Raw genomic sequence first — 58179 nt, forward strand, 5'->3', positions numbered from 1 at the left:
AAAAATTGCATGTTGGCTCATTTGATAGTATCCCATGAATCTCAAACATGTTTTTATAAGTTTTCTAATTTCTCCTTTTTCTTTTGGTCTGAGATATTTCCAAAATTTGTCTTCTCTTGAATATTATTTCTCTGCCTCACTAAATATGTTGTTAGAACTTTCTACTGTATTTTTCATCTGACATATTGAATTCTTCGTTTCTAATATTTTATTTTGATTTTTGTTCAAAATCTCAATCTCATGAGAAACTCCTTCATGTCATGTATGGATTTCCTTAACTCATGAATTTGCTTCTCATTGCTTCTGAGTAATTGTATGATCATTCTTTTGAATTCCTTTTCAGGCATTTCATCAACATCTTTGTCTTCATATTCAAATATTGGTGTGTTGTTGTGTTTTTTTGGGAGGAATTCATGTCATTTTCCTTATTCTTATGTCTTCTATTTCTGTGTATTTTCAGGCAATTTTGGAAATACTTGCTTCTCTTTTGATGGTTTTTATCTTTGAACAGTGCCTCTGTGGCTTAGTGGAGTGTCTTCTCTTTTAGTGAATGCCAAGAGGTGTATGCTGGGTGTGGCCAGGGAGCTGTGGTCAGAGCTCAAGTGTGGAGTGAGAATCCAGGGTGACACCAAAGTTGGGCATGGTATATCTCCTTTATTGTCAGCAGAGGAGAGGGTAAAATCATATCTGTTGGTGTAGTTTCAACCTCATCTCCTGTTCCAAGGTGATCGATGACCTGGGTTAGCCCACAGTGCATATAATCCCCCTTCACACTTGTGCATGAACTGCATAAACGCTCTGTACAGTCCTCGGTGAGAGCATGAAACCCTCTGCAATCACCCATCGGGGAATTCTGAGCCTCTGACACCAGACACAATGACTGCCCAGAGAACTACCCACATCCTATGCCTTATCAAATAGGCACAGATTTCCCACAGCCACTGCATGCAAGGCTCTCACAGTCATAGGACGCAAAGGATCTGCTCTACTCCACGAGCATTACCCATCCACGAGAGAGTAGAGATGTTCCCAGAGCCAATTGCCTGTGAGTACTCCCCTTTGGCAATTTGAGCCCCAAAGCCTGTGATATGTTGATAGGCTGGGGGCACCTCACAGTCCCACTTCGGAGCCAGTCTCCTGTCAACCCTCCCAGCCAGACTCAAAGTCAGTGGAGAATAACTTTTTCCCTCTGGTAAAAATCCCCTGATCACACACATTTACAAAAGCTACTGCAACTTCTATTGGTTGCAAAATGTCTCCTTGTCCCACCAGTTGCCAGGGGCCCTTTTAGGGGAATGAAGAGAAAGAAACATGCTTTTCTTTCACTGGATTAGGTAGGTATCTTGCTCCCCTCCAGGGCTCCTGGCCAGACTCAAAGATAATGTGGTTCATAAGGCTCTCCCTCAGGCAATATCAGCCAATGGCAGAAGCTGCAGTCTGCTTTCACCATGCTCTCCAAAGCTGATATCTCCTCCAGTTCTGAGCTCTGGGGTTGTCTATTCCACAGACTTTTTGAAGGCCAGTCATATTCATGAATTTCAAAATCTTTTTGTATCAAAAATAAACTTATATTTTAATTCTATTTCTAGGATCTTTGAAAGATTCTCATATACTGATCTTTCTCTGTAGTTATATTTAAAGGAAACTGATACCAATCCTAGTCTCAAGTGTGGCTCCCAATTGATCTAAGCCAAACATGAAGTTCCCAATACTTTTGCCACTGACAGTTTAAGCATCACCTTGCAATGTATGTCTGGTCAATGAGCTATAAATGTACATGTGCTAGGGAAATTTTCTTTCCTCCTGAAAAAGTATGTGGAAAATGTTATCTGTATTAGTCTACTTGTCATGACTTTCACTAACTTGAGAGAACCTTCTTGGGAAGGAAAAGGTTTATTTCAGCTTACAGTTTGGAGGTTACAGTTCTGGGTTGACTGGCTCTGTGGTCTGGTGTCTAAGAGAGGCTGGTCACGGCAGGTGCAGAGGAGAGATCACATGGTGACCAAGGAAGCAGACTGCACAGCTAAGCAGAACATGAACTCAAATAACCAACCCTCTCTTCAGAACTCCTCTCTGAAGACACATCTTCAGTGACCTAAAGACCTCCCTTCAACCTCACCTCCTAGCTACTACTTTCAGATCAAGTCCCTACTCTTATGCCATTAACCATCAACATTGTCATCAGAGCTTAAACATCTGCATGAGTTTAGGGGAGACAAATCCCACCTCACTTATAACATGACCAAATTTTCTCACCTTGGTCATTGTTGTATCCACTCTCGGTACAACCACCTTGAACCCTGACAAAACCCATTCATAAAATAATCTAAGGCACAGAGGAATTTAAAGGTATCAAGCTTATGGGATGCCCAATTCCTGTACTTTAAAAGATAATTAATACTCTTATTTAAGCTAGTTGAATCAATATTATCTTTATATGCAGCTGTGATCATCCTGATAGAAAATTATTCCATATTTCTTTTTTTCTCTTTGGAATCTCTAAAAGCAATATTTTCCACCATATATTGAGTCCTACTTTGAGATCTTAGAATTTACAAAATACCATAAGGAAAAGGAATGAGAGAGTCAAAATTAGGCCAAAACAGAAATGATCAAAATATTTATGATTAAAGGTCCACACACTTCTAAAAGATTGGCTTTAGAAAGCACAGATCCTAATGCTTATAATTCCTGGTCAAAAACTATGGGGGTATGCAATGATTGAATCTTTCAGTACACATTGCACACTGCTAAATCCATGTGAGTGCAGCTAACTGCTGTCGCTCCCCCTCTTCGTGGAGGAACGACACTAAACCCTGCCTAGGCTTCATATCCGAGTCACGGCACCATTATGTCGCTCCCCCTCTTCGTGGAGGAGCAACACAGGACCCTGCGCTGTTCTTTTGTCTGCTCGGCCCTCCCCGGGTTTGCTGCTGGTTCTTCCCGGGTTGGCTACTATCCCTTCCACCTCCGTGGAAGGGCAGTTCCCCCTGGCCACATTCCCCACTTCCGCAGGGGAGCGGCACACCGCCGGCCGGTTCTCTCGGGGGCTGCACGGGTGTTCCTTCAGCTAGATGTTCCCCATAGATGTTCCTGGTGCATGCCGTCTCTCTCCTCCTTTATAGTCCTCCTCCGCCAATCCCAACTCAGCTGCCCACACGCCGAGTACGCTGCTCTCCTCCAATCAGGAACAAGTCCTACAGTTAATTGGTTGAACTGGAGGCAGCTGTGCGGAAGCTGTTTACTTCTCTCCCAGCGCCATATTGTGGGAGAGCAGATGCATAGAATAAGTCCTAATTCCAGTAACAGTCTAGTCCGGTTTGCTCCCCACAGATCCCCCTTTCTTTTTATTTTTGGCGTTGATACGCGCCTGTCTTCGGTGTCCCGCGGCACACACTCTGCTCTACTTGCTAGAGTTGCCACAGGCTCTTACAAGTCCTATCAATCAGGAAAACCGAATCCGGGTCCTCACTTCGCCATTGTGAGGAGGTTTTTAGGCGCTGATGCGTGCCTGTGTTCGGTGCCCTGCAGCGCATGCTCTGCTCTGCTAGAACTGCCTGCAGGTGTTTACAAAACCTATCAGGCAAACCGAATCCAAGCCTTCTCATTGCCTTATTGTGGGGGAGACTTATTAGTGTTGGTTCGTGCCTATCTTCGGTGACCTGCAGCTCATACTCTGGTCGAGCTTTGCTGGCGCTTACCGCCTTAAATCAGGCAGACCGAATCCAAGCCTCCTAATTGTTGCATTGTGGGGAAGCTTTACTGATGTTAATTCGTGCCTGTCTTCGGTGACCTGCGGCTAGCCGCCCAGGTGCTCATCGCCTCACTAATCGGGCAGACCGAATCCAAGCCTTCTAATTGGCATGTTGAGGGGAGGCCTTATTTCTCTCTATTTCTCTATCTCCGGGCATTCCTATTTCTCCCATTTTACTTCTATCTTCCAGCATTCCTATTTTTCTCACTTTACTTCTAAACTTCTGTTTCTCTTATCCCTGCGGCTTTCCGGCACCTCGCCCCGCCGGCGGGTTCCCGGCTCTGCGCCGCTTCAGCCCGCGCGCCTCTCTCATCTGCGCAGCTTCCCGGCTTTGCGCGGCTCGGCTTCGCGCGCTCCGCGGTCTCCACGCTTAACCCTTTCGCGTCTGAACCACGGCCTACGCCAGCGTTCCCTATCTATTCACGCCCCGTGCTCTCTCTGCACGCGGCGGCTTCCGCGAGTAACACAGCGTAGCTTGCGTCTCCACCACTAGCATTCAATCCAAGTTCCCCGGGCTAGCCTGGCGAATTCAACCCAGCGTACGTCTCCGCCCCACGATTTGGCTTCCCGTCCTTTGCTCCCCGGGCTAATCAGACGGATCCCAATCTGGCTTACGTCTCAGCTTCTGGTTTCAACTTTTCGCCCCCTATTCCCGGGCTAACTTGAGAATCCCAAAGTGGCTTTCGTTTCCGCCTCGGCCTGCACTCGCGGCTTCATTTTCCCTAACATTTTTCTCTACCCGGTATGTTTCCCCAAACTTTCCTCCAACAATACTCCTCCCTCATTTCTCCTGGCCTCTCCCCACAGTCCGCGTCGGAGTCTGTTTGTTCTAGCTTTCACTTTCGCTTTCGACCTTAGAGATTTCTCCCAGCTTCCCCCCGTAGTCCGTATCCGAGTCTATGCCTAGGCTTTCAATAGCTTCTTCCGGCACCTCTTTCGTCCGGCTTTTCCCTAGGCTGTTTGCTAGTCTCTCTCTCCGGTATTTTCCCTAGGCTGTTTGCTAGTCTCTCTCTCCGATATTTTCCCAATTCTTCCCGTTTCTTCCCGTTTCTTCCCTCCTAAGTTTGCTATCCGTCCTAGGTTTCCTATCCAAGCTAGGTTTCCTATCCGAGTCAGGTTTCCTATCCGAGCTAGGTTTCCTAATCCGAGTCATTTCTTCCCTCCTAAGTTTGCAATCCGTCCTAGGTTTCCTATCCGAGTCACGGCACCATTATGTCGCTCCCCCTCTTCATGGAGGAGCAACACAGGACCCTGCGCTGTTCTTTTGTCTGCTCGGCCCTCCCCGGGTTTGCTGCTGGTTCTTCCCGGGTTGGCTACTATCCCTTCCACCTCCGTGGAAGGGCAGTTCCCCCTGGCCGCATTCCCCACTTCCGCAGGGGAGCGGCACACCGCCGGCCGGTTCTCTCGGGGGCTGCACGGGTGTTCCTTCAGCTAGATGTTCCCCATAGATGTTCCTGGTGCATGCCGTCTCTCTCCTCCTTTATAGTCCTCCTCCGCCAATCCCAACTCAGCTGCCCACACGCCGAGTACGCTGCTCTCCTCCAATCAGGAACAAGTCCTACAGTTAATTGGTTGAACTGGAGGCAGCTGTGCGGAAGCTGTTTACTTCTCTCCCAGCGCCATATTGTGGGAGAGCAGATGCATAGAATAAGTCCTAATTCCAGTAACAGTCTAGTCCGGTTTGCTCCCCACAAGAAAGCACAGATCCTAATGCTTATAATTCCTGGTCAAAAACTATGGGGGTATGCAATGATTGAATCTTTCAGTACACATTGCACACTGCTAAATCCATGTGAGTGCAGCTAACTGCAGTGTGGAAAATCAGGAAGCCTTGCTATGTGTACTGAAAGGTAAGCCAAGAGTTGGAAATTTTATTTTTGCTTTCCCTTGGAATGTCACTCATAGGTGGAGACCAATATTGAAGAAACACACCCTTCAGCTTTCTTGTGAGGAAAGCAAATGTACATCACTTTACTTTAAAACACGAAGTTTTAAGAACTTGTTGCTTTCTACATTTAGTTTTGTTGGCATGAGAAGCCTTCATAATGGATTTGGATGAGTCCTGGAGTTTATTGTGCCAACATCAATTGAATTAAGACTTTGAACCTTTTCAGGGAACTTCACATCCTTCATTTCACATGAATACACAGACTGCTTTTAGCTCCAAAAGTGCTGGCCCCTAAATGAAAAATGACCATCAACCAAGGTAGATTGCAGAAACTCACAATATTAAATTATGATCAGGATCCAAACTTAATTTTCATTTATTATAAACAGCTATTTCCATTCCTTGCAAAATTCCACAGTGGGCTCTAGTGGAAAGAGCACTGAATTAGGTAGAAGTCAAGATTTCTGGGCTTCAGAATTCTGACCCATCTCTATCACTCTGTTCTTACAAACCCGGGCAAATAATTTTACTCCCTTAAATTTCAGTGTCTGAATCTTTACAATGCAAATACTATATTTTGCAAATAGTTTGTAAAAAGATTGCCTTGAAAATAAACTTGATAAGCACAAGTACTGGGGCTGGCATTGTGGTGTAGGGGGTTAAGCTGCCTCCTGCAATGCCAGGACCCCATAGCAGAGTGCCAGTTCAATCATAGCTGCTTTTCTCCCAACCCAACTCCTTGTACCTGGAAAGGCAGTAGTTGGTGGCCCAAGTACTTGGGTCTCTGTCTTCTCTGAGGGAGGCCCAGATGCAATTCCAGGCTCCCGGTTTCAGCTTGACCAAGCCCTGGCCATTGCAGCCATTTGGGGATTGTACCAGTGGACGGTAGATCTCTTTCTCTCTCTGTCCCTCTCTCACTACTTCAAATAAATAAAAATAAAACTTTTATAAAAACACACAAAAGTACTATAAAATAGGAGGTATGGTTACTACCATTCCATCCTGAATTTGCAGGAAGAGTTGAGGACACGTCTGAATGGATTGCATCATTAAGGGCTGAGACTCTGTAGCTTGATGTAGGTAACTGGGCCTCTCTTCAGCTCGCCAGGTGAGTGCTTCTCAAGCATTTAGATTCATGCCGTTGTTTCTCTTTAAAACTTTAAGTGGTATTACTCATCAATAATCATTTATATTTTTATGATATTCTGATGCATTTCTAGGCACTAAGCATACAAAGATATGCAAAAAATTTTCAGTCTAGTGCAGAGGTAGGGAATATTTCTCTTCACAGAGCCATTTGGGTATTTATAACAGCATTCACAGGCCATACAAAATTACCAAATGAAAAATTAGCCTGCTATTGATTTATTGAATTTTGAGTCCCACCTATAGGTGCCTTGGCTGGGCCAGACCAAATGATTTTACCCACCAGACATGGCCCACCGGCCAGAAATTCCCCACCTCTGTAGTAGAAGAAATAGCACAAATAGAAATTATGACAGTAAACATGTAGAGAGCAATGTGGACAGAGAGCTTTGAAAAAATCAGATGCTGAAGTCCTGTCTCAATTTGACATTCTTGATGTTAAATGTTGAGGAATAGTATCATCCCATTTCTCCCCAGGAAGCAGCTCTCATGAATCTTCTCAGGTTCCCTAATATAGCACAGCCACACAGAATCCCAGTGCAGACTTTCAAGGTTCCGCAGATCCTTCTCACCTGCAGAAGTTCCTAAAACCAATGAAAGAGGATGCTCATTAAATGATTAATTTTCATCTCAACGTTTATTATGTTGATACCATTTCTGAGGGCACACCAGAGTCCTCGGTATTCAGAGAATGAGGTTTCTGGCTGAATGTGTGCTGCATAGGTTAGGAGGTGACGGCTGAAACCATTCTTCTCTTTTGTCTTAAGAACTCCGTAGATGACAAGCTTTTATGAGTCTTTATTTAGAAGAGAAGTTGAGGCAGAAAGAAGTTGCATCATTTGCAAAAACTCTAATCATGAGAGGAGGTGAAAGGGAAGAGGTAATAGGATTCAAGAATCCTGATTTATAACCTGCTGAATAATCACTGACAGTTTGAAAACAATTACTCTACATATGCCATTTTATAATTAGGAGGAAGGCAGAGGAATAAATGATTTCTTTTTACACTCCATTCCTGTAGTTTCCATTAACATGTGGCTATGCAGTTAAGAATAAATGCACAAATAGATAGATACCACCAGATTAATTGATAGTTATCACTATGGCAGAGTCCAGGCTGCTATTTTGGAGGTCTATGTATTTTCTGGAACTAAAGTCAGAGAGCAAATATTCCTTTAGGTGAAAAATTCATTTCGAGGAACATTTTTTTTGAAAAAATATTTGTTATTTATTTGAAAGTCAGGAGAGAGAGAGAGAGCTTCTACCCACTGGCTCATTCCCCAGATGAATGCAATGGACAGGGATGGGCCAGGCTGAAACCAGGAGCTTCATCTGGGTCTTCCACATGAGTGACAGGGGCACAAACACCTGCACCATCTACCTTTGCTTTTCCTAGGCCATTAGCAGGAGGCTGGACTGGAAGTGCAGCACCCTAAACATGAACTAGTGCCTATCTGGGTGGCCAGCATCGTAGGCTGTGGCTTTACCTGCAACACCACAAGAGCCCCTGAAAAACAACTTTTTAATTCACTGTTTTGGGAATCTCACAAAACTTAATTAATGGCATGAATAATGAAAGACTTCCAAAAATTATGTATTTATTTTTATTTGAAAGGCAAACAGAGATAGAGGGAAAGAAAGAGATCGATCTTCTACCTGATGGTTCATTCCTCAAATGCCTGCAATGGCCAGGACTGAGATAGGCTGTGAGGCAGGAGCCAGGAACTCAGTCTGGAGCTCCCGTGTGGTGGCAGTGACTCAAGTTCATAAGCCAGTACCTGCTGTCTCCCAGGGTGCACATCAGCAGGAAGCTGGAATCAGAAGTGGAGTTGCGACTTGAACCCAGGCATTCTCAGATAGGACACAGGTTTTCCAAGCAGCCTCTTAACATCTGCACCTAAGGCCTGCCCGGCCTGCCCTGAGAACAGACTTTTTTTTTTTTTTTTTTTTTTTTTTTTTGACAGGCAGAGTGGACAGTGAGAGAGAGAGAGAAAGGTCTTCCTTTGCCATTGGTTCACCCTCCAATGGCCGCCGCGGCCGGCGCACTGCGGCTGGTGCACCGCACTGATCCGATGGCAGGAGCCAGGTGCTTCTCCTGGTCTCCCATGGGGTGCAGGGCCCAAGGACTTGGGCCATCCTCCACTGCACTCCCTGGCCACAGCAGAGAGCAGGCCTGGAAGAGGGGCAACCGGGACAGAATCCGGCGCCCCGACGGGGACTAGAACCTGGTGTGCCGGCGCCGCTAGGCGGGGGATTAGCCTAGTGAGCCGCGGCGCTGGCCGTGAATAGACTTTTATGGACACATTATCTAACTGGTGACCCCAAATTAAACCTCTGGGAACTTAAACACTTCCTCTCAACCCTGGTATCCTCTCTCCTGCTTCAGCCATCAATGTTCTATGTGCAGTGGGACGAGAGGAACCACTTGACTTGGGAATTCAGGGACTGTTCTCTCTGCTTTGGTTTTCTGGTTGCTGTTGCTACATAACCGGTCAACATGACGTTCAGCACCTTAACATGACCTTCTTATTTTTCTCCTAATTCTGTGAGTCAAGAAGCTGCAATTCTTCCTCACTTGAAGTCCTCATAAAATTGCAGTCAGATATTACCTATGTTTATGGTCATATTAAGTCTAAACTTAACTGGGCATCCAGTGTGGAACACTCCTGGGTTGGCAGTTGAGGCAAAGTGCGTCTGGGAGCTCAGCTGGGCCATTGCCTAGAATGCCTACAGGCAGCTCTGCAGTATGGCGATCTCAGGGCTTGTATGTTCTTAAATGGCTTCTCAAGCCTCTGAAAAGTGAGTGTTCCCCCAACAAGGTAAAGACCACATAATCTTTCATGATGTTGTCTGAGGAATCATATAGCATTGCTTCTGCCATAGTCTATCAGCTAGAGAGAAGTAATAAGCTCACTCAGAATCAAAAAGAGGGAACTTAGATATTACCTTTTGATGGAAGCATGCTAACATTTAGAACATGTGGGACAGAATATGTTGTGGTGGTCTTTGGAAAATACAACATATGCAGAGTGGTGAGACACTGCTACACATGGGTTCCCAGAGTTCTTTGCCTATTTTTGCTCTTGAATATTCTGTGATGTTCCTAAATTTGCTTTAGCTCATTTGATGATTTTTCTGGTTCTTTTGATTTTTTTCCTCCATTCTTTTTCAGCTAAGTCAACAGGATCCTTTAGCAGAATTCAGTTTATTGGTTTCAGATATAGGTTCATCTCCATGTGATGCTATATTATTAAATTGTAGTAGAGTAATAGCTTGCCAGAGATGCTTTCTCCCTTCACTTCCCCACTCCAATCAGATCAGATTCCCTTGCCTAGAAATGCCCCACAGCCAAAGCCTCAGTCTAAACAGTCAGTCTCAGGCTAAGAGATTGCAGATAAGAGTACAAGGCAGCTTGAGGATTTAGATTCAAGAATAGGCATAGGAAAGAATTACTATGTACATAATGTTGTACTTATGAAATACATACAGATTAAAAAGTTTAAAAATCCCAAAAAGAGAGAATAAGGCATATATCCAAATGTTAGATCAAAACTAGACTAGCAGAAAGATAGAATTAGTACTAAGTCCTTGGAATATTGAATAAAACTTCAATAAATGTCTCCTAATCAAGGTCAAGATTGATCTCAGTTCTTGGGGCAGAATTGAGTCTAGAGCTCACAGAGGTTACATGACCCCAGATGTGAGGGAGGAAGATTTGAGAGTGCATATTGATTTTGAATGAAATTTTTCTTCCATTTAACATCTGCAGCAAATCTCTGTAAGAGCATCAATTCTTTTTTATTATTTTTTTAAAAGATTTATTTATTCTTGAAAGTCAGAGTTAGAGAAGGAGAGACAGAGTTCTTTCATCCATTTGTTCACTCCCCAGATGGTCACCCTGGCCAGTGATGGACCAGGATGAAACCAGGAGCCAGGAGTCTTCTGGGTCTCCGAGATGGGTGTCAGGGGCCCAAGCACCTGGGACATCCTCCTCTGCTTTCCCAGGTGTATCAGCAGGGAGCTGGATCAAAAGAGGATCAGCCGAGACATGAACCGGTGTCCATATGGGATGCCAGCTTTGCAAGCAGCGCTTTGCCTACTATTCCACAATACTGACCCAAGAACATCATTCCACCATTCCCTAGTGGAAGGATGAAATAAGATTAAAGTAGAAATACTTCACTTTTCCATTAGTTTGTAGTAGTATATCCTGTGTATTCCCACAGTATCCTGAATGTCTCTTTTTTTTCATCTCGTTCTCTTTCCCTCTCTATCTTGTGACCTCCTTTTTGCTTTATTTAACTTTCTGCCTTACTTAATAAATTACATAACCATGCAATTCATTTATTTAAAAGTTGCAATTCAGTGGTTTTTAGAATATTTGCATAGTTCAACCATTGCCACAATAAATTTTAAAATATCTCTTACCCCAAAAAGATAACCTACACCTATGAGCCACTACTTCCCATTTCAAACCCCCTTTCTCCCATGCTCTGGAAACCACTAACCTACATTCTGTCACTATGGATTTGCCTATTCTACGCATTCCATATAAATGTAATTAAGCAATATGTAGCAAAATTCATTCAGCATAATGTTTGCAAAATTCATCCATGTTGTAACATGAGCCAGTACTTCATTTTGCTTTTATAATTGAATAATATTCAATTAGTTAGACATACTAAATTTTATTTATCTATTCATCAACTGATAGGTATTTTGGGCTATTAGGAAATATAACCAAATGGTGGTTATGAACATTTGTGTAAAGTTTTGTGTAGATACGTTTTCAATTCTCTTAGGTATGTATTTGTAAGTGCAATAAATAACATTCTTAAAAATTCTTATTAAACTAACATAGGATACTTTAAAATTATTATAATAAATGTTCAATAACCGCCTCTCCCTTTCAAGTATTTCCTTAGGTCCTAGAGTACATGACAGATAACGTAGCTTCCCCAATCTAGCTTGCATTTCTCTATAATTCTAAATGTCCTTGAGAACAAGAACTATAATTTTTTATCCCCTTCCAAGTCCACAGTGACAGCAGAGTTCTATTCACTAAAATAATATAAGAATTAATTTTATGCCCACAGTCCGTAGAAAATTGAATCATAATAACAATGGCTAAACAAAATTTGATCCATCACACACTTGCCAAATACTAGCAGCTCCAGTCCCTCTCCAGTATGTCTGGTTGTTAAGGAAGTCTGCATTTTACGTGTGTTCCAAATCAGCCCTCCTGCCTAAGCCGGAACAACTTCCACTTGACCCTCCTTCACGGAGCACTGACATCATGGGATGGGGGGTGCCCTACTACAATCCTAGAGGTGAAGACAACCGTGGCTTCCTGCCCAGGGCTCAGAGAACTTCTCCTAATGCTCCTTCCAATGTGGTTTGGCTTCTCTTGCTTCTTTTCTGAATAGCAACTCTTTGTACAGCTACCCCTTCCACATTCTGTTTAGATGACACACCACAGTCACTGTGCTATTACCGAGTGTGCATGGTTGGTCTTCCCTCTCAATGTCCTGGAGTTTTGTGGTAGCTTTCTCTTCTTTGACGCATGGGATTGCTTGAGGAGGTCACATCTGTAGGAATGCTTGATCACCATTCACCAGGTTACTGTAAAATGTTCCCTCTCCTCCGATAACCACTGGTTGTGGAACCAGGTTTACACACCTTATAGTTCTGTCTTCGCAGTGTAAATACTGCCTTTGCAGCTCTTTGATTGCAAACAGGCCCTTGAGAGAGTCTTCTTGCCCAGTGTCCAGACATCAGCAAAAAGCCTGCGTTATCAGGATGAACAGCTAACATCTCAATGTTATTCCTGCTGCAGCGGCGTTTACTAGAAAACGTGATTTGATAACATTGTGCTCCATATTTCTTCTGACTCCTTGCATGGGAGTCTGTTTCCATTCCAGCTTTGAATTTATGAGTTTGGAAATAGAATTAGGAGCAGGCCGATAGTTCAGATCATTTCAGTATGACCTGGTGGCGCTCTCCATCTGCTGATGTAATTTGTACCTTGTAGAAGTCACTAGAAACTCAAGCTCCTCTTTTGTAAGAAGGATTAGTTGTCAGCTGGAGAGCTAATGATAATGGCAAATGCTTACCATACCCTCCCGAGATCTCCATGCAGTTTCCCACACGTTATGTCTATCAGCGCAGCAGTCACACTAATCCCATGACATAGGTGCAAGAAACAAAAAATCATTCTAACTACGGTACATGATTATAGAAGAATCACATTTATTTCTGTTAAAATGAGGCACAGGCAAGACTCATTCACTTCCTGGAACTTTCATAGGGGATTGGTTTCAGGTCCCTCGAGGGTACCAAAATGTATATAAAATTGCCTAATATTCTTGTAGCACCATGCACAGCCTTTCAATGATACTATGTCTAAATCACTTCTAAAACCTAACACAATGCAAATGTTATGCAGATAGGTGTTTTGCTGTGTTGTTTAGAGATTAATGGAAAGAATCCGTACATGTTCAGTAGAGACACAGTTTTTTTCTCAGCTATTTCTCTTTTACAATTGACTGAATCCCCTTCCATGAATCATCTCACAAATTTGGGATTTCGACCCCATTGATTATTTTAACTTCCATTTGTGCACATCCTTTCTGTTTTATTCGTCATTTGAATTCCTTTCAAGAGATAGAAATCACTGAGAAGGCAAGCAGACTTGCAACACCTGCATCCCATATTAAAGTCTTTGCTTTCAAGTCCTGACCCTGCCCCTGACTCCAGCTTCCTGCCAATGCATATCCTGAGAGGAAACAAGTGATACTTCAAGTAGTTTGGTCACTGCCACCACATGGAGGACCTCAACTGCATTCCTACCTCCCGGCTTTGAACTGGCCCAACCCTGGCCCTGGCAAACATTTAGGAAATGGACTAGTAGATGGAAGACCTCTCTCTCTCTCCCTCTCTCTCTCCCCTCCCTCTTTTTCTTTTTCTCAAAGAAATTAATAAACTGAATTTTTAAAACATGAGAGAAAAGGAAGGCAGAGTGAAGAGTTCCGATAGAGGGTTAGCATCCCACCGTCTGTCCAGGCAGGCTGAACTCTATCTACGTGGGGAGCATGTACCCAGTGACTCCCGTTGTTGATTTAACAATTGGCACTCTTATTTATGACGTCAGCAATCACCCGAGACTCTTGCTATGAGCTGTCTAGGCTATGGAAGCCCTTTGAGTTCACCGACTCTGAACTTGTTTAGTCAAGGCCGTATCACAGTGGAGGGTCCTTCCTCCCTTCAGAGAAAGGCGCCTCTCTCCTTGATGGCCTGTTCCTTCTGCTGGGGTCTTGTTCACCAGGATCCTTCATTTAGATTGTTTTTTTGCCACCGTGTCATGGCTTTCCATGCCTGTGAGGCTCTCATGGACCTTTTAGCCAGATCCGAATGTCCCAAGGGTTAATTCTGAGGCAGGAGTGCTGTTTTGGACATTTGCCATTCTATGAGTCTGCTGTGTGTCCTGTTTCCCCCGCAGGATCATTCTCTCCCTTTTAATTCTATCCTTCATTATTTGCTTCATTATTTGAAAAGTACAAGGAGAATGTACTGCTTCCCGCCTTGAACTGCTCATCTCGTTTCACTTTCCTGCCAAAATCAGACCTATGCTTGCCCTCTGAGGACCCTGCTCTGGAATTCGGGTAAAGCAGCAGTTGAGGATTGTGTAAAACCCATTCCGTGGAAGTCCCTCGCCTTTCAGGGAGACTTCTGGAGCAGGCTCTGGCCTTTACTTTCTTTTCATGCTGCTGCCTGCATTATTTTCTTCTTGATAGGAAAAGGAGAACCACTTGGTTAGTCATCAACTTGTTCTTATCTGCTTGACTGCATGCTTTGCAAGCTGCTTGGAGATATTTGGCCAGGAATCCAGTTTCAGTGAACAAATTCTGTTATATGGTTGATGGAAAGATTAACTTAATTTGTTAAGAATTATAAGCGCAAAGTGTTTGGGGTTTTATGGAGAGGAGGAGATAGAAGAATTATAGATAATCACAAATTTTTGCATTGAAATTCCAATTCATTAAGTAATCAGCATGGGGGTGTCTGATGGGCTGATTAGATGCAGAAGCAAATAATTTGTTGCTTTTTCAGGGAAATTTCCATCAAAGTAGTTCCACCTGGAGAATTTAAATTAACGTATTATTTTAAATCCATGTATATTTATTTCAAATTGAGTGATCCTGCAGAACAAAGGAGTAATTTTTCATCCAGGCATTCCTGGCTTCTGGGGTGGTGGCAGAACTGAAAAGTCTTTTCTGGGAGTTTGTTCCACACCAATTGTGTAATTGCTTCTCTTTAGCTGCTCTGAATTTAAGACAAGGAATGGACATTTAGCACAGTTGTTGAGCCACTGGTTGGTAAACTCACATCCTATATCTTAGTGTCTGGATTTGAGTCTGCTCTGCTCCTGATTCCAGCTTCCTGCTATGCACAGCCTAGGAGACAGCAGTGGGCGTCTTGAGTGGTTGGATTCCTGAAACCCGCGTGGGAAATCTGGTGGCTCCTGGCTTAGACCCTGGGGTTAACCCAGATCATTTCAGACATTCGGGGAGTGTACCAGCTGATGGAAGCCTGTATCTCTCTCTCTCTCTCTCTCTCTCTCTCTCTCACACACACACACACACACACCTATCAGTCTAAATTCTGCATCCTAAGCTTCCAAGTTTAATATCACTGGCCTAAGTAGACTTAAAGCTGGGTGAATACAAACCTGTCTGCTATGCAGAAATTTTTCTGCTGTTATATCCTTTGAATTTAGTTAAAGTGACTCAGTCAGTCGTATTTCAACCAAGAAGCCCACATTTTAGGTCAGACTTTAAAACTGAGTTCCCGAGAAGGACTTGGTAGCAACTTCAAGCGGTCGTGACACCAGTCTAAAAAGCCAACTGGGAAACAGGATTTATCCCTTCATCCCCAGCTAAAACGTCTTCAAAAGGGTTACTGAGTCAGGCCACCACTGGCTCGTGGGAGGGTCTGGAGCAGTCCCAACCCCAGAGGCACTCATCCTTTTCCTCTGTGCGCTTGGATTAGAATCTCTTCGGTGGACCACAAGAGCTTCCTACCAAGACTGTGTTTGGGGAACCGAGAAAAATCATAATTTGGTAATATCATGAAGCCTCTGCCAACAGTCCCTGGGGCCTGAGCCAACACTGGTACAGAAACCAATTTGTATCTCTGCTCCACTTGGAACCTGGGGAGCAGCTAATCCTACCAGACCTCACACCCTTGTTTATTCTCACTCCCTGTCCAAATATGCAAGTCCCTTTGGCCATCTACCCTCTCCCCTACTCTCAGTCCCAAACTTCACCCCTGCCTTCCTCTTTTTGCCTACCCTTTCCAGTTATGGCTTCATTTCACAAGTCAGACACAAAGCATCCATCACAAGCCCCTTCACAGAAAGTGTCTGCCACTTTGCCATAACTGAAGGCTGGTTTCCCACAGACCTTTACGGCAAAGAAAGGATGAGCTCTTCCTTACGGTTGTCACCTCAATCCCCACTGAACGTTCCTGCCATTTTCTCTGCTCATGTCAAAGTCTGCCCTTCCGGGGCTGATGTTAACTAACTAAATGTCTTTTGGTGCCTGTTCCTAACCTCCAGTTTGGACACCTGGGTCCTCTCAAATTATACAACTTCTGATGTCACTGTGAGTAACTTAAGTCATCTAGGTGATGTTTCCAATACATGTGTCTCATAGTTCCATGAGAATTATAAGTCTGAATCTTCTGTCTTCTATTTTCTGTCAACTTGAATCACTTCTTACACATGGCCTTTGAATATTCGACGCCTATATATGAGAGAATTCACCCTGAAATACTCCGTGTCTGAAATCTTAAATGCCAGCATCCCTCCGATTCATGGATCATAACCTCTTACCATTTCAGCTCTCTTGACCTCATGCAGGTCTACACAACTCAATTTCCTCCTAATCAGCCAACACCCTCCCGTCAAGCCAGACCTATTTTTCTCGAGAATTTGCAGTGCAATCTGTCTACCCGCTGAATCCCCTAGCTCACATCAATAATCGATGTCAAATACCCTAACACCAGTATACTGAGTAATACCAGACAAAAAAATCACACCACAGGAGAAATGATGTCACCATAGATTTGTAGTCCCTCCCCTCACTAGGTACTCAATGCTGCTTAATAGTCCTTCAGTGGGACCATACTTGCAATTGAACAATGCTCCACAAAACCATTTCAAGTGTCCTCAACTCTCCGCCGGGCCTGATGTTCAAGGCTTTCATATCACGAAACCTCCTCTCTCAGATGAAAATGAGATAGTTTTAGTGTCCACACTGTTTTCAGGAAAAGATTTTCATGTGATGGGGTTGCTATGATTTGCTATTTTTGTGTTCTTATATACTGAACAACTAAAATTCTTCCTACAATAGGCTCTTCCTGGAGCAAATGAATCCCCACAAGAAATACACACAGAAACAAAACAGGTATTTTCTATATGATGTCTGATGACTAATGGAAGTTGTCACTTTCGTAATAGAATGATCCTGAGTCTTATCTGTTTTCCCAAATATATTCCCCTGGATTTTGATGCCTGACTTTTACAAAATACAGATATATATGCGTGTGTGTATGTTTATTACCTACATACTCAGAGCAAACATAACTTAAACACTACTACACGCATTCCCACTAGAAGATAAACTCCATAAGGGCAAGGAACTTTGTCTTGTCTTTTACTGGTGTTTTTATTCCTAGTGCCAAGGGTTTGGAGCTATATGTAGTTCCTAATACTATTTTCATTTTAAGGATCTTTCATAAAATAATGTAAGAGCAAGTCACAAACCTATTATTGACATTCTGCCATCTCAAAAGGGAAAAGAGAAATCAACTAGTTGATATTAATTGCAGCTTACTTTCCCCTTCTCTTTGATCTACATTATCAAGTCAAGAAATCAGACATCTCAGATAGACACATAGATAACTTGAAATTTTGACACTCTATATATGTGAGTTGAGTGCTCAGTGTTGGTCACATCCAGTTCAAATAATGCGGCTGGCGCCGCTGCTCACTAGGCTAATCCTCCGCCTTGCGGCGCCAGCACCCCAGGTTCTAGTCCCGGTCGGGGCACTGGATTCTGTTCCGGTTGCCCCTCTTCCAGGCCAGCTCTCTGCTGTGGCCCGGGAGTACAGTGGAGGATGGCCCAAGTGCTTGGGCCCTGCACCCCATGGGAGACCAGGATAAGTACCTGGCTCCTGGCTTCGGATCAGCACGATGCGCCGGTCGCAGCGCGCCGACAGCAGCGGCCATTGGAGGGTGAACCAATGGCAAAAGGAAAACCTTTCTCTCTGTCTCTCTCTCTCACACTATCCACTCTGCCTGTCAAAAAAAAAAAAAAATGCAATAGAGCTGCTTCTCACAGGCATTGTTGTCTCTGCCTAACCATTCTGGGTCTTTCCTCTAATCAAATCCCTTGGTCTGAAGCATGTTAATAGTCATTGGTAAAATACTGTTAGGAAGCAGTCTTAACTTTTTTAACTTTTTTTAAATTATTTTTATTTATTTGAAAGACAGAGTTACAGAAAGAGGTAGAGACAGAGAAAGAGAAAGGTCTTCCATCTGCTGGTTCACTCCCCAAATGGCTGCAACAGCCGGAGCTGAGCCAATCCAAAGTCAGGAGCCACGAGCTTCTGCCGGGTCTCCCACACGGGTGCAGGGACCCAAGGACTTGAGCCATCTTCTACTGCTTTCCCAGGCCATTGCACAGAGCTGCATAGGAAGAGGAGCAGCCGGGACTAGAACTGGCACCCATATAGGATGCCGGTGCTTCAGGCTAGGGCTTTAAGCCCTTGTGCTACAGCGCCAGCCCCAAGCAGTCTTAACTTTTAATCTTACTCTCTAAGGCAAGATATGCCAACCTCCATGATCCTCAAAACGTCTTTGGGTCCATCATATAGAGTTTCTGAATCCCTTAAGTGAGACTTCACCTATGGCTTGTACATAATAACCTGTTTTGCTTCCAAAGTATAAAATCATGGGACTGCTCTTAAGCTGTGCAAGAATCCCATTTTCTTCAGGAAGTTATCCATGACCGTACATTTCAGAGCATTCACAATTACTTTACATTATTTAAGCCCATGTGCAGAAATGTAATGGTGCTACTTTTTCATAGCTGACCTCAGTTTACCTCTGAATCCCCCTTGGATCACTAGCAAAAAATAAAAATGATCTCATATTTATAAGATAGTTTATCCAGTCACAACCTGTTTAAAATATTCTCTTTGAGGTAAAAATGTATTCATATTACAATTTTGAACTTATTCAATTCATAGTTTAATCTTCTTAGCATGGTTGTTCTAAAGCTCTCCAAAGATATCTCTGTCTTTTCTCTGACCTACAGTGTACAGTAGGAGCTCACTTTATGCCATGTTGTCATGTGCAGTGTGAGTGTGTGGGGATTGGGGTTCTTCTATTTATTTTCCAGGTCCTTGTCAAGAGGCAGAACTGTCTCCCACTACGAGGCTCTGGTTATTGGTTATATTGGAGTCTATCCTGGCTACATTTGCTACAGTTGGTTGGAATACTGTTCCTCCTTCATCAAGATGCCAACATCTTGTAGTCTGCTGTCCCCCTCAGCGTGCTAGCACTCTCCACGCACTTCTGGAGCCATCTCAGTGTCTCCTCCTTCAGGCCTCTGCATCACACTTGCAGGACACCTGTGTGACAGGGTAGAAAGAATGGGAGAGTAGAATCAGAGTAGACATGCAGGCCCACAGAGCACACTTCTAAATATTTGCACATGACAAGTTAAGCAAAGTGTTAAATGAAACAAATGCTATACTTTAACCTTGAGAAATATACTTTTACAAGGACTTAGGTCCTTTGAATATACAGTTATTAAACTACTTATAATTCCATGTTGAAATGTGTTGGCAAAGGGAAGTCAAGCCCTCATTTAGAGCCCACTTTCCATTTTTTTCCTACGGCTGACTCCTCTCACAATGACGTTAAGCATACCTGAAGGAAACCTCATCCCACACAGTTCCCATCTGTACCTTATACCAACCCCTCCAAAAAAAACATACACATACAAATGACCACTTCCTTGCCATCCATCAGAACTAGGGATTCGCACAATGGCAATATGGCTAACCCTCCAGCAACTGTACCTAGGAAGAAACATGCAGAGGACACATGCAGACAGAAGGAAACCTTGGCAGAATTTCTAGGATCCCAGTTGTTCAGAGCATCATGATCTGGAATGTTCAGAGTTGGGGTCTGGGTCATAGTCCTCTGGGGCAAAGACGTCTAACCCTGCAGGTGTGGACCTGGTCAAAGAAAGACCAACCTACAGCTCTTTAAAGCACGAGTCCCAGGCAAGAGAGTTTAATGGTACACTTTCCTTCTCCATGCCACACCAGGTCAGAACAACTGAGATGTGTGGGTGAATGGGTATCTCAAGGCTCTGCTCTCTGACACAGTATTTCTTCTCTGCCCTGGCTGCTGAAGTTCAAGGGAGCACGCAAAGTTCTCAGTGGGAAATGGAACATGTTCTTCCCTAGTGCTAAAATTCTCAAGCTATCTTAGGATCTCTATCTGCCCCTACAAGTTTCAAATGTGTGGATTGAACCAGAGAATAAGTACCAAACTGGCATTTCATCTCATTTATTCTTTCTTGCATCCCTTTCCAGGATCCTCAGTCAAGCCTGGGAAGCTTCCATGTGAAAGGAAGTTTTCCTTGTGTTATATCCTACATTTTTCTCTGTTCTTAATTTGTAGCCCATTCTGTTGGTAGTATTATTTATTTTCGGGTTTTGCCTACATATGCATTGTTTAGCGGCCCAATCAATATTTCTAATTTTTCTTCTTTTTTTTCTTTTCTTTCTTTTTTTTTTGACAGGCAGAATTAGTGTGTGTGTGTGAGAGAGAGAGAGAGAGAGAGAGAGAGAGAAAGCTCTTTTTTTGCCGTTGGTTCACCCCCAAACAGTCTGGCATGCTGCGCTGATCCAAAGCCAGGAGCCAGGTGCTTCCTCCTGGTCTCCCATGCAGGTGCAGGACCCAAGGACCTGAGCCATCCTCCACTGCCCTCCTGGGCCACAGCAGAGAGCTGGACTAATTTTAAGCTTTCAGATGATTCTTTTTGTATTGAGCAACGTGTTTCTAAATATTAGATATACAGTTACTTTGGCCTTTAACTTAGAGATATTAATTATGACTTGCCAGTTACTCCTGTCTCCCTCTCTTCCTCCATGCATACTTGGTATGTCTTATGATATACTTCTGCTGGAAAAAATTCCACTCACATGTCATCCTCCATGTTTATCCTTCAAGAGTGGATCTGTTTCTAATGAAGGGCATGGTAGGATCATGAGATGACAGCCCTGTTGCCTAGGCCAAACAGGTCTCTAAACTCAAAGGATTTGAGTTTAAGTTGAAGGGATGTCCTCCAAGGAAAAGTGAGTCATACAAACAGGAATCCCCCAGAGGACAATGGTGGCCATTTCCAAGTTAAAAGAGATACATTGATTCTGTGTTTGTAGAAGAAGTGGAGTCTCTAAGAGCACTATCGAGGACTGAATATATAAGACAGAAGGGCAGGCACTTGAACCTTAGGGTTCATTTTCCTAGAGTTCTTAGAGATAAGAGCAAGGAAAAGGAGCAACAAAGGTAGCATCTGGAAAACCAGGAGAACATAGTCACATAGGAGCTAAGAGAGTTTGAAAATCCAGGGAGTGACCATAATGCCAAATTTTCAAAAATCAAGGTCTAAAAATTCAGCAGATTTTAGTGATTGAATTGTCACTACTGGAACAAAAATATCATCTCAGCAGATTTGTGAAGATAGAAGGAAGCTTACAAGGGGTCCAGGAAGTGAAGCGTTTAATAAGGAAGAAAGGAATATTGGTGGTTCTTTTGCGAAGTCTGTTGGGTGACAAGGAGATCAAAACAAGGAAAGACAGATGAGAACACAAAAGATGGCCAGAATTAAGTCTGAGATAAAAGCAGAGTAAAGGACAGAGCGGGCAGTGATATGTGCAGAGTGGAAGGTGACAATGAAAAATAAAATATTACAAATACAAAGAAAGCAGATATTGAGAGGCTCAGGTCAGCACTGTTCACAGCATTGGATTTGAAAAGGAAGATGATTTCCATCCACTGAAACCAGAGGCAAGAGTGCAAGGAAGCTGAAAGAGGAAATGGGGAAGTGATCAGTACAGCTGAGGTTATGGAAGAAGAGGTGATCTAAGGACTAAAGGAGAGGAAGTAAGAGAACATTCTCACACCAACATGGCCTGGATCTTGTCGTCAATGTCTATAGTTTAATGTCAGGGACAATGTGGTTGCCCACTGCAAGTCAGAAAACGAAGGGAGGTCAGGGAGGTGCTGGGACTTGGAGGGTTTAGATAAGTTTGAGAAGTTGTGGAAAATTCATGGTAAATAATTTTCTTTGTAAATCAATAAGACATGCAAACTTCCAAAAGAAGGAAAATCTTGTGGGATGTAAACATAACATCTCTATTTCAAGAGAGTTTCAAGCTAGTCCCATAACATTAGTTTCAAATTTTCCCAGATAGTCAATTCAAAGCTACAAGCAGTCAATGCAGGATTGATTCCGCAACGGAGAGACTTAGAAAGCTAGATATAAGTTCCTTACTCTTTCTAGCCACTTTAGTTTTTCTTCTACATTCCTGAAAGTTTTCCTGTTGAATCATTATATGTTAAGTTTTGAGACTCAAGGAATCTATTGTGGTTTGCACAGGCATCGACAAAATACTTTCACGTAATTAAGATGGAATAGGTTTCAGAGAAGAGAGAAACAGAGGGGAGAGTTTGTAATTAGGTAGGGATGGGTGTGGAATGCTAGAGGTGGAGACAGGACTGGAGCAGGAAAGATCCACACCTTGAGAGCCAGGGTTTTAATTCTCCGCCAGGAGTGGCTTTGTCCCTCATGAGATATTCAGCAAAGTCTAGAGATGATTTTGGTTATTATAAGCAGGGGAGATACAACGGGCTTCTATGGGTAGAAGTCAGCAGCTGCAACTAAACATCCTATAATGCACAAGACAGCCCTCCACAACAAAGAATTATCTGACCCATATCATGAATAGCACCAAAGTTGAGAAACTCTGCTCTGGGGACCCTGGAGAAAAGGAGATCTTTGGCAGGCACCAGGTCTTTTTCATCTGGTTCCAGGCAACTGACAATGATGGTTGAGGGCACTGATTTTAATTCTAACGCAACATAAAACATTCTCATAATTTTTCCCAGAGACATGATTAAGCAATGTTTTAGTATTTACTGGCCTAATTCAAAGGAATTATTTTTCTTAGGTGTGATGAAAGCCAACTTTTGTACTTTGTCCACTCTGTAATGGTTTTGGCTGTACATCACATAGCTAATAATAACCGGACAGCAGGTTGGGAATCTACTGTCCACACTGCCAATGGATAGCAATATAATCATGGAGTGGCCCATCATATCCATGGGTTGTACCCTGGCTTTTTGGTATTGTCTAGGCCCTTTGCATCTTCAATTGCTATGTCATAGGTGCTAAAGGCAAAATGAAGAAAAACGAAAAACCAACTGCATGCAGTACAAATCTAAACAAAAAGCAAAAAATAATGTGTGCTGCAGTTTACAAATCTGAGGGATTCAACTCAAGGGAAGAGAAATGTGGGATCAAAATGACGAGAAATACAGGAAGGGGAGAGGGAAGAGTTTCTCCGTGGTGTGTGACGGCAGGGTGGATTAAGGATTGAGAACAAAGAAGAAAGGCCTGGCCATTTAGTAACCTTTTCCAACAACAAATTTATTGAAGTTAGTGGTGCTTCAAGAAAATAAAGCAGTATGCCTGATGCCTTTTGAAATAGAAGTCTGTTCTCAGCTTCTCATCTTGTGTGCCTCAGTTACATGTAAATTGGGTTTCATGGTATGTTAGAACTGTGAAGATGATTGAATATGCCAAAATCTGTTATGGATCATTTGTGCATCAGCTCCACAGTTTAAACAGCAGTCACTGAATTGCAACTCAAAAGTCTCTGCGCCAAATTACAGAGAAGTTTAGGATTAACTCAAATGAATGCAGCACCTGTCTGAAAAAAGCCATGATTTTTCTACATTTATTCCAGGTACATATCAGAGCTGTTCAGTTGGTCTATCTTTATTGCAACAATGTAAGCAAGAATGGAATGGAAGATTCTTCTTCATGTTCTATTGTCAAAATAATCAGTTCTCTTTCTATGTCATTCTTAGTCATCTGAAATAGATGACTATAGGTGAAAGGCAACACCTAACTATACTAATCTGCTAGAAAATAACTTCCTGAAGAGCAAACACTCTAAGAATAGTTATTATTACTTTGTTTTTACTTGTGGATGCTTGATAAATATAGGTGAAGGGTGATGTGGTAATAATAACTTGTGTTTGTTTTAAAGTGAATTCTTCAGTTTTTTCTTTTTCTTTTATTTTAAATTAATTGATATACTTACTTGATAGGCAGAAAGGAAGATAGACCAAGAGAAAGAATTCTTTTGTGCTAGTTCCCTCCCCAAATGCCCACTATGGCCAGGGTGATGAAGATGGAAGCCAGGAACCCAATTTGCATCTTCCACATTTGTGGAAGGGACTCAATTACTTGAGCCTTCACTATTGCCTTCCAGGGTCTGCACTGACAGGAAGCTGGGGTCTGCAGCCAGAGCTAGGACTCAAACTCAAAACACTCCAGTGCATCCTAAATAGCATCTTAATCATTAGGCCAAATGCTTATCCCTAGTCCTTTCATTTTAGAAATAAGTAGCTCGCTTAGACAAAGAGTTGGAGTAATCATGTTAAGTGTTAAATTGATCATATAGATAGGATTAAGTGTTAAAGGGATCATATAAGTAAGTTTAAGTGTGAGGCAATGACATTAGATAGAATTAAAAAGGAGAGAATGTTCCAACATGGAAAGCAGTTCACACAGCAGATTAATTGAATGACAATCATTTTAAATAGCACTCTGGTCTCAGAATCAGCCCTTAAGGCATTCTGGTCTGGCTTAAAAGCCTATGAGACCATTTCAGGCATGGAAAGCTAAGACACTCTGGTAAAAAAAATGTCCTGCATGAAAAATCTCTGTGAGACCCCAGTGGAAAGAAGGGGACATCAAAGAAGAATGTACTTTTCTCTGAAGCGAGGAGAGAACTTACACTTTGCTTATGGCCTTGCCTAAATACTGATTCAAAAGGCTTCCATAACTTAGGAACCTCATAATAAGAGCCTTGGGTGATCACTGATGTCATACGCAAAAGTGTTAACTGGTAAATTAACAACAGGAGTCACTGTGCACTTACTACCCATGCAGTAACTCTGTCCTTAATGAGTTATACTGTGAGAATTAGCTATGAAACCTGTTCTCAAACAGTTTTTTTATATATGTTGTGTGTGTGTGTGTGTGTGTGCAAATTGTCAAAATCTTTATTTAGTATAGAGTTGGTCTTCTGTGTATAGTTAATTAAAAATGAATTTTAATGGAGAATGGAACTAGGAATGGGAGAGGGAGAAGGAAGTGGGGTGGGAATAGGGGTGGGAGGGAAGGTATGTTGGGAAGAATCACTATATTCCTAAAATCGTACTTTTGAAATGTATTCAGTAAATAAAAGGCTTCAAAAAAACTATTTACACTCACATAAAGATAATTTTAAAAATCACACTGGGGTGGGAGGTGATGCTTTGGCATAGTGGGTTAAGCTGCCACCTGTAGTGCCACCATCCCATATGGGCACTGGTTCACTTTCTGGATGCTCCACTTCCAATCCTGCTCCCTACTAATGCAACTTGGGAAAGCAGCCAAAAATGCCTCAAATACTTGGGCCAAAACATCCACGTGGGAACTCTGTAGGAAACTCCTGGCTTCAGCCTGGCCCAACCTGGCCATTGTGGCCATTTAGGGAGTGAACCATGGGTGGTGATTTCTCTCTGCTTCTCTCTGTAACTCTACCTTTCAAATAAATCAATCAATCTTAAAAGAAAAATCACATGAGCACAACAAACTGTCACAAAGATTTGGACATGGATGTGATTTTATGAAATGAATTTGGAGTCTCTGTTTACTATGTAATAGTCTTTATACATATTCATCCATGTTATTTCCCAGTAATCATGAAGTCTTTTTTTAAACTCACATCTGCTTCTAGAACCCTAGCCTTGGTTTTCGTGTATGGTAGTCACATAAGTGAGAGAACCATAATGACAGTAGTGGATTTGTACAAGGAATGACTATGGGCCACAAAGGGCTATTTCTCCTACACATCTTGCTCATTGCACTCTCTGACTGTGTAGTTAAAGAACAGCCAGAAGCTGATATAAAATATAGACAGATCATTTGGACACATGGCCACAGACAGAAGGGAAGATGGCCTTAGTTAGATAGACTTTAGGTCAGTCTAGAATTGCTCACATTTACAGAAAAATTTAAGCTTCAAAGTTGTGTCCCTTGCCATCATCATCAGCTCATTAGCTGTCCAGATGATGTTGATGGTGGAAATCTTGTCTTAGGATTTTTTTCCCCTGGTTTCTTGTAGGTCACTCATGAAACTTGAAATCACACTGGTCAGGATTTGAAAATTACTTAGGCTGTGGAGAAAGAAGGGGTTCAGAGGTTGGAGGACGTGGGTCAGCATGGTGTAATAGAACTTACAGTGGTAATAGACATGTTTGCTATCTGCACTACCCAGGGAAATAACCGCTAGTCATATGACAACTGAACACTTGAAATGTGCTTGTGTGACTGAGGAACTGGATTTTGAGTGCCATTTGGTTTTAATCTATATTTACATTGCTTTATGTGGCTGGTGGCTACTATATTGGATAGTTCAGTCCCAAATATCTTTCCTCTTCTTTGAATGTTGATTCACTTCTTACCAATGCCTTCTTGCCTCTGACTTCTCCCATACATTACATTGTTTCATTGAGCAAGTTACAATTAATGCTCCCAAATTTATTTTGCAAATAAACCCACCAGAGAGAGCATTTCTGCAATATTTAAGACAATTTTAAAAATGAACTGTGTGGCCGGCGCCGCGGCTCACTAGGCTAATCCTCCACCTAGCGGCGCCGGCACACCGGGTTCTAGTCCCGGTCGGGGCGCCGGATTCTGTCCCGGTTGCCCCTCTTCCAGGCCAGCTCTCTGCTGTGGCCAGGGAGTGCAGTGGAGGATGGCCCAGGTGCTTGGGCCCTGCACCCCATGGGAGACCAGGAAAAGCACCTGGCTCCTGGCTCCTGCCATCGGATCAGCGCGGTGCGCCGGCCGCAGCGCACCAGCCACGGCAGCCATTGGAGGGTGAACCAACGGCAAAAGGAAGACCTTTCTCTCTGTCTGTCTCTCTCACTGTCCACTCTGCCTGTCAAAAAAAAAAAAAAAATGAACTGTGTAAGTTTGTTATATAAATCTGTTGTTATTGTAAATGGATCCCAATATTTATTTTTTGTGTGTATGTAGCCTTATTTTGAATGCCCATGAATTATGAGTTCTGGGTACACTGAGCAAGACACTTTGCTGAGAGTATGCCTTTGGCTACCCATTCTGGGCTCTATCCAGAGCTGAAGGATCAATTCATGTAGTTCTCATTAGCATCAGTGGAAGTTGCCTGTAGAAATCTCCTTAAGGACCCATGAGAAAAGAAGCCTCCTGCCTCCTTGCCTCTATCTCTTAGCTAATCTGTATTGTTAGGAAATCCCTCATGCTTTGTACCACATCTGAGGTACTAGACAAAGTCATGGGTTCAAGAGGTAAAGTCAGTCAGATTCTCTTTTCCCCTTGTCCCTTGACTTGACATTTATGCCTGGTAATATCCCTCTAAAAAAGTGTCAATGAATTCCTGCTCGGAGGCTTCAGAGTTTCTTCCGCTATCAATGAAATGTTTGGCAATGTGCTCTTGCAGTCATTGTGGCCATAAATATTAATATTAAGCAAAAATCCTTCTTTTGTCCCTGTGTCGTCATGTCAATGTTAATTTTTTTTTAAAGTTGAAGTTGTGAGAGCTAATAAAAAACATAAGCACTCTAGGCTTTTCGCTAAATGGGGGGTGTAATTCTTGTTTACTTGGTGCTTTCATGTCTTAAATGAGCAAATAGTGTGAGCTCTTATCTCCCGGATATCATTGATTTCAAATCTTGAGTTACAATTTCTTAAAGCGGAATTGTATAAGCATTCAGATGGTTAATCCCTTAAAGAGAAAAAAAAAGTGCAATAGAAACATGAAAGAGTTGCATTCACAATCTTTGAGGGATGTGTTTCTGACTCATTCCAGGTCCAGAGCCAATGAGGAAGTGGATAGTTTCCCCTCCCTTTCCAACACATCTCATCCGGCCTTCTCCTCTGACCAACTCTTCATCCCCTTCTAATTTTCTTCCTGCTTCTCTGTGTCCAAGTTTTCCCCATTCATTTTCTGAATAAAAACACATTTACAAGATCTAAGCATTCAATTCAGCCTCAAACATTATTATGGACTTGATCTCCTTTCTCATTGAGCTGAGACTGTCTCAAGTGTAGCAATTCCTGTCTTGCTCTTTGAAACCATTCCTTAAACTGACTAAATGACTTCTTCCTGATGATAAGTAGTATTTGAACAGTGCTATGGGCAGAAGAAAACACAGATCCATCCCTGTAGAATATTAATTGTATTGACAAATTCTTCATGTTTTTATGGCAGGATAAGGGCTGAATTGCTCTCGGGGAGTCATTGACTTTTGGTGGATATCACATTGCGAGTAAAGGATGGAGGGTGAGAAGACGGGGAGAGCCAGAACACAATCCTTACATCCACCTGGGTCGTGTGGGCTAAGCCAGAGTAAAGTAGGCAAGGTGAGTTTTTTTCTAAATTTTCCATCTCTTCCCAATAAAAGCTCCCCTTGCTTCCACTCAGCAGCCATTGTCTACAAATTTAGAATTTACTAACTTTACTGGGTGTGATGGGAGCCTTGAATAGATTTGGCCTACCTACCACCAGCTGAACATGATTAGTTCTTCCTACTTACTTGACTCAGCTCTGCCTACCTTCAGAGGTAAGTGGCTATTGATCCATCTGTCAAATAGAAAAAAAATATTGATTGGAAGGAGTTAACCAATCTTTGGTCACCCAGGCGCGATGCAATGCTTTCCCCTTAGACTAGAAACTCTTTGAATTCCATAATTTCAAAAAGATAAGTTCATAAACACATCTATGAAGCTGCCCTAAAGAAGAGCTAGATACCTTATGCTCTAATGGAACGTGGATATTTTAGCTATATATTTTTGGTCTGTCTGGTCTGTCTCCGTTTATAGGGCCTATTTTAAAAGGAATACGTAGCACCATATTAGGGACACAAGAGAAGGAGTTTAAAGCCATACCATGTGGGTAGTAGGTCACTTACTTTTCCCAAGTATTGTTCCAAATGACAACAACCCAATCAAAAATGGAGAGTAACAAAAACTGAATAAAACTTGCCAACCAGGCCTCAAGCTTGAGTTATTCAGCTTGCTAAACCAGTTCCATCTGGCTTCACCTTGCCTTCAGAACTTGGTAAAGAATGAGGTTCAGGGGCTGTCTGAGCACTTTTCTCTTTTTACCTCTGTGTGTGGCTTCTGGGAGTTCTTCCAAAAAGGCGGCAAGCTGGATGTTCATGGACCCCAAAATGAGTCCCCCAGAATAGGCATGATCTCAGTGTGTGGTTCTGTCAGCACCCTCGCTTTCTCTTCATGTTACACTCCCCCTCTCTGAGCGCAGACCAGAATATCCCTGGCCGTTCTTATTGCCCTATCTTGTTACTTACAAATGGCAGTCTAATTTGCTGTCTCCTGAACACCACACATTCCTTAGCTATCTCAATTTGTCTGATGAATTTATCTTCATCTTTTCTTCAGATTTGATTCATTTGGGTTTTCCCTGGAGGTCTTTAATGATATTATCTCCTTATTTAGAACCTTTTTGGACTGAGGGAAGCAGGAAGAAGCAGAGGATAGCCATGTTTAGTGACATCAGCTGGAGCCTAATTTTTATTCTGTTAATGAATCCCTAGATAACCTCTGAAAAGTCAGGGAGCCTCTTTCAGCAGAAATTTCTTCATCTTGAAAACCTGGGAAAACAACAATGCACCCCTGGAAGTGACTTTAGGGGATGATTAACCAAGTGAAAAGGGATGTAGAAATCACAACCTCCCTGAGGATGACAGGAATGTTTTCCTTCCCCTCAGATGAATTGCGGGGCCTCCCACTCTGGAACCTGTGCGTTTCCAAGGAGTCTTGGAATGTGTTAATGAATTGTCAGTGGTTTGTGTCTGTAAGGAAAGTGATGTCAGCATTGTCTATGAAATTGGTTGTTTCCATGTTTCCTTCTATTTATGTCTTAGCAACACTCAAAGCTGATTTTATGATTGGAGCATACTGGGGAAGTTTTGACTCCTGCTGTAAGTTAACTTCTACATTCACATACAACAAAGATTTAAATCTACACCAGTAGAAATTTACTCTGTTAAGAAGTTTTTAGGGGCCGACACTGTGGCATAGTAGGTGAGGCCTCTGCCTGCAGTGCTGGCATCCCATATAGGCACCAGTTCTAGTCCCGGCTGCTTCACTTCCAAACCATCTCTCGGCTATGGCCTGGGAAAACAGCAGAAGATGGCCCAAGTGCTTTGGCCCCTGCACCTGCCTGGGAGACCCAGAAGAAGCTCCTAGCTCCTGGCTTCTGGTCAGCCCAGCTCCAGCTGTTGTAGCCATTTGGGGAGTGAACCAGCCAATGGAAGATCTCTCTCTCTTTCTCTCTCCCTCTTTCTGTCTCTCTGTAACTCTGCCTTTCAAATAAATAAATAAATATTTTTAAAAAAGAATGTTTAAAGGCTTTTAGTTTATTAGTAACCCTGAAATGTACAAGATTATTTCTAAAAATTTATGGGAAATTAAATTTTAAAAAAAGTTTATTTTGGCAGAATATAGTTTTGAAAGTCATGCGTAAGAGGCGTTTTCAAGAAGTTCATAGAGGCCCTTGCCGTGGCTCACTTGGCTAATTCTCCGCCTGCGGCGCCAGTACCCCAGGTTCTAGTCCCGGTCAGGGCACCAGATTCTGTCCCGGTTGCTCCTCTTCGAGGCCAGCTCTGTGCTGTGGCCTGGGAAGGCAGTGGAGGATGGCCCATGTCCTTGGGCCCTGCACCCCATGGGAGACCAGGAGGAAACATCTGGCTCCTGGCTTCCAATCGGCGCAGCACGCCAGCCGTAGTGGCCATTTGGGGGGGGGGGGTGAACCAACGGAAGGAAGACCTTTCTCTCTGTCTCTCTCTTTCTCTCTCTCACTGTCTAACTCTGCCTGTCAAAAAAAAAAAGTTCATAGAAATGAATATAATGAAAAATTGTGCATGAATTTCAAAACTTTTTGCAACAAAATAAATATATCTTTTAATTTAATTCTCACATACTTCCTAAAAAATTGTTACGTATTTATTTGAAAGGCACAGAGAGAGAAGGAGAGACGTAGAGAGAAAGAGATCTTCTATCTGCTGTTTCACTACCCAAATGGCTGCAACAGCCAGGAGCTGAAGCCAGAAGCTGGGAATTCCATCCAGGTCTCCCACATGGCAGCAGGGACCTAAGTCCCTGGGCTATCTGCTGCTTTCCTGGGTGTATTAGAAGGAAGCTGGATGAGAAACAGAGCAGCCAGGACTCAAACTGCGACTTACCCCACTGCCCCACAACCTGCACCCACACACAATTTTTGAAGCCTCTCATCCACCTGTGTAGATAATGACTCAATGATAATGCATAAAATAGTGTATTTCATATATGCATATATATGATTTTACATCTGTAAGAAATCAGTGTAGGAAGAGATATATATGCATATGTATGTATGTGTATATATGAAAGATGCTACTTCATGAATTATAGCAGAGTCATTAATGCACACCACGACTAGCCACACTGAGGAATCAGAAATAAGGAAAAAGGTCAACAACTATTGTGCCTACATAATAGTCTCGCTCTGGGTTTATTCTTTCTTATAAAAATAACTTTAATTTAGATTAGATTCAGGGCCAGCACCTGCGGCGCCGGCACACCAGGTTCTAGTCCTGGTTGGGGCACCTGATTCTGTCCTGGTTGCCCCTCTTCCAGGCCAGCTCTCTGCTGTGGCCAGGGAGTGCAGTGGAGGATGGCCCAAGTCCTTGGGTCCTGCACCCCATGGGAGACCAGGATAAGCACCTGGCTCCTGGCTTCGGATCAGCGCGGTGCGCTGGCCGCGGCGGCCATTGGAGGGTGAACCAATGGCAAAGGAAGACCTTTCTCTCTGTCTCTCTCTCTCTCACTGTCCACTCTGCCTGTCAAAAAAAAAATAAAAATAAAAAAATATAAAGATTAGATTCAAATTTACAGAAAATTGTTAATACACAATGGTCCTCCCTTATCTATGGTTTCATTCTCTGAAGTTTCAATTATCTGAAGTGAATTGTGATCTGACAATAGTAAATGAAAAATTCCATAAATATAACATGTATGAGTTTTAACTGTACAACACACGGAGTTGTATTATTGGATCTTTTGCTGTCCTGCTCCATCCCACCAGGGACCTGAGGTGTCTCTTTGTCCACTGTTTTCATGCTGTATGCAGTACCCATTCGTTAGTCACTTAGTGGCTGTCTTGGTTACCAGGTGGGCTGTCTCAATATTACATTGCTTGGGTACAAGTAAACCTTACATGGTAGCTTAATGCTACAACACAGCATCTGCATCATCCACCTTATTTCATCTCCTCAAGAAGGCATTGTTTTATCTCATATCATCACGAGGAGAAGGGTGAGTAGAGTACCATCCGATATTTCAGGAGAGAAGCAGACAGAACTAGAACACATTCCCATAAATTTTATGTTACATTGTTATAATCATTCTGCTTTATTTTTACTCATCATTTTAATATCTTACTGTGCCCAATTAATAATCAACTTTGTAATATATATGTATGTAAAGGGAAAAAAATCATATGTATAGGGCTTGTGCTATTCAAGGTGTCAAGCATCAATCCACTGTAGTCTTGGAAAATTACCGGAGTATGGAGAAGTCCCAAATACCCAGTTTCTCTTAACCTCTTAGAAAAGCACAGTATATTTGCTATGGTCAATGAACCAATAATGATATCATATTAACCAAAGTCCATACTTTGAGGTTCTAAGATTTTACCTTGCATCCTCGTCTTAATCTCATCTAGGATACCACATGACATTTCTTTGCCAAATTCCCTCTTTGCTATGATGTTTCCCAGACTTATGTTTAAAGATCTTGATTGACAGCTTCAAGAACCACTGGTCAATATTTTCCAGAATTCCTCTTAAATGGGATTCTTCTGATGTATTTCTCATGATCAGACAGGGTCGGGGCGGGGAGGGGAAGGGTTATGGGTTTAGGGAAGAAAGCCACAGAGATAAAGTGCCATTCTCATTATATCATATCAAGGGTATGTATTATCAGCCTGATTATAGCTGTGAGGATTGCGTCAAACTGGAAACGCAACGCCCCCACTCCCGCCCCATTACCGGCAGGTGTTCACCTTAAATCTGATGGCTGCGGGAATCCTGCTCAGGGTGACCTGGTCTTGATTTTTCCCCGAGCCAAAAATCTCAGTGTTTATGTAAAACACCCTCTTTTAAATATTATCAACTAATTCAAATTTGTTCTACACTTGTATGGTCAAATAAAATTTGTCTATGGGCCAATGTTAGTCGACAGTCACCAGTTTGCACACTCTTTTGTACATATATGGAAATTATTAAAGTTTTATACCCAGAAAGGTGCATTACCATATTTGACGCTGTTTGCTTTGTGCTTTACAAATCATTTCTAGTAGGGACAGGTGGGAGGAGAAATGAGTGGAGCATAAAAGTGGGGGGAAAAGATCACATCAGCCATTACTTTTGTCAATAGCAAAAGAAGACCTGACCTAAGGCACGGCATAAAAGTATGTCTTTGTATATACTTATAGTCTATAATAAAATGCTAGGATGTAAAAGTACATAGTATAGACAAGGAGAGTAGGAGAAGGTGATGGGTTTGGAGACACTTCAGAGTTAAATCTATCGGGATGGGTGATGTGCTGGGTTTATGGGTGTGGGCCCAAGGAAGGCATCAAAGACAATGGCGAGGTTTCTAGCTTGGGAAACTGGGCTGAGCCAAGGAGTGTCAGGAAACAGCAGGTTTGCAGGAGCCCATAGAGATGTCTCTGGATTGTCCAGTTAGTCCCACTCAGCGCACAGCTGGAAATACAAATTTGTATCTGAAGAGAGAGAGATCCAGGGCCAGAGATCTAGGTTATGTGTGTCTTCGAAATGTAGGTGGTAGCTGCCAAAAGACCACGGTCTAACAGCATAAATAAAGCAATGCAGAAATACAGATTTCTTCGCAGATGGGTCCAGAGAAAAGGGAGCCAGTAAAAGATGACATTGCAAATGCGTCCTGTTCAACTCCTTCTCTGCAGGGCTTAGGGGCCACACTCAGGGCTCCCACGCATGGTGCTGCTTCTGCATCGTCCGCTTCCGGCCTTTGCTTACAGTTTCCAATCTCTGTGACTCCACGTCTTTAAACGCGGACATACACAAATGGACTCCTTTCTATCTTATCAGCATATTACAAAATCCTGGCTGTCTTCCTTCTTCTTCTTTTTTTAAAATAATGTATTTTTTTCTCCTTTCCTGTTCAGATTTTTCTCTGCCTCTCCACGGGGTTCAAGTGCAGGACTGGGATCAAACCCATGGTCTGTTCTTACCAGGCTGGGTGAGTTTGGACAAGCCTCTTAACCTCACAGAATTTCAGTGTAGTTATCTCCAAAAGGGAGATACCATCTACCTCCTGTTGTGTCTGTGTGGATTAAAAGTCTTAACACAGGTCAAACACCCAGTCCTGTGGCTGGCCCTGAGCCCATGTTCTGTAAATCAAGAGGCAATCCCTACTCTCACTGCTCTTTCCTAACCCTTCGTGTTTTGTGTACAGCTCTGTTGCCACCAGCAATGTAGGTTCTTGCCTTTTTCTTCCCATTCCGGTTCAAGCTCTTTGCTGATCAGCAATGACATAAATCTGAATTTGTATTTATACCCTCTTCCGAACACACAGGGCGGACTCCATCACTGTACCAATATTTATCTATGCCAACCTCGATTAATAAATATCTCAGTAAACACCAGGAATATCCTAGGGCTTGACACCGCTCTGCCATAGAAATGAAACCTGCTGCTGATTTTTTTAAACTCTATTTTCCTTAAAGAAAACACGGGGGGAGTGTTTTGAGTCCTACTTGATGGTAGGACTCAAAAGCAAGGAATATCCTAAAACCTCAGCCTTTAACGCTGAGTCTATCAGCATGGGCTGTGTTTCTTTCCAAGGTAAAATATTAATCCAGACTATCACTGCAAGGACCAGCACCCTAACCGACCCGCTGGGTAACTCGGCTCAGATCCTGCCCCCTCCCCCACCCCCCTGCACCTGGGGCTAGGAGAGAGAGGATGAAGCACCAGGGCCTGGCAGGAGGCCAACGTGGAGCCAGGCCCTGTTTCCCTGTGCCTTTACCTGAAGTGCTCTTTCAGATCACATTTCCCAAAGTGCCGGCCTTGTGCTTTGTACTCTGACTCTGTTCACTTCCATAAAAGTGAAGAATGAGAAGGAACAACTTCCATTTAAAGGAAATCAGTGTCGGGACATGAGCGGCAGCCATGAACTGATGGAGGAGGTGCTGAGGGAAAAGTCTGAAGAGTTGGACTGTGGTCTCGGTTTTGCAGTTACTAACTCGGGGGCTCTGGATGCACTGCGATCTCTCTGAGTCTCAGTTTCCTCCTCTGTAAAATGGGACTATTCATTGGCATTTTTGTCGATCAAGTCAAAAAATGGAAATGATTTTAAAAAAGTGAATTTCCCTCTAAGTCTTCAATGGATAAACAAATTAAAAAAAAAAAAACATTAGGGAGGGAGGGGGGGCTCCAAACACTGTCACATGGGAAAGGATTTGCTTGGTTTAACTGGTAAATCTAGTATTTATTTGATCTTTGATAGTTACAGGGGGAATTCTTTGACCCATCTTGAAACTGCCCTACAAACTCTTACTTCAAAGGGCCTGCCTTTGCTGTGTCTGCTCGAGGACATAATTATTCTTTGGAAATAGATTTTTCACCTGCTCTTCCATATGTGCTGATATCGATTGCCTTTGTGCACACACAAACTCACAAGAAGTTCGTTTGGTACCATTTAGGCTTGCTTCTAAAAAATCGAGTGTAAGAGTCTGGGAAAATAATCTGCCAGTCGTTTGTAATAATCGTGTTAAATAAGCAGTGCGTGGCTTATCGAAAGCCTGCCGAGCTGAACAAAGAAGTCAGTCAGCACAGCCTCAGACGCTGACCTCTGAACCCTGGCTGGACCTTGCACTGGGCAGCCTGGTAACAGGAAGGCAGCAAGACACACTTTGAACCAGGGGTTCTAAGGCTACGGTGGGGTTATAGACAGGGTGACAGCTGCACTTTGCAGCCTGAACTTTGTACCTAGACACAGGGGCATTTAATCTCCATAACAGGCACTTTGTTTCATTACTTATTAACAGCTCCTCCTTGAGTAAAGTTCTTTGTTAATGGAGCTTTAAAATACGATCCCTCTCCCTCTTGTTCCTGCCATGGAGATGGGCATTTGCGCTTTGTTTGCACGGTCTGTCTTCGAATGCCGCCTCATCCTTCCAAGGAGAAGGCTTTGCTTCTGTGCAAAGTGGGCCCTGGTAGAGGGGCTGCTCAGTAATGACGGCTCCAGAGGCCACGCAGTGCTCTCGGAGAAGGGGCCCCAGATCCTCACGCCATTAAATATCATAGCAGGAAATGACTGGTGACACTGCGCCTCCACCCACCACAGCAGTGATGTTTTTGTTCTTCCTGTCTTGCTCCTCTCCCGTGTTCCTCTCCTCTGCATATTTCTTTCTCCACCGTGAGCCTCTCAGTGGCACTGGAGTTAAGTGATGGTGACCCCTGTCGCATGCATCACTCCCCCTAGCCAGAGTCGCCAAGACATGCTTTGTTGCAGTTGCAGTCAAAACAATTTAAGTGCACGTTCAAGTATTCTCCTTCCCAAATAAACACGTTGTACTTAACCTCAACGAAGCAGTAACTGATTCTCAGTGAGCCTGAAGGGTTAGCTAGTTAAAGAGAGGGGCTGGGCTCTGGGAAAGAGAGAACAGCTAGGCAGCAAAGCACAAGTGCCCACCGACACAAGCTGGTCCTACTGAAGACACTGGCTTCCATGCCCCCAAACCAGGGGGCGGATTGAGATACTATCTCAGTTGCTAAACATTCTGTGGTCCTGTTCCATAAATGGGCTTTGGTTTCTGGTGGTGACTTCAGGCCACGCATTTAGGAGGAGCATCGGAAACTTTGCCTGGGGGCTTGAGCGACAAGAAATTAACCTCTCCCCACTCAGTTGCCCACTTTGATGGCGGTGGACTTTAGTTCAGACAATAATTCTTCCTTTCTCATTTTTCTTCATGTGTTTAGAAATGCCTGTGTGCCTCGCTGTCACCCAGCAAAGGGTCAGCCTGAGTGTGGGACACCAAGCGACAAAAACTCCCCCAGACACACCCTCCTGCCCTCAGCCACCAAGCTCTTCTATGCCGAAGGGAGTTGATCAAAACTACTGTGAAAACCAGTGTAAGTCTTACCTCCTTCCCTCTGGCTTTCTCCTAAGGCTCTTCCTCCCTCAGTCCTCCTGTCTTTTCCTCTCTCTCCCCTTTTCTTCTGCTCTCTCCCCTTCACTCTCTTCTTTTTCATTAACGTGCTCAAAGGCATGGTTTTCAGACTCATCACCAGGGCACAGATGAAAGACATAGGAGCAGATCTGGCTTCCCCATGCCCATTGCCTTCCGTCACCCCGCCTGTATTTCGCTAGCCGTGCCAAGGGCTGCAACCATGCATTTATCCCGATATTTGGATTTAGATTGCTCATTCCTAGGAAGAGAGGGGAACATTAAAAACAATGCAAATCCTTCAGAAATCTTGAGTCTCTCACTTTGAAGTTCAGCACCATCGCTGGATGACCCACACAACCCAGGCATCTCATTTTTCCTGTGCGCACCATGCCAGGCACCACGTGCTCCCACAGCAGGTGGACAGGGAGACAGGAAAGACGGAACATGTATTTCACTGTTTCCGTGCCAGCACCGTTTTCTGTCCTCAGACGCCACACGTAGGGCTCTGAGGCCTTGCTCCTTCCTGCCATAGTCTCTCTCCTCCTGAAGCACTCCAGCACCCGCAGCTGCCTCTCCAACGGCTCCTCCCAAGGCCCTGGATTAAGGCTGCACCTGTTTGGGATTTGCTCAATCTGAAAAATAGTAGAGCTCCCCCAGAACGCCTAATTACCTTTGCCCTGAAAGCAATGCAATTGGATGCTTTGGCAGCACACTCAGAGCGGCCAGGGCTTGCAGACAGGGCTTCTGGATCCAGTCTCAGTTACTCCAGACAGAACACGGTAGTTGAACTTTGATTTACACCCCCTCCTCACTCCTCCACCTGCCTCTCAATCCAAGAATCTTGCCACCTGCTCTCGGCAGGTTTAACAAAGTGCAAGCAAAGGTGATCACAGTTTGTATTGCTGATAGCTGTGAGATAGGAGACGAAAACTGGTCCGACTTTATATCCACTGTAATAATCCAAGCTTCAAGATGAGAAATGCAACATTTATTGAATTTTCTTTTTCAGGTGAACTCAGGGAAACCACCATGATGATCCCACTTAATTCTTAGTTCCTGGCCAATGAAGAGAACTTGAAAACTAGTTGGAGTTCAGTATTTCATGAAGATCCTAAAAAGAGCTCCTTTTAGTTATTGTCGCACTCTTTGGTCTCTCCTCCCAGCACACACATGCACACATCTCACATCCGGGGAACAGGAGAGACGAGATGGGGGAAGGGGAGTTAATCCTGCTAAGCATTAGAAGGAGCGCTGAGAGGGCTGACAGACCAGGCCCAGCATCTGCGTGAGGAGCTGTTCCAACCACAGAAGTGAAAGGGACAGCCACAGAGACTTTCAAGCACTCATGTGTTTGTGGATAAAATGATGTTTGGGGGACACAGTCACTGCTCGAAGGAATGGAGTGAAAAAAGGCAACCAGCAAGATCAGAAGGGCTGCTTCCCTAAAAACAGGGAGGTGGAAAAGAGAGAGAAAGTACATTCTCCAAGAAGCATGCTACAGGTTTGCTGTCTCTTGGTCATCCTGTCAATCGCTCCTGTAATTTCTAGCCACTCTCCTTTCCTCTCAACACACTGGGTTTCCTTTTTATAAGAAATATACTGTTACTATAAAAAGTGAAGGTAGTGGTAAATCTTGCCTAATATTAAACTAGAATACAAGGCCAACGAGTTATTGCTTAGAATAATCAATCAATTCTGTGGCCCCCTAATTTCCACCTGCAATTTTTTCTTTGTGCTAATTTTACATTTAATTTTGGCATAAATTAAAGTTAATTGCCTTTGATTACCTAAGATGAATTACACTGCAAGAAGAAAAGCATAATATGTTTTAAAATGTATTTATTTATTGAGAGAGTAAGACAGTGATCTCCCAGTCTGCGGGTTTACTCTTCCGAGGCCCAAAAGGGCAAGGGCTGAACTGAAGCTGGGAGCCAGGAGCTCAATCAGGGTCTCTCCCAAGGGTGGCAGGGACCCAACTGCTTAATCCATCACCTGCTGTTTCCCAAGGTGCACGTCATCAGGAAACTCAAATCAGTAGTGGAGTCAGAACTAGAATCAAGGCACTCCAATATGGGATGTGGGCTTCCCAACTTGCATCGTAATGGCCATGGCAAGCATTCACCCCCATACCTTTTAAAATGTCATCTAGGGGTCAGTGCTGCGGCATAGAGGGTAAAGCCACTGCCTGCAGTGCCAGCATCCCATATAGGCTCTGGTTTGAGTCCTGGCTGCTGCACTTCCAATCCAGTTCTCTGCTATAGCCTGGGAAAGCAGTGGAAGATGGTCAAAGTCCTTGGGCCCCTGCGCCCACATGGGAGACCCAGAAGAAGCTCCTGGCTCCTGGCTTTGGATTGTGCAGTTCCAGCCATTGTGGCCATCTGGGGAGTGAACCAGCAGATGAAAGACCTCTCTCTCTATCTCTCACTCTTTCGCTCGTTCTTTCCCTCTCTGCCTCTTCCTCTCTGTTACTCTGCCTTTCAAATAAGTAAATAAATCTTTTAAAAAAAATGTCATCTAGCAGAAGCTTCTCAGTATTGGCTATTGAGCGAATGCCTTGTTGCTGGTCCACCTCACCTCGGTTTCATACAGTGCTTACTTATTGCAATTCTTCGGAATATTTGTTTTCTGTTCCCAGTGTACATCTAAGCTTTCCATTCCTTGAGGCTAAACATCGCTTAGCTGACATTCAGCTGTCCATGCTGCGGGAACAACACCCTTTGGCTCAGTCTTTGTTTGTGGTACTCGGTGAGGATGTGGAGAAGGCAAAGAAAATATTGTCTGTGTCTTGAGTGGTTGTGTCTGGAGAAGGGAAGAGAGAGAAGAGAAAGGCTGGACTATTGACCTACTTGCTCTGCAGAGAGTCCTAAAAGAAGGGACAAAGGGAGGAATCCAGAGCCCCTAGAAAGAAAGAAAATTGGACATTCATCAGTCACAACCAGGCCCTGTACTAGGCTAAAGGGGTTTATATTTATCTTTCTACTCTGGGGACAGAAATCTGCACGGAATGCATGATATTTACCAGAATTCAGCCAAGAACTTTGAGTTGTTGCCTACTCCATCATAGAGCCTGTCTGGGCTTTTCATCCCGGCGTTTAAATCTCTCCACCACTTAGCTCTAAATGACCCATCCAAATTTACTGCCCATTAAAAACATGATGTTTCCTCCTCTCAAGTGGCCTCATCACGATATTTTTATTCCTGTGCTTATACTCTTTCATGGTGGAAAATGTAATTTAGGGGCCATCTGGATCTGCATTCCAATCCTGACTCTATCACTAACTAGTTGTGACATTGTGAACCACGGTTCCTTCATCCTTGAAATGGGACTAGTGATTCTTTATAGAGTTAATGGAGATAACATCCATGAAGGACTTGGCTTTAGAGCTGGTGTGCCTGAAGCACTCGATGAACTATTGTTAGGTCATCTTTTTGTAAAATTTTTATTTGATAGGAATATAAAAAGATAGACAGATGGATAGCAAGAGCTCCCATCACTGGTTCAGTCACCAAATGCTTGCAATGGCCAGGACTAGGCCAGACTGAAGCGGGAAGTCAGGAACTCCATCTGGGTCTCCGATGTGGTTGTCATGGACCCAAATACTTGAACTTTTACCTGGTATTTTCAGGGTGCACTTCAGCTGGAAGTTGGCATTGAGAGTGGAGTCGGACTTAGGCACTCCCATGTGTGATATGGGTGTCTCAAGCAGAGGTTTAACCTCCAGGCCAAATGCCTGCTCTTTACTACGTCATCATTATGATCAGTATTAAATGCCTTCTCCAGAATCAGATTCTTCTAAACCTTACTCATCCATCAAGTTTAATACCCAAGTTCTCTTTGAAACCGATTTTTCCACCACTGGTTCAAATCTATAGATTCATTTTCTTTATGTAATTTTGTATTGGACCACACACTAGTCTGTGTGCCACTGCCCAGGTCTAAAGTTCTTTTAATGTGAAGGCTAAATCTTATAGGCTCTGCTGAAACGTAGCTCTGACCTTCAATAAATGAGCAGTAAGTAGTTGTTGAATTTTAACCTGTTCAGAGCTTTTGCACTTATTGAGCTTCTTAGAATTCAGGATCATGTTTCGTAATGTTAAAACACACTAAGTATGCTACAAGCTCCTAATTTTAAACACATTAAAATTATATAGTGCAGCTACCATGGAAAACATAACATTGCAGTATAGCAACTGTAATAAATGATTTTTGAAATACCTAATATATGGGTTCACATGTTCTAACAACTCTCTAAGCCTGGAATTAAATTATTGGAAACCACACTTTCCAGCCCTCTGAACAATGCAAAAAGCCCTATGATTAGCATAAAAAATGCTCCCTGTGTATTTCCTCTTAACTTCTCACTGAAATGAAATGAATCAACTCAATGTTCTGGGAGCTGGCCTTCCATATAAATAACCTGCGGTTTGCCTTTGGTTCAATATACTGATTTACACAGCACATGCAAGTTTATAAATTACATTTGTTAAGATACACGTTAGTGGTGTAAAGTGACAATTGCCTCTTGCAGCTAAAAGAAGCATCTAGAACTAGGAACCTTGAGACAATAGCCACAGAGATCTTGACACAATCTCAAGGACAGTGGCATGGAAAGGCCAGAGTGTAGATCAGTTTGATCCACCTGCTTGGAGATTAGCAAACCTTCCTCCCTGAACTTTATAGGTTTGACCCACACCCAAGAGACACACCCAGCTCTGCCTCTGGGATCTGCCCCAACCAGCTTTCTTGCCCAGGACAGGCTGTGAGAAACTCTTTTGTTCCTCTTTACATGGATCAATTTGTCTCACCATTTCCTGCATTTTTCAGAAGTTACTTCAATAGAGTATTTTTAGGAGCAAGTTGGAAGCTGCTGGTAGTTATCATGTTATCTACAAAACCCAGAGTCAGAAACTGAAGGGTAACGTTTCCCCGCAGGTGTCAATCTGCTTTCTAATCTATATAACCAAGTTGCTATTCATCATGGAGACTACTTCCTTTATTTCACATTGTTTTGAGTTTCCTTTACTAGCCAGTTTATCCACATATCTTTTCTATAGGTCGAATTTGGAGTTGGCAGGAGTGAGGGGAATGGTTGATAGGCAGGATTAGAAAGTCCGAAATTTCTCTGAAATACTAGTACCTTATTAAAAAAAAATGTAGAGGTAAGGGAACACCAAAATAAATAAACTGGAGTGGCTAATATATTCCAAATGGATAACATTTGTGTACCAACTTTTTGGTAAGTCCCTCAGCCAAGTGGTCTCAAAATTCTCAGGTGGGTCCACAGGTGAATGATTTGTCTTGTCCTACTGGACTGATAGCCCTGTAGAGTGTTTTGCAAATGATAGAAATGCTATATGTCTTCACAGGTCCTCCAGATGAGGAGTTTTCTATTTCACCATATCTGTTCTGGGGGACAAAAAGGCAACTGAATAGAGTCAACTCTTAAATGAATATCATTTACCACCTAGTCGTCTATGCAGGCAAAGCACGCTTGGCCTGGGAAACATCTAGACCAGCATAACACCCTCCCCAGAGGCAGTCCCAGGGAAGAAAGGTAACCCATATAATGAACAAGAGAAATGGATGGGGGACACTGCACATTTCTGGCTTTAGATTCATCTTCTTAGGAAAAACATTTAGTGTCTCTCGGTCTCAATGTTGTTTTGCAAGTTTTAAAAACCCAAATAGACATCTTCCAAATTGCGTTAAGCCCTAAAACTCTATGATTTTTAATCCATCAGAATACAAAATAACAATAATGTATGAAAATGCTAAAATGTATCTACAGCTAGAAAATTGGAGTAAAGAAAAGCAACAGTGGTTTGCTATGAATCAAGGAATTCTACAAATCCCAAATTCTACACAATGCATTGGTTTCCCCTTGCTGTGTCAGTGTCAGTGTCAGTGTCAGAGGTTTAATGCTTCTAGTTGAACAGTGAATAGAATGATGGTAGCATCTCAGTACCATTGAGAAATCAGAACTGAGTCTCTCCCTATCACTTCTATCTCACTACTGCATTCTTACCAAGTTTCTCTTCTTCAAACAGAAATTCTCACACCTACCATGGCAGAAAACATCGTGTCTCTCAAAGATGTCCACACCTCAGTCCTCAGAACGTGAAGACACATTACTTTATTTGGCAATAAATAAATAAAAAGACTGCAGATGCGATCAAGGTAAGGATATTTGATTATATTATCCTGAATTACATGAGTGGGTCAAATGTATACTCACAAAGGTCCTTATAAATTAAAGACAGATGCAGGAAAGTCAGTAATGGGGATTTGAAGTTGCTGTAGTGTGGCTTAGAAGATGGAAGAAGAGGCTGGGAGCCAAAGAAGGCAGGTGGACTCCACAAGATATGAAAAACAAGGAAACAGACTCTGAACAGCTTCTGAAGAGAAAACAGCCCCATTGGAACCCAGTGAAATTCAATTTGTGCTTATGATCTCCTAGAACTATATTGTATTTTTAGTTGTTGTGAGCGCCTAAGTTTGTGGTAGTACGCTGCAGGAGTCCTCCAATGTTAATTCACACATTTCAGGGTCTTCACACTTGCTCTTCCCAGTACCCAGAAGGTGGCTTCCTTTGAATCTTTTCATAATTAGCTCCTATTGGTCATTCTTGTCTTGGCTGTGTGGCCTCTTCTGTAAACGTATACTCTAAGGTGCTCTCTAGACCATCAGCTTATTCTTTGCACTTCTTTGATTCTTCTGGTTTGTTTGTTTAATGACTATATTCCTGTCTGTAATGTCAGCTTCATGAGAATAGAAAACTTGTCTGTCTTAGTCACCACCCTACTTAGAATATTCAGAATAGTGTCTGACTCTCATCAACAGTTGTCTGACTGTAGGATTTATAGAACTCAATAGGGGTTCAGAGGACCTGAATCTTACAGATAGTTTCTGAGACATACTCAGACACATATAGATTTTGATCATCGTTCAGTCACAAAAGCCTTCTGTCTTAGTTAATCTTCTGTTGCTATAACAGAATACCTGAGATCGGCTAGTTTATTTTAAAAAATCTATTTCTAGCAGAAAAGATGTCCCTTAAAACACCATCATCCCACACTGGAGAGTGCCTGTGTTTGATTTCCTGGCTGCAACTCCTGACTCCAGTTTCTTGCTAATACAGACCCTGGGAGGCAGTGATGATGGCTCAAGAAATCGGCCTCTTGCCTCCCATGAGGGAAACCTGCATTCCCAGCTCCTAGCTTCAGCCCTCCGCCCAGTGGTTGCCAAGTATTCAGGGAGCAAATCAGCATATGGGAGCTCTCTGTCAGTGCTGCTGTGTCTCTCTCTGTGCCTCTCTCACTCTGCCTCTGAATAGAAGGAAGAAAGGAAGAAAGGAAAGGAGGGAGGGAGGGAGGAAGAAAGGGAGGGAGGGAAACAAATTTATTTCTTATTTATCCCTTATTGTTTGGGAGGCTGGGAAGTCCAAGACTGAGGGCCTGCATCTAGTGAGGGCCTTCTTGCCAATGAGGACCTGGTGAGGGTGTTCATTCAAGAGACAGAAGCAGATTACTTCTTATAAAAGACCCACTTTCAAGATAACCCAATTTTGCAGGTCCTCCACGACCTCTTAAAGGTCTCACTTTTGGATATCTTACAATGTCACATGAATTTTGGTGAGGATAGTCAAACTAGAGCACCATCTCTTGCCACCAAAAACCCCAACTATTTGACTCTCCTGCACTGGTTTTGATTCTCCATCACTCTCTCCGCCCATCTCACAGGGCAAAGTGGAGAAAACATGCGAGTAACCCGGATATTTCCAAAGACAGAACTGTGGGATAAAGACAGTGGTCTCTGAGAGTCTAAGGAATAAATGGCACTATATAATGTTAAGTCGCTGAAGTTTCCTTCAATTGAAAATTGCACTTTTACTTATGTTTGATAACTTTACAACATTTCCACTTGGCCAAAATCCCATCACAGCAAAACCAAGAGCGCTCCTCCCCCTGCCTTGAAATTTGTTAAAATGGCATTTCCCTTGTGTTGCATTTCCTTAGACCTGTGCATAAACATCTCCCAAGATAGAAAGCAATGCACAGCTGTAGCCCTGGGAAGAATACCGCTGTGCTTGGGATATCACATTTTTAAATCTACCAAAGCTGGAAAAGAGATTCAAAGCTAAGGCTTTAAGTCTGTCTTTAATGTGCCCTCTTATGCACAAGGCTTTACCATTAACATGTCCCCTCAGAATTGGGTGACCTACTTTGCTGGACTCACAACTGTGGCGGTACACATTAAGGACATGCAGTTCAGTCAGGAAAGTGAACCTCCTTCTTACAGGACGGACCTCACACCCTAACGGGATGGTAATAGTTTGTGGATGAGGTGCAAAGGAGGACACGGTGAGGAAAAGCGATTGAAAGGAAGAAACAACTTTGATTGTTATGATCCCCATTTATGGTTTAGCACTGGAAGAGAGAAGAAGCGCTAGAGGTTTTAAGAATTGTCCACTATATTTAACCAGACCTCTTTCCCCTCTCCCCATCTGTCAGTGTTTTATTTGAATTTTCAACTGTGTTCAAACCTTCCAGTGAAATTCTTTAAGCCTTTGTTTTAATTTTTCTCTTGACCAGAACTTGCAGACTGGCAAGTCTGGTAGGTCATCTACCCACTCCCAAACCCGATGTGTTCTCATATATTGACCAATTGATATTTGTAGGCCTGTTTTGATTGGCTGTGCATTGCATCTTAAAACATTTTTTTTAAATTAGAACACCATTAGGTACATGTATCTGGTCTAGTTTCCAATAGATTCCAGCACTCACTGGTCTCTTAATCTGGCTGCTTTACATGTTTACTTTTCCTTGTTTTCCTGGCCCCCAATTGCTAGACTCTAGTCTGGTCTATACCTGGCCAATATCGGCATCCTGGACTATCCAACTCAGAGGCGTTTGAGGACTGATGCCTCCATAGATGGTGCCAGACTGTTCATTTTGTTTTCTCCCAGAGTAAGCATGTGACTCACGGATATAGCTACATTATTTTTTACTCCTCAGTGAGGACTTCTGATTTATGCATTTATGTATTGGGTGGAAAAACAATCTTACAAATTTAAAATCCAAGTCACAGTCAGATTTATTTCTACCTTGCCTTTTTCCAGAAAGGAATTAGAATGGCTATTAGATTAGTTATAAAGATTCGTGATAAGTTGTTTTTAATAGAAGCATCAAATAACAAAATCTGGATCACCTGCAGAAAGCCTGGACATATTGACGCTGTGGACAGGGAACAAGTCAGTCATGGAGGCTGCCATTCTGTGGACTTTGTTAGAAATGCAGTTTTGAAGGAGCAGACAGACGTCCCATTTCAAAACAGGTGACACAAATGACACATGGAGGATTCTGCACTGAGCTGGGGAAGGGCTTGGAGAATCATGAAGCAGCATTCAACGTATCTTTGTTTCTAGAGCAGAAGATCCCACGAGAGACTCTTCAGGGTAGAAAGTACGGAGTGGAGGGGGAACGTGGAGCAGGATCAGGCCCATCTGGTAGCTAACAACCAGGTCAGGGTCAGCAGCGACTCCCACATTCTAGGAAGGAAAGGAAGAGCTTCTTTGAGAAAGGCCCAAAGGTCCTGAAGAAAAGCACCATTTGGAATCCACTTACGATCTCTGCTTCTCTTTCATGTTCAGTTAGTTCACTTCCCTGCTTAGAGTTTACCAAATACTGGGATATATATATATATATATATATATAGAGAGAGAGAGAGAGAGAGACAGGCAGAGTGCACAGTGAGAGAGAGAGACAGAGAGAAAGGTCTTCCTTCACCGTTGGTTCACCCTCCAATGGCCGCCACGGCCGGCGCGCTGCAGCCTGCACACTGCGCTGATCCGAAGCCAGGAGCCAGGTGCTTCTCCTGGTCTCCCATGGGGTGCAGGGCTCACGGACTTGGGCCATCCTCCACTGCACTCCCGGGCCACAGCAGAGAGCTGGACTGGAAGAGGGGCAACCGGGACAGAATCCAGCGCCCCGACCGGGACTAGAACCCGGTGTGCTGGCGCCGCAAGGCAGAGGATTAGCCTATTGAGCCACAGTGCCGGCCGCTGGGATATATTTTTTTTTAAGACAAGCCTGGTCCAAGCCACCGTCTTCTCTCACCTTATATTTGCAAAGGTCTACCAGCTGCCCCTCTCCAACAGTAGTCAGAGATGATTCTTTTAAAGAAAGCAAATGCAACCACATCACACCTGTTCTGTCAACCCTCGCTGTATTTGCTATATCTCTCCACTAGTTCATAGCCTCAGCTCAATTGACATTTGTTGCCACTAATTCTCTGTGGTAGGGGCATCCTCTGCACTATAGGACGTTGAGCAATGTTCCTGGCCTTCACCAGTAGAACCAGTAGATGCCAGTAGAACTCTTGAGCCCTAATTCTGCCAACCGCCCCTGATCAAGAATGATGGTGCTATCTGGACCTTGCCCTGACTCCAGCCAAATTTTGCATCCCCCTCCCTGCTCCAACCACCACCACCACCACCACCACTCTTATTCCCCAGCTCCCCCTGCTTTCTCTCATCTCCTCCAATACTTTCTTCCACCACTGCTACTTTTACTTGGCTTCTATTCTACTATCCCCAGTCCCCAACTACATAAGTCTTACTCTTTCTTCAAGCTAAATCCTTCCCTAATCCTGGTAGGTCATCTACCCACTCCCAAACCCGATGTGTTTTCATAACACCAGCTTTTTTTTTTTTTTACACAGTTGTTATCATGATTAACATTCCTTTTGTGATTAATTCTCCCTCTTATCCTTTTTGCCCTGAAAGCTTCTTCAGGATAGGATTCTTACTTATGTTCTTGCTGCAGTTTCTGGTTCCAAGCGTAATGCCTGATGCACCATATTCGCGAATAAATAACTCAAGAAAGAAAAATGACATGAGCTACCAAAATTCAGGGTGGACAAGAGGGATGTAACCACAGGTGAGCCCTGCAGCTGCCTATCCCCACTTGAGGATACTGTGTTAATGGTGTTATGTGCATAATGATGATAGCCTCCATTGGCAGTTAATCTGTGCCAGGTAGTGTACCGTACACTTACGTATCAGTATATCCTTAAAACTTCCTGATGGAGCCATAGCTGCAAATATGCCCATTTTAGTGACAACTTACGGAAACTGACGAGGATCGCACATCTGGAAAGAGGCAGAGCTGGAATTCATACTCTGGAAGTTGGACCCAAAGGCCCTTGCTCGAAACTCTGACCTATTTCCTGCCATGAGTTAGGAAGCAGAGTTGGAGTCTTAGCACTTCCTCAAAACGTATGACAGGAGCCTGTTTGAAGAATGTCTGTGGTCTGCAGGGTCTTGGTCTCCGGGTCTGAAGAAATCATTCGGAAGCAGGCTGTTCACTGTCTGCTGAGTGTTCTCAGTGCTGTTGGGATGGTGGGAGTGAGCATGAGCGCACTGGGGCACACACTCTGCAGCACATCACACCCACTTAAAGTTTTAATTAACAAACTTCCTGTAAAATGCATAAGCATATAAGTCATTCATATCTCACCATAAAGGACCTTGGACCTCTCGTAAGAAAACTTGCCTCCCCGTGTGTGTGTGTGTGTGTGTGTGTGTGTATGTGTGTGTGTGTTCATGCATTAACAGCTAAAGGAGTCTAGAACACTTCTGTGTAGGGAGATGACAGGGAAGAGCTTAGGAAGCCATAAGGCTTTGATAGGGCCACTAAATGCTTGGTTCCAAAGAAGTAGGTGGGAGAAGGACACTGGATATGAAGTGGGAAGATGCCAAAAGTAATTGCTAGCCACTTTGCAATTACTCCCAGGGCTCAGACGCTAAGAAAAATCATCCTCAGGGCTACCTTTGGCATTGGAAGCCTGCAGTAGAGTTTTCATGAATAATTCACTTTGCCAAAGTAGAAGTAAGCATGGTTTGTAGTTCACTTTCCTTCCATTAATTTAATCTATGACTTTCATTTCGTCTATCTGTAAAAACAAAAGGGATACGCATATTTAGCCGTGAGCCAGGGAAGTGATTTATTAGGCAACATTTATAAATCATTATTTATGACACACTAATAGTCTAGCAAATGTCTTTTGAAAAGAAGATTTTTACTGAGTGCAGATTCAGGAAAATAATATGCATTCTATACACAGTTGACTGAATTTTGTCTCTTCTTCTACAGATAACACTCATCTACCCAATTTTGACACACGTACTCAAGTGCCAGAGAAGGATCAAAGTCCATCTGTCTAGAGGAGGTTTTGCCTGTCAATCAAATTTGTCATTACTTGGATTAAGTTGTTGAGATGATTAGCCTCTTAGAAAATAACGAAGATGGAAATGCCATAATAAATTATTATTAATAATAGGGATTTGGGGCAAATGACACTGTACCAGTAGAAACCCACAATCTTATGACTTAAGCTGCCTTCGGGCCTGGTGGAAAGAAAATATTCCCTGGGACGTAGTAGCTTCATCTCTTTGGCCTCCTCCTGAGGCATCCGCCCTAGTCATCATGATACTGTCCCCGGGCCCTGGCGACCAGTGCCCTCATGACTAATTAAAAACTTGCATCACAGCAATGTTAAAGGGCTGGGAGTCCTTTCTCTTTCAAAGCAGGACTTCTGGCTCCAACTTCTGCACTTGGTGATATCAAGCTGATTCATAGCGTGGACATAGGCTATTTTTGGGCAAAGCCAACTCCAGCCTCTCACTCCCTACAGCTGGAACAAGAGCTGACCTTGAATGACCTAGGTGGCAGACATCATGGCTTCTCTTAGGAAGTTATCAGACAACAGTGAGGTGCGTTGCCTGCAAAGGACACAGAGATACAAAAACCACAGGAAATCTAGGCTCTCTCAAGAAAAGTGTTCTCACATCCTCTGAAGAGGAACAGCCCTGACTTTTCCTCCTCTTTTCTCTCTGTCAGAAGTGGAAAAGATTGGTGGGAGAAGCCGGATGACAAGTTGCTTCTAAGCCTGTGCATAAGATAAGTAACATCCTGGTATACATATTTATTTATTTTTAGTTTTTTTTCTGTTTGAAAGACACATACAGGGGGAGAGAGAGAAAGAGAGAGACACAGAAAGAGATACACACAGAGAGAAATTCCTTACATGGTTTCACTCTCTAAATGCCCAGTGGGCCCAAAACAGAGACCACTCAGTCAGGATCACCCATGAGGGTAGCAGCAATCCAAGTGCTTGAGCCATCAAGCTGCCTCCCATGGAGCCGAGTGCCTGAGCTGGGAACAATCACAGGCACTCTAAGGTGGGACAGGGGTGTCTCAATAGCTAGATTAAATGCCTGCTCCACCGATTACTTCAAGATAAGTCTGGTTACCTGGGAAGCTACCTGCTAAAATCCTGTGTTTCCATCTTAAATCATATTGTCTAATATTGAGAGCATTTTGGAAGGAAGGGAATTGTATATCTAATTGTATGTGTATCTCTCAGACTGGGTCAGTATTTAGCATATAAATGTAACTTATTTTGTGTCCAGTGAGTGAAAGGAAAATTTAATTATTTAGGATCATTATACATAAACACATGATATCAAATGTTCATTGAAACATGTGTTGTTTGTTCATGAATAACAGTACTAAATGAAGAAACAAAGAAAGAGCATAATGAGCAGTCATTCAATTATTTATCCTCCTTTCCTTAGGTGGAAATGCTCGATTCTGTCCCCAGACGGCTGCCCTAATTCTGACCTTGGCCTTATTCCAGAGCACTTCAGCAGCCACCCTTGTAGCTTGTGCCTGGGGAGGAAATTCAGCAGGATACTAGCTGCCTTCCCAGTGTGTCCTGGGACTCCTGAGTGCTGCCCATCTCATGGCTTCTCCTTTCAGCTCATCATTGACGCAGCTGGCTCCGGTCTCCAGATCCACACATTGCTGTGTGCTCTTTCTTTTCTTCTTCACCTGGAGCCTCAGGGGACGGCGAAATTAAGAGAGGAGGGGCTGTAGAGTTGATAAGGAAATGCTGAACACTGGAGGCTAATGCAAGTTCCTCACTTTATTTCTCATGTCATCTACTTATTGAGGGAAGGAAAACTGATTCGTGTTCAGGTAGTTTTGAAAAATAATTGTAAAGTATTTTTTTCTTTTTTTAAACTTTTATTTACTAAATATCAATTTTGAAAGTACAACGTTTGGATTATAGCAGCTTTTCCCCCCATAACCTCCCTCCCACCTGCAACCATCCCACTCCCACTCCCTCTCCCATCCCATTCTTCATCACGATTCATTTTGAATTATCTTTACATACAGAAGATCTACTTAGTATATACTAAGTAAAGGTTTCAACAGACTGCACCCACACAGACACACAAAGTATAAAGCACTGTTTGAGTACTAGTTTTACCATTAATTCACATAGTACAACACATTAAGGACAGAGATCCTATATGGGGAGTAAGTGCACAGTGACTCTCATTGTTGATTTAGCAATTGACACTCTTTTTTTTTTTTAATTTTTTTAACAGGTAGAGTTATAGACAGTGAGAGAGAGACAGAGAGGAAGGTCTTCCCTCCGTTGGTTCACTCTCTTAATGGCCACCATGGCCGGCATTGTGCTGATCTGAAGCCAGGAGCCAGGTGCTTCCTCCTGGTCTCCCACGTAGGGGCAGGGGCCCAAGCACCTGGGCCATCCTCCAATCCTCCAGGGCCACAGCAGAGAGCTGGACTGGAAGAGGAGCAACCGGGACTAGAACCCGACGCCCATATAGGATGCCGGCGCCGCAGGCCGAGGATTAGCCAAGTGAGCCATGGCGCCGGCCCCGACACTCTTATTTATGACATCAGTAATCACCCGAGGCTCTTGTCATGAGCTGCCAAGGCTATGGAAGCCTCTTGAGTTCATAAACTCTGATCTTTAGACAAGGCCATAGTCAAAGTGGAAGTTCTCTCCTCCCTCCAGAGAAAGGTACCTCCTTCTTTGATGGCCCACTCTTTCTGCTAGGATCTCACTCACAGAGATCTTTCATTTAGGTTTGTTTTTTGTTGTTTTTTTTTTTGTTTTTGCCACAGTAGTCCTGGCTTTCCATGCCTGAGATACTCTCATGGGCTTTTTAGCCAGATCCAAATGGTTAAAGGGCTGATTCTGAGGCCTGAGTGCTGTTTTGGGCATTTGCCATTCTATGAGTCTGCTGTGTATCCCGCTTCCCATGTTGGATCGTTCTCTCCTTTTTAATTCTATCAGTTAGTATTAGCAGATACTAGTCTTGTTTATGTGATTCCTTTAACAATATTTTCTTTATGATCAATTATGAACTTAAACTGATCACTCTGACTAGTAGGATGCCATTGGTACATGCCATCTTAATGGGATTGATTCGGAATCCCCTGGCATGTTTCTAGCTCTACCATTAGGGGTAAGTCCGAGTGAGCATGTGCCAAATTATACATCTTCTTCCTCTCTTATTCCCATTCTGATATTTAACAGGGATCACTTTTCAGTTAAACACCTAAGAATAATTGTGTGTTAATTAAAGAGTTCATCCAATAGTATCAAGTAGAACAAAAAAAGTACTAAAAGGGATAAAGTATTAAGTTGTTCCTCGACAGTCAGGACAAGGGCTGATCAAGTCACTGTTTCTCCTAGTGTCCATTTTACTCCACAGGTTTCCTTTTTGGTGCTCGGTCAGTTGTCATAGATCAGGAAGAACAAATGATATTTGTCTCTTTGGGACTGGCTTATTTCACTCAGCATGATGTTCTCCAGATTCCTCCATTTTGTTGCAAAGGACCGGATTTCATTTTTTTTAACTGCTGAATAGTATTCTATAGAGTACATATCCCATAATTTCTTTATCCAGTCTTTTGTTGATGGGCATTTAGGTTGATTCCAGGTCTTAGCTATTGTGAATTGAGCTACAATAAACATTGAGGTGCAGGCAGCTCTTGTATTTTCCAATTTAATTTCCTTTGGGTAAATTCCAAGGAGTGGGATGGCTGGGTTGTGTGGTAGGGTTTTATTCAGGTTTCTGAGGAATCTCCAAAATGACTTCCATAGTGGCTTTACCAATTTGCATTCCCACCAACAGTGTGGATTAGTGTGCCTTTTTCCCAACATCCTAAAAAATAATTTGTTAACACTGTTGGCACACTAAAACAATATTGAAAGTGAAGTGATTATTTCTTAATTGTTTTGAGCCTAATGGATTTAATGATCAGTGAAAAAACTCAGCAGTTTTATTTGATATATTGTCCTTGTGAAAGACAAATGTTTATATTTTAAAAATTATTGACACACATATTTTGCTTATTTGCTTGTCTATTTGAAATGGAGAGAGAGAGGGGGAGAGGAGGGGAGAGAGAGAGACAGAGAGAGAGATTCCATCTGCTATGCATGGTTTGAAGCTCAGAGTCAGTAACTCTAACCAAGTCTCCCATGTGGATGAAAGGAACCCAATTAATTGAGCTTTCACTGCTGCCTCCCAGGGTCAACATGAGCAGGAAACTGTAGTCAGAAACCAGAAGTAGGTATTGAACCCAGGCAATCCAATATGGAATGAGAACATCTTAACTGCTAGGCCAACTGCCCCCCTCAATCTGCTATCTTTTAAAGTTACTATGTCAGTATGTCATTGAACAAATGTTGCTGAGCCCTCCTGTTATTTCCAGTACAATGTGAAGCACTGAGTGAAATCTAAGATAAAATAAAACATGGCTCCTACATTTCTTGGGCTTCAACTCTGATACCAAAGAGAAGGTGTGACATAATGGATACCTCTCACTAATGCTTTAAGAAATATAGTTAGTTCTAGGAGTGCTACTGGAGCTTGAGAAAAATATGCTTTCCATTAGTGTCATTATGAAAGGCTCTTCAGAACAAATAGCATTTACTACCAAAGGATAAAATAACATTTTGTTCACAAATTGTTTTACATGTATGTCTTATCTGCTCAACTACACTGCAATCTTCTTGCAGCTGGAGACTGGATATTATGCTTGTTTTTCTATTCCCTATCTTTATTCTCTTAGCAAGGATTAGCTGCCTAGGAGGCCCTTCCTACCTAATTGATTTTTAATAGTTGCTAAAAGGCTAGACAGATGTCATAACAAATGTTAGAAATTCCATGAGCATCCTTTGTCTGAGTAGATTCCAACAAGAATACCGTTACAAATGCCCTGAGTTGACAGATACTCTAGTTCCTTTATTATGCAGTGAAGAATTGGGAAACTGGATTCTAATTCTCACTTTTCTATGACATGAGGTGGATCAGCCTTCCATTATATTACCTAAAAATGAGCCCAATCGTGTCTTGAAAATTTAACAAGTATCATTTTATGTCACAGGAGTGGTAAAATGATTGAGAAAGGCACTATAGAAATTCACTGTCACTACCACACCTTCTATGTGAAGCTCACTTCATTCATGACAAAACTGCAGAGGTATCTTAGTAGCATGTCATCACTTTAATTTTTTACTTCACTTTTAAGTTTCACCTGGCTCACCTTTTTGAAGTCATTTTCCTTATTTAAATGGTTTTCCATTATACAATTTACTCTTAAACTTAAACCCACCACTGGTTCGAGTTCCGGCTGCTCCACTTCCAATCCGGCTCTCTGCTGTAGCATGGGAGGGCAGTGGAGGATGGCCCAGGTCCTTGGGCCCCCACATCCACGTGGGAGACCCAGAGGAAGCTCCTGGCTCCTGGCTTCGAATCGGTGTAGCTCCAGCTATTTTGGCCATTTGGGGAGTGAACCAGCAGATGGAAGACCTCTCTCTCTCTCTTCCTCTCTCTCTGTCTCTGCTTCTCTGTAACTCTGCCTTTGAAATGAATAAATAAATATTAAAAAAAAAAAAAAACTTAAACCCACATAGGAAGTCCCAGAGGAAGCTCCTGGCTTCTGGCTTCGGATCAGCATAGCTATGGTCACTGGTTCACTCCCCAACTAGACACAATGACCATAGCTGTGCTGATCTGAAGACAGAAGACAGGAGCTTCCTCCGAGACTTCCCATGTGGGTGCAGGGGCCCAAGGACTTGGGTCATCTTCTAGTGCTTTCTCAGGCCATAGCAGAGAGCTGGATTTGAAGTGGAGCAGCTGGGTCTTGAACTGGCACCCATATGGGATGCCAGCACTGCAGGTGGTGGCTTTAACAACTATGCCACAGGGCCAGCCCCTATCACTCATTCTTTAAAATGTTACTGTTCTATTCTTTATATTTTTTATTTCTGTGTTCTATTTGCAGTTAGAATGGCATGTTTCAGACTGGAAATGGGAAAAATGGGTAATATGGAGGGGTGGTAGTGAGCTAGGGCATTCTGATTCTACATGGGATCTAAAAACTGGCAGGTCTGGTCTGAGGCAAGAAAGTCCTCCAGGTCTCTATACTAGATAGTGAACTAGGGACTATAAAAGAACTAACGTGGTCGAGAGCTTCAGCCTTAAAGTTATTTTAAAAATGGAAGAAGGGCTTTTTATACATAGAAAGAAGGGCACTGATTATTATCTGAATATCACTAATATCTCCCATAGAACCTACTTGGAATAATTTTTTACTATTAATTTGAACAAGAGCACTGAGACTCTTTATATGTATAATAAAGCTAATTTTACATTTAATAGAGACAATTTTATTTTTTAACGTTCATAAAATCAGAATCTTATTAAATTTTAGAAGTGAATAAAACTTTTATAAGTGTAAGATTTTCTTTCTGGGTTCTATTTGCTGATTAAAATGTTCTTGCTTCAATCCCATTAGATTAAATTGAATTTTACAGTGCTCACTATTTTCCTCTTAGACATATCTCAATAGTTTAAATAATGTAGCATTCTTCATGACAAACTGCTTCATACATTCATTTTCACATTTACTTTCATTTTGTTTAACTGAATGCCAATGGTTTATATTTTTCTGATTAACAAGGAGGGGGAACAATCGTTATTATTTACGAAGCCACTACTGTATACCTGGCCCCAGGATAAACTGCATACACTATGCTCTTTAAGTCTTAAAATAGCAGTGAGATAGGCACTGGTATTTTTGCATTTTACAGGTGAGGAAACTGAGGCTTAGAAATTGAAGTCCTTTGACCGAATCCCACAGCTAATAAAATGGCACAGCGATCATTAACATCCGGGTCCTACTGACTTCCAACCCACGCTCATAGATAGCAACTTTAACCTGTTTCATAATTGATTCTTAAATTTCTAGTTCTGTGACCTTCACCATGTCTAGCTAAGCCGTCATAGAACATGCACAGTTCCTATCTACTCAAACATCTTCAGCTAGCCTGTTGGCATATATTTCGTCAAGTTGAAAACATCCAAGATTGCTACCCCCTTATGCACCCTTGAACTCAAGAAATGTTCTGCTACCTTTGTGGTCTTGCATGGTTGTAATGTCCTTTCTAAAAGAGATGACCTTACCAAGTGTCATTTCTCGGAAAATAAAGCTGGGCTGCTGTTGACTTTTGATTCATCACCGCACTGATATTTCGTGTCAGTGAGGAGTACACGGGATGAAGCAGCAATCTCCAACTCATGAAGGGGAACAGGTGGCTGGTCACGTTGGACACATTCCCTCTGGCGGACCTGGCGACACTGTGACTTGTATTTAGCATTTTAATTGACTTTGGCGGTTGCAGAATCACTTTTCTCCTTACAACTCTTTTCAAAGGAGAGGAAACCAAAATAGAAAGTATTAGAACATCTTACTGTGTCATGTACTTTTCACTCCTTCTGAAAATGAGACTTCCCTTTACTTTGACTCGAAGCTAGCATTCATGGAGAGTCGTTAAGACCAACACACACAGGTGTTTAGCCTATCAGGGAGAGTCAATATTTTTGTCAACTTTTTAAACAACTTCCTCCACAATCATCGCTGCTCTCCAAATAGAATCTGCTGACTTCCACTGCGGGGGTCAGTGTTACACAGTGACTCATTACCGGAGAGAACAAACAAGCTCAACAAAGGCTACTGCAATATGTAAATGTTTCCTTATTGCTAGTGAAAGCTGGATTTTAAAAAAAAAAATAGAGCTTCAAAGTCTGTGTCGTGGGGGTTCCTGCTGAGTGACACTCAGCCCTGGGCCACACACCCTCTAACAACAGTTTTCCTCCCCTTCCTCCCCCAACTCCTAGAGTGCACTCGACGCGTTCAGTTCCTCAGTGAAAATACTCCTGAACCTGAGCCAGTCCTGCTCTAACCCACGCCACTTCCCAGAAGCTAGCCTTGCCAAGGTCTCCAGTAACATGCTCACTGCCAAAACGAAATGGCACTTCTCCATCGTGGTGCTCCTTGACCTATGTACAGAATCTGACACTGCTGATAACCAATTACACAACTCTCCCTCCTTGGCTTCTGAGCCTCTTTCCTCATTTAGGCTGCCTCTCATCCCATCTGCTGCAGAGACCCTGCCCCCTGCTTCGCTTAGACCCCACTTTCCACGGCATTACCTCTGTTGCTCTGTCACTTATGTGTTTTAGCTATGACTGCCTCATTGAAAACAGAGGGCCATGCTGCATTCACATTAGTAACCCAGGGCCTAGACACTGCTAGCAAAATAGTATAGGCTAAAAAAAAAATGTTTGGGACTAGCATTGTGGCACCAATGATAAAACCACTGCCTGACACGCCAGCATCCCATACGGGTGCCAGTTCGTGTCCCCATTGCTCCACTTCTGATCCAGCTCTCTGCTGAAGCCCTGGGAAACATAGTGGAAGATGACCTAAGTGTTTGGGACCCACCACCCATGTGAGAGACCCTGATGAAGCTTCTGGCTCC

General features: G+C 43.0%; 3 long non-coding RNA genes across 4 annotated transcripts; 1 reads left to right on the plus strand and 2 right to left on the minus strand.

Moving 5' to 3' along the window:
* Nucleotides 1–19077: 19077 nt before the first annotated feature.
* LOC127493997 (uncharacterized) lies at nucleotides 19078–29504 on the minus strand. The gene is made up of 3 exons (XR_007924711.2): nucleotides 29357–29504; nucleotides 28786–28832; nucleotides 19078–19484 (listed from the first exon to the last, which is right to left on the minus strand). It is a non-coding gene; the product is annotated as an uncharacterized lncRNA (long non-coding RNA).
* Nucleotides 29505–37134: 7630 nt separating this feature from the next.
* On the plus strand, nucleotides 37135–51257 carry LOC127493998 (uncharacterized). 2 transcript variants are annotated; one of them, XR_011388339.1, is made up of 5 exons: nucleotides 37135–37431; nucleotides 42837–43024; nucleotides 43518–43647; nucleotides 46684–46803; nucleotides 49623–51257. It is a non-coding gene; the product is annotated as an uncharacterized lncRNA (long non-coding RNA). The 2 variants fall into 2 exon arrangements; XR_007924712.2 differs by lacking the exon at nucleotides 46684–46803 and adding an exon at nucleotides 48294–48407 and having other exon boundaries at nucleotides 37136–37431.
* On the minus strand, nucleotides 46539–51402 carry LOC103350590 (uncharacterized). Its single transcript, XR_011388338.1, has 4 exons — nucleotides 51153–51402; nucleotides 49299–49422; nucleotides 48597–48857; nucleotides 46539–47017 (listed from the first exon to the last, which is right to left on the minus strand). It is a non-coding gene; the product is annotated as an uncharacterized lncRNA (long non-coding RNA).
* Between the last annotated feature and the right edge of the window lie 6777 nt (nucleotides 51403–58179).

Source organism: Oryctolagus cuniculus, chromosome 4 (genome assembly GCF_964237555.1).
Source record: "Oryctolagus cuniculus chromosome 4, mOryCun1.1, whole genome shotgun sequence".
Taxonomy (NCBI): Eukaryota; Metazoa; Chordata; class Mammalia; order Lagomorpha; family Leporidae; genus Oryctolagus; species Oryctolagus cuniculus.